The sequence below is a fragment of the Dipteris shenzhenensis genome, chromosome 21 (genome assembly GCF_047967505.1).
Source record: "Dipteris shenzhenensis isolate YYH24624 ecotype China chromosome 21, Dip_SZ_1.0, whole genome shotgun sequence".
NCBI classification, from domain to species: Eukaryota; Viridiplantae; Streptophyta; class Polypodiopsida; order Gleicheniales; family Dipteridaceae; genus Dipteris; species Dipteris shenzhenensis.
The window spans coordinates 33,190,986-33,263,074 of NC_141616.1; the positions used below are offsets into that span (position 1 = coordinate 33,190,986).

At 42.5% G+C, this 72,089-nt stretch overlaps 2 protein-coding genes across 3 annotated transcripts; one reads left to right on the forward strand and one right to left on the reverse strand.

Moving 5' to 3' along the window:
• Positions 1–5,711: 5,711 nt before the first annotated feature.
• Positions 5,712–38,652, reverse strand: LOC147888762 (Transducin/WD40 repeat-like superfamily protein). Of its 2 annotated transcripts, none has more exons than XM_087392747.1 (4): positions 38,235–38,652; positions 37,963–38,124; positions 6,325–6,812; positions 5,712–6,155 (listed from the first exon to the last, which is right to left on the reverse strand). In XM_087392747.1, exons 1-4 carry the CDS (start codon positions 38,524–38,526, stop codon positions 5,784–5,786), a joined length of 1,314 nt encoding a protein of 437 aa, XP_087248873.1. In that variant the 5' UTR covers positions 38,527–38,652; the 3' UTR covers positions 5,712–5,783. The 2 variants fall into 2 exon arrangements, with proteins under 2 accessions (XP_087248873.1, XP_087248872.1); XM_087392746.1 differs by having other exon boundaries at positions 37,954–38,124.
• A 6,986-nt stretch (positions 38,653–45,638) lies between these two features.
• On the forward strand, positions 45,639–46,680 carry LOC147888763 (pentatricopeptide repeat-containing protein At1g03540-like). The gene is made up of 3 exons (XM_087392359.1): positions 45,639–46,121; positions 46,238–46,447; positions 46,627–46,680. Exons 1-3 carry the CDS (start codon positions 45,639–45,641, stop codon positions 46,678–46,680), a joined length of 747 nt encoding a protein of 248 aa, XP_087248485.1.
• The last annotated feature ends 25,409 nt before the right edge of the window (positions 46,681–72,089 follow it).

Genomic DNA, 72,089 nt, shown 5'->3' on the forward strand with positions numbered 1-72,089 from the left:
GGTTTCCATAACATGCTTTGATTGCACCACAACCATCGTATCTCTGGTTTTGATAATGATATGGGAATTCTGGTCTAGGATATGATCAAAAAATATTGGGCATTGTAGGATCTAGGGTGGCGCATGCTAGCTACTCTCACTCCACCACCTGGTAAACATCCAGTTAGCATTGTATGCGAATTTGTCAATCAAGAATATCATTAAAATGGTGTAATTTGTGGTGAGGTCAGTAACTAGCACCTGCCACTAAATAGACTTGTGTTTAGAAAACTTTATTAGCTTTGGGAAGTGAAACTTGCATGGTCAAACTCATATTACATTATTTGTTTTAAAGCATTCTTGGTCATTTCTTCTTTAAAACAATTCTTCATTGCTTATGTTCTAGTTTTCGTCTAACTTTGCACCTCTTTGTCAAGCTCCATCTATATAATGTAGCCCAAAAAAGTCTTCCTTCAATTTTGTGAAGCTCAAACACTTTGCTATTAGGTATGGCACAGAGTTCCATGATAATTCCATTGCGGACAGTAGAGAACATATTTATATTGGAGATTATGCGATTGAGATACACCAAGATACTAGTATTGAGGACTTTGCCATTACACGAATAGTTGTGGATTTAGAAGCTGAAGGAAAAGGCTTCAAATTGGATGGATAATAGTATCAACATTTTAAATTGACAAGCCAAAAGATAAACTCAACTCTAAATATTATGTAGGAGGTGATGCTTGCCACTATCTAGCTCTCTACATGTTACCTTCTCAAGTCTGACATTAGTTCATGTGGTGCAAGAGCTCCCGACAACATATGTAAGAAATATTTTGTATAAATTGCCACTGATAATTTCATGTCTATCCAAGGAAAGGAGAAAATAAGTAACAATAATGTTTGGACAAAATGGGTAACTAGATTTGTGGCAGGCATCCTTTCCATCGTGGAGCATGTAACTACTAACTCGAAATTGAACCTAAATACTAGAATTTTTAAGAAAAAATGCGAATGAGTAAAATGGTCGCGACACAGGGTCCATTAGGACCCGATCCTCCCTGCAAATGTCAGGTGATTTGTTATGAATTTCATGACGTCGATATTTTGGAAGCTAAAGTCCAACAAATACATGAATAATGCGACACAACAATTGATCCTTATCGAATTCTATGCAATATTGTCACATGGACTACAACCATATGCATAAAGGTGTCGTCTTCTTTCGATGTTGCATCCAGCTTGGATTTCTTTGTTCCCTCACATCGAGAACATGTATCGAAAGAGAGAATGTTGTAAGAATTCAAAATGAAAACAATAAATTTTGAATGGACAAGCAATTGAAAATATTTGTATGATAATATATAATAAAATTATTATAACCACACATAGTGTAGGCGGAGAGGCGGCGCACTTCTTTTCCCAAAGAGTTATAATCCGAGGGAACGGGCCCTTCCCTGGGTGCCGAGATAATGATGAGAACATTAACGTCGAGAATATTAGTGCCAAGATAAATCTAGCTAGTGGATAAGATACTGGCATATTACCTAAAAGCTACCGTGGTAAGATATGCCCACGAAAGCCTCCCTCAGAGACCGCTCTAGCTTTCTCCACACGACTCCTCGGCGTAGCCCTCTCAGCCATATCTCTTGATGCCCATTGGGTAGCTTCAACCGCATCATGGACCTCCCATCTACCATAAGAATTTCATTCTTAAGGATTTGCTGCGACTCCAAATGCCGAACTAAGATAACTTTGTGATTTTTACCAAAGAGAGAATCCTGTAGCTTAGACTGATGCTTTTCGTAGCTTACCAAATGTTGACCAAAGAGAGAACTCTGTACCTTATATTGATGTTTTCGATGGTGAAAGGGAGCCCAGCCATTTGAGTCGAGAATCAATGTCATCCTTCCCTTCTTTTGAGCCGTCTTTCTCTTCCATGGATTTCGTTGTAAAGTTTTAAATCTCACCTTCGATATATAGTTTCATTGAATCCTTCTCCTTTAACTTTAACTGCGAGCACGATGTCACAACACAGGGATCAAGGCGCTACCCAAAAACTCTTAAGCATAAAGAGCAAAGAAGAAGCACTTCGAAGAATTGCACCATTGTTTCCATTGCTTATAGACTTACGGGAGTCGACGTGGGCAACGGTGCAAATCTGCAACTCGATCAACGTAGCATTAGAAAGAAGGGTCAAGCTATTCCTGACGTCTTTCAATCAAGGTTTAATGGGTCCTTCAATCAAGGAAACAGACGCTGTAAACATGTCGAGTGCTAATGATGAATTTGCATGTTGAGGAAGACCTTAATCGAATGAGCTCCCATGGTCTTGAGCTGTAGACACAGAAGAATATGGTTCTGGAATTTTGCTAGGAAAGTTTAGAACATTAAGCCACATCCAGTGGAGAGCGAAGCTACTAGAGATGGCTCAGGAGCTTATGGTTAACGTTAATCTTTTCAGAGAGAGTGAGCAGGTGAAAGATGGTTTGCACGATGATAGCGGACACATAAAATTAGGAGGAATGGAACTGTGCATATGATTATGAAGAAAGATCAGGCATTGGGTTGGGAGTTTCTATCAAGAGCAGGCCGTCCATAATCACCTTCTTCTTGTACTCGCTTGACTGCTAGATCATATTTGGCACTGCTAGTTCCCGTGATCCTCTTCTTGCTCTCGTGGACGTTGTTGTTGCTGGCGTTCCTATTGTTATGAACATGGTGGCTTCTCATAAAGGGCTTGTCTCCTACTGCCTTCCTCAGGCGCGGCAGTGCGTACTACCAGCATACCACCCCCACAACGGCTATAATGTTGTCCAGCATTAGCCCCCCCAACACTATCACTAGACCCACTCCTGTCAAAGACGCTCCCAGCATCGCTGCTTTCTCTTTTCTCTGCTTCTCCATCTTGGTTGCATTCATCTCTCGCACCAACGACTGGGACTTCCTCATTGACCTGGGCCAGCTCCTTGGTTCATGGATTCCGGCTTCGTGGCCTCCAAGACGTGCATCGAAATGGCTATCCACCGCAGCTTGGCCTCGCACCCTGAGTGTCTCATGATTGGAGGGGCCTTCCAGGGAGATAAGATTTGGGTTTCTCGAACCCCTTGGCGTGCTTGACGCGGTGGCAATTACCTTGTTCTTTAACTTATGGCCTTGCTTGGATGCAGCTGCTACGACTTTGGAATCTTTGATCGCAGTCCTCACAGGAGCCAGCAGAGGAAAATGGGATCCCATTGGAGGCAAAGAAGTCATAGTGGGCGGATGAGATTTGCCTTTGCCGGATGACTCAGTTCAATAATCAATTGCAAACTATAATTTTCCACGATCGGTAGATTTACAACACTCACACCAAAATTCAAGGGATGTGAGATCATGACAGACTCATTTAACAAGGTTATGCTTGCTTGCTGATACGGAATGACACCAAGGACTCAACTCACGCAAGTTTCCCTCCATACTTCCTCCTCCACTATTTTCCATGTTAAGTTTGTAGCTCCCTTCTTCACGACAGACTTTGAAGACCCTGCCTTTCATCGTTCTGGGCTCTTGACCAACCTTAGATATGGTGACGAGCCTGTCGTTCGCTGATGGCAAACCAATAATGGGAGGGAAAGCCAACCTGCTTGTAAGAGCTATTGCTGTTGCCTGAGCTTGGTGTTGCTGCCTACTGATGGTGTTGTTGGAACAGATGCTGCGGTACGTTAAGGCCTGGCCTTTATTCTTACAGCTCGCTTGGCTCCTTCATTGATCCCATGAACTCTCTCTCTCTCTCTCTTTCTCTCTATCTCTTTCTCGGTTCTCTCGCTCTCTTGACTCCCTCACCCCTTTGCCGCATGGCCCTTTCTCTCTAGCTAATAAATATAGTCGGGCAATTAAAAGCAGAATTTGTTAGCCTCCTTGCTTTTGGTGGAACTCTACACTCATCGTTGGATCGTTATGACAACTAAGGGCTCAGATTATAATACGTGGCTCAATGAGAGCTAAAAAATTTCAAACTTCTCCTTAGGCTACCTGCCGTAACAAGAATGTTTGGACAAAATTACTACCACTTGTCTATCTTGCAAGTGTTCATTGAAATTGGATATATTGTTGAGCGCAGTCTTCCATTGTGTTTGTCATTGTTATCATTCATTTGATTCATGATTTAACGAGTTTGCCCCGTCGAGCAAATCGCAACTGCCTTGACACTCTGAAGGTACCCAATTATAGTCTCAAAAGACAAATCCATAAGGGAGAATATTGAAGTAACGATTCAAATTCAACCGCAGCTCAATCCCTGCACGCTACGACGGAAGAATTAATGCATTCCAAAGAGCGTACTTTCTTTACAAGGAGAATATGAGACGGTGGAGACTTGCGATGGACAGAATCTATGAGTGAACAAGATTGCGGCAAAAGGAACAATACAGCACCACGAGGAGCTTCTCAAGTGGCTAGCTACAACTGCAAGAAAAGTGATTCAAACTATTACGCAGTGAAACAGGTTACCGTGGCCCGTGACTCGGAAAGACTGCCAAGTGGGAATGTACAACCGAGGTGCAAAGCAACTTTTGCTGTGTATGGCCTCTGGTTTGATGAATGCTTTGCCAAACCAGGTGCATAAAAGGCAAAGAGCGATGCAAAGTGGACTGTGATGGACACATTTCAGAGGAAGACATAAAGGAGTTGTTGAGTCGTCCCGGATGGCTATGAGCTGAGAGCGCACTGTCTCTCCTAGGATCTTCGTAGAAGAGAGGAAATTCCTTAAGGAGGGAATGAAGCATAACTGAAACCGGTTGAAGGAACTCCAGAAACTTCTCTCTCAAATTGAAGATGTGAACATGGGCAAGACCTAAGATCTAGAGACTCAAAGCACACAGATTAAGACATGAGAGAGATACCAATGTATATCTATTTCAATCAATACAAAATAGGCTTCTTATATAAAGAGAGCCCTTAGAATAGTCAACACTTGCGGGATTCTCTGATTCACAGCTCTCCTTGTCGATATCCTCGATCCACATCCTCACATCATGTAGTCCACATCCTAAGGTGGCTAGTTTAATACATTCCTATACCATACCTTAACCTCTAATATGTGCTCATGGCACCATATCTCAACAACTTGTAGATACTTGGCATTCATATTTGTCTAAAGTATTTCCAAAGGAAACTCGAGCATATAGAAGAAGAGCTTATTATTACTTTTAGTAATGGGTTTGGTCGTGCCATCTCTCTAGAGCCACTACAAAGAAGAAAGAGAATTATTGAGAGCCCATTAGTTGATGGGAGACCAATTAGTTTAGCACTCCTAGCTTATCAACGCTTCGTTTAAGGTTCCTCTCTCGGGTGTGGATTACTCTCTTGAATCTGAATTTGTAGTCTGGTATATAATTTGAAAATTAACTTCTTAATTCTATTTTCAATATTGAATCTCCATAGGACTTTTCATTTGGTGCCTATGAGAGAAATTGAAGTTCTTATGGATTGATTAATGCTATATGCATCGTTCCTAACGTATGCTACCAACTCGAGTGAATCGTATGACTCAAACTATTTAACGTTATAAAACCAGGCAATTTTCGTGATTGGTGAATGGAACAACTCAAAAAATTACTCATTCACTTGCCACGCATCTCACCTCACTATGCAGGCAATATCTCTGGTGAGTGAATGAACACATCAGACTGTTTAACATTACAAAACTAGGTAAAATCGTACAAGTTCGATGAAAATAGCACTAGCATCATACAAACTTTAATAAATTATCAGACTTCGGATTAACTGGACATATTAACTCTTTATACTTTTTCCCTAACCTACTCAAAGACACACACATTTCCCTCCCAGCCACCAGAAGCAACAACAGAGGACATGCTTGGATGGTAAGAAACATCACTGCAGATGTGCTCATGGGCTTCCAACACAGTTAATTTTTTTGTTGATCTGTAGTTATATATGTAAACTCGACCGTCCGATGAACCAGAAACAAGAAGTCCACCATCTGGACTAAAACTACATTGTATGCGAAAACCAGAGACTTGATGACCTTCAAATCGCTTGTACTTATTCATCTTAAAAGGAGGATAGCTTGAGAATATTGCAATATAATTTCCATTAGATTGAGCCACGAAAGCACTCTCATGAGGATGATAACGTACACAAGGGCAAGTGTAGGCTTCAAGATAGACCTGAAAAACAAACAACACGGTCAGTCTGTTAAAATTTAAACCCAAATCCGTGCAAAAGAAAAACCTGTGAAGCTGAGACCCACCCACAAATAAAGAAACGCCTCTATATATATGATAAGTTCTGTGGCCACTTTTTTGGCTGGATATAGTGCTTATCATTACTGCTTACTTGATTAGACAGAGGAATCTGAGATTCGAAGTCCCACACGACAATTGTCTTGTCACTAGCATTCCGATTTGCAATATCTGAGGTTGACACAAAATGCTTTCCATCCTGGCTGAAGTCCACATCCATCACTTGGCCAAGACCTTTACAATACTCTTGCACAACCATGCCAGCTCGAATATCCCACAGCCTCAAAACACCCTTAGATCCTCCTGAAAGGAATAGCTCACTCTTGAATGGATGATATTTTACAACATTAACAAATTGATCTTCCTTGAAAACTTGCTTTTCACAACCAGTCTCAACATCAGTTAGCCGCAGTGTCTGATCGAAACCACAAGTCAGCACACAGGCGCCATCCATGGACCATTGAAGGTCCTTTATAGCTGCAGTATGAGATGACAATGTACGTGCATCTTGCCGCTTTTCTTCACTCCATACATTCCATATGTGAGCAACACAATCCATCCCTGCAGATGCAAGCAGGGATCCTGCACAAGCAAATCATGGGCACAATAAAAATGGCAGCAATCCCAAGCAATAACAGCAGCATGAAGAGTGCCACATATTGAGCTATAGCCAATTATACAATAAGCCATAAACTTATTTATGTACACATGAATGCATGCATGCATACACCAACGTCCATCACGGACATTTCAAATTCGTCGTATCTTCACTTCATGATCTGAAAAAGGATATTGTGGCAACCCCAACTTCAGCATGCTTACCTTCAAAGTCATGCAAATCAAAACTGGTATTCATGCTGTTTCAGCATCTTTGGTCATCCTTTAGACCTACCCTCTTCTAGCATGGCATTTACCTTTCGGTTGGGATTCCAGACAAGACTCTCAGATGGAACCCTCTGCTTAAGAAGACCGATTCAAATTCCCTTCAGGTTCAGAAATTCACTAAATTTTGACTTGATAGCTTCAGAAACTTTGCACAAATGAAAAGCTTGTAAGAAGTTTTTAAAATCTTAGAAGGGCAATACCCAACTGGTCCAGGAGCCATGGTTGTTAAGACACTCGTGTCTTATGATAAGACACTTAAGACACTTAAGACACGTGTCTTATCTTAAGACACCTTTAGATACTCTAGTGTTTTTTTTTTTTTTTTGGTGGGTGGGGAGTAATAACACACATTGAGTTTGACTTAGCCATGCTATCATTGATGGTGACTTTGGATCTAGCAGTGGCAGTGACCTCATAGATTCAGATTAGGATGAATCTTTAGAGATTTGAGTCTTGAGAGTCGAAAGCTTTCTTTCAATTATATGTATCGAGATGCAATTTTCATTCATGTCACATGTGACAAGATTCAATTGTCAGTTTAAACCTTTTAGTAAACTTGCGAGCTCTTCAGTCGTGAGTCTTAAAGTAACTTTAACTTTTAAGTCTTGAGTGACGAGTCTTGACTCTTAACTACATTGTACAAATGCATTGTTTCTTCTTGCATTATTTAAGTGTAGCTTATTGTACTTCTAGAATCTAGTAGCTAGATATGCTAGCAAGTTGTACAATTGTATACTTATACATATATTAATTAAATATTTATTATTACAACCACAATGGCGTGTCTTACGTGTCTTATCTTTAAGACACTTTAGACACTCGTGTCTGAAGCGTGTCTAACGTGTCGTGTCTTAACGTGTCTTACAACCATGCCAGGAGCTGAAATGGGACTTGATGAATTTGATTCTGACAGCCTTTACAGAATAACAGAGATTATTCAAAAACCCAAGCAGGTCATTGCCACAAAACATAGGTGGCGTGAAAAGGCACTGTTGGTGGTTGGCACAGCTTTAGAATGATTAGAGTTGATGAGCAGGAAATGTTTATATGCTGCATAAGTCAGCCAGAAAAAGCAGAGATTTGCTCCCCCAAATGTCCCCCTTGTGTTGCAAGTAACTTCACAACACCAAAGAAAACGATAGGGCCAGCCCACTTAGTTCAATTTTAGGCCAAGTGGACACCCCCTTCAAGAAACAAACCCTCCTTCCAACTATCCTTCCTTATGTGCCAACTTCCAAGCTGTCATTGGGCTACCGCTTCCTTTAATGGTGTAGGCTCGCAGAAATTTAGGCTCGATGCACCTCACTTGGGTAAGAGATGGTTCAACATAGGGGTCCTAGTTGTTGGGCTACTTGCAAGGATGGGCAGAGGGCCAGATGTTGACATTGTAATGTCCTCGGACTTTCAAACTATTTCTGGTAGAAACCTGACAAATAACTGCCAAATCAGCTTTTACAGCTGCAACCAATTCATCATTGATACCAGTGATGAGTCTATCATCCACATAAAGTACCACAAGCACTAAATCTGCATTTTTTATCATGAAGTAAAGGTTTGGGTCTACACTCTTTCGCAAACCTTTCTGAAGAACACGCATGTCAATCCTGGCATACCATGCCTTGGGTGCTTGCTTGAAGCCCTAAAGAACCTTTTTCAGCTCTTGCACCTAATCGGCTGATAGACTGACATGGCTGACTGCCATGCAATGTTGTCTGGAAACATGTTTCAGTTCGACTGAAGCTTGTTTTAGTACAATGCCTGAAACAGTTTCAGTTCAAACAACTCAAACCTCTGAGGAAATTTCTCTCCAGAATTTCAGGGTCTTTCTATCAAACTTTACGGCCCGCCCTCACAGAAATTCTGTTGGAATACAGCTGGTCACCTCCCCATTTGTAAGCCAGCATATGAGAAGAGCATGGGGGAGGTGGAACATGATAGGATGAGGCTGCCACATGGGAAGTGGGCAGCATATAAACAAAGAAAAGATAGAGAAGGGGGCTGCCACATGGGCAGCACTCACAAGCTTACCAACATGTCAGTAGGGACTGCATGGCATGCATCTGGAGTAGATCCAATGGACAGAGGGAAGCTGATCATTAGCGCAGCCATCTAGGACAGTACAGTGCAGTTTGAAGGAGATTTGCTGATCTGGACCAGGTCGCAATCAGCTCAGGACCGTGCTGTGATTATACGGAAGGCAGGGGGTACTGTGCGGGCTGTTTACAGAGGCTGTACGGAGCTGTACCCGGTAAAGCAGGGCTGGAGCAAGTCCTATATTTGGTGGGATACCAGGAGAAGCGTTGCGCCTGTTTGGGGAAGAGTTTGGGCCAGATAGAAGTCAGGAAAGAGCCGCCACAGAAAGCACCAGGTAAGAGTAAATCGAGGAGGCAGTTAGGGCACATCTGGCTGGGCCAGGTCTGCTGAGTCTGGTCAGTTTAGACGTCGACTGACTTGGGATGACCCAGTCAGCTATTTTTTAGGCCTATAAAAGGGATCCCCTTGGGGCTCATTCATCATCTACTGGAAAGTCCATTTTCAGGAGCAGTTTGGAGCAGCACCTCAGCCAGGATAGGCTGAGTGCAGCAGACAAAGCTCAAGGGCTTCTTCATCCTAGGCTGACCATCAGGCAGCAAGGAGGACGGATCAAAGAGGGAGCTTGGGCCTCACCATAGGCCACATTTTAGAGCCACAAGGAGATCAAGCACTGCCTTACTTGTGGCTGTCCGGGAGGTCGGTTTGAAGGTGTGTTTGTGGGGCCCTTGCGACGTCAACCTAAGCTCATAGGGAGCAAGCAGGGTGAGTCTTTTGGGAGTGCCACACATCTAGATAGCACTTTGCTACTAGAGGGTGATACACTGGACTTTGCTTCTGTATTGTGTCCGTTATAGACGGAAACATAAGTTTTGTTGGTTCTACATCTGTCTTGTGCATTGTCCATTTACTTGCTGCAAATCTATGCTAAGCACACACAAGGACAGAAGCTTTGGATTCCACATATAATACACCATTACGTGAGTTCGTGGGCTCTATTAGTTTTCCATTGCGTATATACCCTTTGTTGTAATTATTTATAACGTGGCATCAAGGCAAGGACCTTGCCGAAGGACAGCCTTGATTCAAAGCTCTAGGGAATCATCTTCCACGTCTGAAGGATGGTGCCCTTGCCGCTAGGTATCCGATCCGGGAAACAAGCAAGTTGGATGGGACAAATTACCCCCTTAGGAAGATAAAGGTCTGAATCCATTTGGTGGTGAGATTGACATGAGAGCCTCAGCCCACAATGACTCCAGCTACAGAAATGGATGCTACAGTGACATTGCCTCCAGATCCAGTAGCAGTGAAGGATTGGTTAATGTGTGATGCAGAGGCCCTGGCCGTAATCATTGGTACCATTGCAGATTCGGTGCTACCTCATATCCAGTTGGCACACTTCCTTTGCCGAGTGGACCATATTGAAGGGGATGTAAGAGGTGTAACGATGCGAGGATTCTCGACCTCGAGAAGGAGCTCTATGGTATGAGCATGGATGAAGGGGAGTACATGACCACATCATGAGGATGAAAGCGGTCAGGAACAAACTCTCAAACAATTGGTCAAGCAACAAATTCCTTGAGGATGGGCATGCTTCCCAGGAGCTACAAACCTCTCATCATGACAATGATAGCAGGGCGGCACCAATGACGTTTGAGGAGTTGGTACCATTGCTTCTTCAGGAAGAAGCTCGAAAACTGAAGTACGAAGGATCCGCACAAGAGAAATCCCTTTATGCCAAGGACAAGGACAAGCCAAGCGACGGCAAGCCCAAGAAAAAGGATGACAAATCTGAGAATGACAAGGGTGCTTTTGATGATGAGAATAAAAAGAAAATAAAGGAACGGAAGAAGTGCTTCCACTGTGATACGCTAAGACATTTTACAAAGGACAGTAGAAAGAAGGCATATCAAAAGCAGAAGAAAGACTCTGATAAGGATTCAGAGGATACAAAAGCACATGTGATAGAGAGCTTTTCTTGGTGACATATCCATGTGTTACTGAGATAAAGTTTGCAGACCCCAGAGTAACAGTATGGATGTCCGACATTGAGATGTGATCAAAAGAATAGTCAAAAGCCGTTGTGAAGTCATTGAGTGCTTGGGTTTCTCAAACTGCTTGGTTGGTAGCACTGACATGAGGGAACATTCTTCAGAGGGATTATTGGATTCAGTATAAGATGAGAGCTATAAGATTGAAGAGAGCATTACAGAGTTACCCAGTGTGGCTCAGTGTGCCTCAATGAGCTGCATAGTTTGCATTCAAAGCAAACAAGCAAGCACGTGGATGATTTGGTATGTTTGAACCTTTATAATCTATTGTGGGCAGACTTTGTGTTTTGTATTCCTCAAATGAAGAAAGATTGAAGGGTGTATGACTTTCTAGAAGTCAAAGAAGATAGGCTTGATGCTTCTTCGAGGAACAGAAGCAAGGTTCCAAAAGGAGAGATGGATTTTTTGAAGCCTCACTGGTGGAGATAGAGACACATACAAGAGGTCAAAGTGTGCTAAAGCTAGAAATATAATTGTTTGAGGCTCATTGGGAGCTCATGCTCCAGGTATTCTGGGATTCCACTTGGATTGGACCAGGGTGGTTCTATTGCAAAGGGCTAGACCTAGAGGAGCATGAGCCAACGATTGAAAGACCAAAAGAAGACGACAACTCCGAGCTGTTCCATAGGGAACCATTTGTAAGCCCATATGAGGAGAGTGTGAGGTTGGTGGAACATGATAGGATGGGGCTGCATGTGGGCAGCACATTGGCTGCAATGTGGACAGCAGGGGGCTACCACATGGGCAGCACATAGACCGCCATGTGGGCAGCACTCAAGAAGCTTACCTGGATGGTAGTGGAAAAAGAAGGAAAGGAAGCTATACTAACATCCTCGGAAGACCTCACGGGCCTATGGAACAAAGTACATCAACAGGAAAAACTCATACAAGCATTTGTGGGCTGAAGTAAAGGGCACACTAGGGCCCTTGCTGAGTGATCTGCCAAGCTAAAGAGCTCTAGGGCTCAAACTCAAAACTCACAAATTGAAACTGAAAACTGAGACTCAAAATCCGGGTGCCATGGTGCTCTCCAGTGGGCTGCAAAGATGTCTCAGATCTAGCTGTTTCTAGATGCGGTGAAGATGGTGATTTCCTCGACCTCTATATACGATGGGCTATGTCAAGAGTGACACCTCTTGTCTCTAGCCATCTCCTTTGAGGAGAGCTGAGATAGACCGGAACTCAATCATGCGTGCTCTGGTCACTCTTTGTAACCTGCGTGGTCTCTGCATCTCTAGTTCAGCAGCATTGCATCGCCTCTCCCTGCTGATGCATGATTCCCTCATGTCAACTAGCTCCTCCTCCATCCCACTATGTCCTAGAGCTGACTGAAATGCATAGAAATACATGACATGTTGCTGTGCTCGGTCACTCTTAGCCTCCTGTGGTGCGGTCACCCCCTACCAATGTCTGATCTATCTCGATAATGTCTCTCTGTGCCATGTCATCTCAATCCGATAGAGCCCAGCACAGATCCAATCATAGAAGTGGATCAACCAAGAGAGTGAACCAAACCGGTGTGATATCATCCTCGGATCTCATAGTAGGCTTGGCAGGCACGCAAGAAGTCCTCTCCCCCAATGTGCATAACCTATAGATTCCTTGCTCTCTGGGTGTGCTTGCAGCTCTCCCTGTCTCAACCCTCAACTAATGGGATGAGACCCGCATCTTCCCAATAGCAATAAGAGACTCTTCTGTCCTCTGGGCTGGGTCTGACGACGAGTCCATCCTCCGATATTCTCAAGAAAGGCCCAAACTCTGTGGAGGAATGTCACTATCTGAAATATCGCATCGATCTAGAGTGGTCTCATGGCAAACTCTATCTTACTATCAGATGGGGAATTGAGGGCTTACTCTGAATCATCGTAGACGCCATAGTCACCTGTAACCGCTCAAATCTCTTCCAATCTGTCGCAGAGATATCACTCTCCCAAGAAGGTGCTGCATGCATGCCAGTCGGCCTCACTAGGGTGTTTAAAACCCAGTCCTTCGTCAGCGAATCTTGAAGGTGCGCCTGAAAGCACTACCTCTCTAGTTAAGGCAAAGCTTCTTGTTCTCGTGTGAGCCATGCCCTGGCCATGGGACCATCTTGAAAATTGGCCCTATGATGACTATCCCCAAGTATGTGTAAGATTGCACTATCTCCACTAGCTCACATTGGTAAGTGAAGCTATGTCAATGTAGTACTTCTCGTGAGGTGTTGAAGATCATAACCGTCGTCTTTCAAAGGTTAACTATCAAGTCCTCTCTCTCTCTACAAAATGCCTCTAGGCCTCTAGATGTCTCTGCGGTCTCTCTGTCGAAGATGATATGAGGACTATGTCATCCATATATAGCAGTATTTGTATCGTCAAATCAACCAGCAATGATCTCTCACCTCCTAGGCGATCAATAAAGGATGTGATATCGTCACTATAAAGCCCTAAGAGAGTCGGTGAAAGAGGCATCCTTGCTTCACTCCGATCGTACTCTTAACCCAATCTGACAGGCCTTATAGGATCCCTCTAACGGACTCTTATAGGCTCATCACCCCCAAATCATGACCTCTAAAATCTGCATCTCTTGAAGTCTCTTGATCATACGAGATCGTAGGACAGTATCGAAGGCCTTCGAAAAGTCTACAAAGCCAGCGTAGACTTTCCAAAACAGTAACCTCGTCTCCTCAATGATAGCGAGGAGGTGACTCTAAAGGAGACAATGCATCAACCATATCATGTCTCTGAAGTGTCATTAAGCTGCCATAACTCATGTGCCCATACGTGGCATGCCATAACTCCGCATTCTGCATCGCAACAGTGGGAGTGCTCACTGATAATGCAAGATCAGATCTTTTTTCATATAAATCAAGCTGAAAAAGACCCCGATACAAAGTGCCAAACAACATCAAAGCAAAAAGACTCTTCTTGGAAGTGATGTGCTTTGAAGGACGACTCTCCAGCTCAACTAGTCCTATCTACTGCGATGATCCACCGCCATAACAAAGCGGTCGGTGTCCATCATAAATACAAAACACTCTGTCGAAAATTGCATACAGAAGAGGGCGAATGATTTGAAAGCCCCAAATGTTGCATAAATTGCACTCTGTCTGCAAAAGCCCCAATTTCTTGCGAAAAATTGCATACAGAAGAGGGCGAATGATTTGAAAGCCCCAAATGTTGCATAAATTGCACTCTGTCTGCAAAAGCCCCAAATTTCACTGCCAAATTGCAGTGTAATTGCAAAAGCCCCAACTTTCTCCAAAACTTGCAAATCAACTGCAATGTCTGCTAAAGCTTCAAATGTGCTCCAAAAAGCTAAGCTAAACAATGGCTGAATGCACAACTGAACCTGCGAATGAACTCTGCCCAGAAAAATGACGGAGACATTCAGCTTGCAACGAGCTGCTTGTACAAAACTGTACGGAATCCGTACAGTGTACGGACGACTGTACGACGAAATGTACTGAATACAGCAAGTACGAAATCCATGACTGTACTGCCTCTCAGTCCGTACGGATGTACGGACGACGCGGGTGTACGGACGGCACAGGTTGTACAACGAAATCGTGCATCTGAGCGGCGAAACCTGTACGGGCTGTACGACAATGTACGGACATGATCAGGTAGCTAGTACAAAATCCATAAAGTCGTACGGAATGGAGGCTACACGTCGCGATGAAGCTGTACGGAAGCTTGGCGTTGGAGCTTGAATGCGGGAGCTGGAAGAGGAGAGCAAGGAGTAGGGAGAAGGTCCGGGAAGGAAGTGCTCTGATACCAAATGTGAGAAAACGAAAGCAAGAGCAAGAGTGTACAAAGAGAGAGTGAGCTGAACGTAGTTCACTCCCCAAAGTGTACTGAACTGAAGTGTAATACAAAGAAAGAGATTAGGGTTTTGTCCAAGTGACAAAACCCTATCTAATCACTAACCGTAGTTAGAGATTAGACCATGGTTAGGGGGAAAAACCTCTAAGAGAAAAAAGTACCCCTAACTCACTTATTACATTACATTGGCCACTGCCTAGAATATAATAATACTTCTAACAATAATAAAAGTGATGTAGTTCCCATTGTCCATGAGATCTCCTGTTTGTGTATCGGCACAATGGTGGTACTAGGTAGTACTTCAAGCATGTGGGAAGCCGCAGCATACAATGTGGTTGAACATCTGTGCTAAGATTGGAGCCAGGACCTCCTATCCATGCGTGAAATACTATGTCTGTAGCTCCTCATGATTTTGATCTCTCCAGTTATATTGCTAACTGAGTGCAGCCTGCACATTCTATGCAGTGAACAAATTACAAGTACTAGGCCTTGGGCATAAGGATATATCATGTAATGCCTGCATCGGGATGTCATAGAGTGAGCTCGCATATGTGTACCAAACATCTAGATCTATGATGGGAGTAGCCGGCTTCCCCTCACATAGAATCCTAACCTCTCAAATCTGCATCTCCTGGAGTCTATGATCATACAAGACTGTCGAAGGCCCTCCGGAACTCTATAAAGCAAGAGCAGACTCTCCAGAACCGAGACCTCGCCCCCTCAATGATAGCCCGCAAGGTGATCTAGGGTGGAGTAATTTCTCTGGAATCCTGCTTGTCCTAGAGCCCGTTGTCACCACACTGTAAATATCCTAAGTCAAAGTATAGTTGACCATTTATTTGATCATAATTAAAGTGTTTTATATATGTTAATTATGGTCAAAGAGTTCTTTTAATGGTCAAGGGATTGACTATGGTCAAAGATACTTGACTCTAGTCAAGTAAACCTGACTTCGGTCAAGGAGACTTGGTTTATTACCAAGAGGGTTAACTCCGGTTAACCAGAGAACTACAGAGCTGACTACGGTCAGAGAGTGTTGACTTCGGTCAACAAGACTTGGCATGCGCCAAGAGGGTTAACCCCGGTTAACCAAGATGTACCAACTTCGGTTGGAGAGACTTGGCTATAATTAAGGCGCCTCGACCCTTGGTCAAAGCTCCTTAATTATAATCAAGAGTGTTGGCATCGGTCAACCAGAGAATAAATATATATTTTTATATTTGTTAGGTGTGCACATGTGTTCAGTGGGGACGCCCACCGTGACTAGAATTAGTCCACAGTGTGTTATTTGCATGCAAAGCGCTAACAATTAATGGGTGCCATGGTGGTGCGCTTTAATTAATTGTTGCAGGTACTAGGAAGAGTTATTTTTCCTAAGCGCTACGGGAGCCTGACAAGCATCTAGGAGGCGGTTCGTGTAACCAAGTGCTTTCAAGACTCCAGAGTGGCCCTTAGTGGCATGTAATAGGACTTAGTCTAGATTTTAGACAAGTGGCATGTTGCCAATTTGAAATGAGCTTGAAGCTCTTGTAAAAAAGGGGATTTTTCACGTTTGGAAAGGGGAGAGGATCAGACAGCTCTACGCTGAACTTTTGTAACAGATTCTCTTCAAGTAATAAAATACCTTCGGGGGGGTCCAGCCCGACATGTTGTCCTGGGCCCTAGTGTCTCTGTAGAGAGAGAGAGAGAGAGAGAGAGAGAGAGAGAGAGAGAGAGAGAGAGGAGAGCAGAAAAGAAAGTGTACTTGCTGGTTATTACGAAGGAAGTTTCGTTCACAATTATTGGTGTCTCTCATAAGAGCGAGATGGATTTCAAAGAGCGTGAGGAATTCCATAGGGATTTTATTGGTATCAGAGCCCTAGCTCACACCCTTCTAAGGCTGTGACGATCCAGGAAAATTTTGAAAAAAAAATAAAATTCGAGAGCTGTGTGACGCACACAGGAGCTTTGAAGCCATACTAGTTATGCACGGTCTCATTGACGATACTCATATGCCAAGAGAAACAATCGCGCGATGAGGATCTCATCGTACGAATAGACATCCAAAGTTGACGTCGAGGCAGAAGCGTGAAATCACAAGGAGGTGGATGCTAGTCGACACGCGTGAATTGATGAGACCTATAGTGGGCGCTATGTATTTGCGCAGGCCTAAGATCTGACAGAGCAAAGTTTTGCAATTTGGCGACGTAAGGCTTGCCCAGATCATAACCGAGGAATGACGGAATTCACGACGCTCGACCCAGCAGAGAATAGCAGACGAATTCCATGCGCACATACACGTCGGATGGAAGCCTTGCGAGATCATTGTGCTAAAGGACCGGGCATTTAGAACTATGCTGATCTACACAGGGCTGTAGGCGATGGCGTGATGGGATTTGCACGGGAATCTGAGCTTTCTTTGTTTTCTCTGACGTGGCGACTGCTGACGCGGAGCTGACGTGGCCCTTGACGCAGCTCACGTGGCAGTTAGCCCATACCTCCTGATGTGGCGCTGACAGATCTGACACGTGGCAGATAACTGCAGGTTGCTGATGTGGCGTGCAGGCCTGAGGAGTGCTGATGTGGCAGCACACGTGGCAACCAGCAGGGCAGATGACGTGGTGCTGAGGTGGCAGGCAAGGCAGCCAGAGCTGATGTGGCATTGACACATAGCAGACAGGTGGCTGATGTGGCAGACTTGAGGTTAAGCTAACCTCACCTTGGTTAGTGGACTGGTTAGAGGTCCAGTTAGTTGACCCAACCAGACCAGTCTGGTCACTGTAACTAGACTGACTAGTCCAGTTAGTCCAGTTGCAGACTAACCAGACCAGAACCAGTCAGTCTGGTTAGAGTAACTAGCCAGTTACTCCATCTGGTTACTGTTCTTTCAAAAAAAAAAAAAAGGGACAGTTGCAGAGACTGTTTCTGCTAGCAGATTTCACCTGCCTGTCAGACTTCTACTGTCAAAAAAGCAGAGAAAAGCAAAGAAATCAGAGATTTGCAGAAAAAGAAAATGCATGCCTTTGTACACTGGGAAGATGAATCAAATGCTTCTGAGTGCTTTTTGCAGTAGCCAGAAAAAGGGCAATACAATTGTTGATGCTTTAGCAATTTTCTGGGTTTATGCTTTGAACTGATAGCCCAATTACTGGCACAAGTTGTGAATGCAAAACACCTCTTGTTGAGGTATTTTTCTGTTGGAAAAGCAAAGGTAGTTGTGCATCAGTTACCTACACGGTGTGTGTGTGAAATTTGCAGATCTCAGAATATGGATCAATCACCTATCCAGTGGGATTCACAAGATAGGGATGTACATCCAAGACAGAGAAGTGTGCCGCAAACTCAACAAGAATTTGAACAGATGGTACGCACTCGTATACAAGAGATGGCAAATCTCAAAAAGGATCCAAGGGCTCAGAATTTGTTTCAAGCAGAAGCTATGCCTAATGCAGTATATGACGTGCCAATGCCAGAGGCACACTCCCGTGTACAGCCAGAGAAAGAGAGATCTCATAGGGGACGGTCTCATAATAGGAAGAGATCGAGGCATCATCACCGATCTCCTAGTCCATCACCGTCTACCTCGAGTTCGACTTCTGTATCTTCTTCTTCTTTATCAGATAAACCATCCAGAAAAAGAAGGAAACATAAGAAGTCTAGGAAGAGAAAGTCTTCCAGAGAGACCAAGGAATTTAAAATAGGAGGTAAATCTGTCAAGTTTATGACCTATAATGGACAGTATGGTCATACAGACAAAGCATTGCAGTTCATCAGGCAGTTTGATGCTGCATTCGGCACAGAAAAGTTTTCAGAATTCTCCAAGTTAAGAATGGTCAGTTTGCACTTGACAGCAACAGCTAGTGCATGGTGGAGTGCACAGACCACAGATGGGTCAGCCCCAAGGAACTGGAAGGACTTCAAGAAAGCCTTCTACCAACAGTTTATGCCTAAACAGTTTAGAGACCATGTTCTTCAAGATTGGGACAGTTTGCATATGGATGTAGGAGATACAGTGGATGTGTACAACCAAAAGTTTTGGGATGCTTATTCGCAGGTTGCACCTTTCAAAAAGATCTCCAAAGGGACCCAAATGAGAAAATACAGAGCAGGTCTCACTCCAAAAATTGAGGCAGTAGTGAATGCTTTGGGGACAAAGAACATTCAAGACCTTATGCATTCAGCTTCAATAGCTAGTCTTGTGCCGTTACAAGATCCATCTACAGTGCTATCCTTGCATGCAGGACGTGCTGATAAAAAGAAAACTGATTTTTCAAAATCAGAAAAGAAAGAGTATCCCAAGGCTGAAAAGAAAGGGTTTCAACCTCAGAAGCCGAGGGGTACTCAGTCTTCAAAGGCTTATAAAGGCAAATCTCTATTCACCCCTGAACAAATAGCTGAATTCCGTAGAGATGGGAAATACTTCAGGTGCGGCAAAGAGGGGCATGTGGCTGCCCAGTGCCCAGAAAAGCCTTCAACTTCAAAGGGAAAAGAGGCAGAGAAGCCACGAGGACCGCAAAATCCAATGGCGGGGGGGATTCCTGACATACTGGGTCATGCTTCAAACCCAGAAGATCGAGAATTGCTGCTATCGTGGGGCAAAGTTAGAGACCAGCAAGCGCTAATTTTATTTGATCCAGGGGCTACTGATAATTTCATATCAAAGGATCTAGCCCTGAGGCTGGGAATGAAGACGGAGGAGTTGGGCAGGGCTTTGGATACTTTCATTTCTCCACTGAAACATCATGATGTAGTCTTGGGAATGCCTTGGTTTCATCGCAAGGCAGTGAAGTTGAATCTTCCTGAAAGAGTGCTGGAGTTTTTGCATAGGGGGAAAAATCAGCGTTTAGTTGCCAGGAATAAAGGGGACACTATCCCCATTGTATCTTATGTTAGATGTGGTAAAGCAATAAAGTCTGCAATTTATGCGTACATGGTTTTTATAAAAGAAAAACAGAATGATATGCATGCTGAAATGAATGATGCAGACAAAGATAAGTTTCAGTTTCTTGTAAACTTTAAAGATTGCTTTTCTGATGCTTTGCCAGGGGAGTTACCCCCAGAGAGACCAGAAGATCATCAGATAGAGTTAATGCCTGGTAGTGAGCCACCAAACAGACCACCTTATAGAGTCAGTGCGACTCAGAGAGAGGAGATTATGGCTCAGGTACAGGACTTGCTGTCCAAAGGGTTGATTCAGCCCAGCTCATCTCCTTTTTCAGTATGTGCGTCGATTATCGCGCACTGAACAAAATGACCATCAAGAATAGATTCCCTATTCCGCGCATTGATGATGTGCTGGATCAGTTAAATGGAGCTTCAGTTTTCAGCAAGAAAGACTTAAAGAGTGGCTATCACCAAGTGAGGATACAGCCTCAGGATGTGCACAAGACAGCATTCCGCACTACATTCGGGTTGTATGAATACTTAGTGATGCCTTTTGGGTTGACAAATGCTCCAGCCACATTCAATAGAATGATGAATCGCGTCTTCCGAAAGTACACGCATTTCACGGGTACTTTCTTTGATGATATCTTAGTCTTTTCTAAGACAGAAGAAGAGCACAGGAAACATCTTGCTATAGTATTTCAAGAGCTGAGAAATCATCAGCTCTATGCAAACAGCAAGAAAAGTGAATTCTTCTTGGAAGAAATCCATTATCTGGGGCATATAATATCCAAGAATGGGATACAAATGGATCCAGCGAAGATCCCTGCCATTCAAGAATGACCAGAGCTGAAAACTGTGCATGAAGTTCGAAGTTTCCTAGGCCTGTGTTCTTACTACAGAAGGTTTATCAGACATTTTGCTGATATCGCAGCTCCATTACATGACCTTACTAAGAAAAATGCAGCCTTCTCATGGGGAATATCACAGAAGAAAGCATTCAATACACTCAAGGAGAAGTTGACTACAGAGCCTATTCTTGTAGTCCCGGATCTTTATCAATCTTTCGATGTTGATTGCGATGCTTGTGGAGAATGTGTTGGGGCTGCATTGCATCAGAATGGTCATGTAGTAGCCTATGAAAGCAGGAGACTTCGGGATGCAGAAAGATATCTAGGAATCTATGAGAAAGAGTTATTGGCTGTAATTCATGCCATCCATACATGGAAACACTATCTTTTGGGTGCAGATTTTAATGTTAAGACAGATCACCAAAGTCTGAGATACTTTTTTACTCAGACCAAGCTTTCCGAGAAGCATATGAAATGGGCAAACATGCTCTCAATGTATCATTTTCAGATTGTCCATACCCCAAGAATTCGGAACAGAGTGGCAGATGCCTTGTCCCGAAGACCCCAGGTCAATAATGTGACTATTGCTTATCATCAAGACCTGGAAGGCATGAGGGAGCAATATGCTCGTGATTCAGATTTTGGTGAAATTTTACAGCAAATGCAAGAGGGGCAATCCACCAGTCACTATTCCCTGAAAGATAGGTATTTAATGAAAGATGATTGCTTATGCATCACCCAGGAGATGAGGAAAAAGATTTTGGAGGAATGCCATGCACCTCCCTATGCTGGACACAGAGGAATTACAGCAACAACTCTAGCACTAGAGAGGTATTTCTTTTGGCCAGGGATGCGGAAAGATATACATCAGTTTGTTACTGAATGCCTTACGTGTCAGAAAGTGAAGTATGATAGACGGAAGGCACCTGGCCTACTTATGCCTCTTCCCGTGCCTCAGGCACCATGGGAAAGTATTACAATGGACTTTATTTTTGATTTGCCAAGATCAAAGTCAGGGAATGATGGGATTTGGACTATCATTGATAGATTCAGCAAGCAAGCTCATTTCATTCCGGTTCGCAAAACCATAAAGACAGATCATATGGCTAAGCTTTTCATGGTACAGATTTTTAAACATCATGGTATGCCTAAGTCCATTGTTAGTGATCGAGATCCCAGAATGACCAGTCTATTCTGGAGAGCTTTATTTGATAACATGGGGACGAATTTGAATTTTTCTTCTTCTTTCCATCCCCAGACGGATGGTCAAAGTGAAGTAGCAAATTCTACAGTTTTGGATATGCTGAAATGCTACGTGGGTGACCAAAGTTCAGACTGGGAAAAGTACCTACCGTTGGTAGAGTTTGCTTACAATAATACAGTACATAGCTCTACAGGGAAAGCCCCTTTTGAGGTCATATATGGGAAAGTGATTTTGCCACCTATATTGAGGACCAAAGATGAAATATTTGCAGCTGATCAGTTTGTGAGAGACCTCCAGACAGCTTACAGCCAAGTCCGGACAGCAATCGAAAGGTCTCAAGAGAAACATAAAAGAGCTGCAGATAAGCATAGAAGACAATTAGATCTCAAGGAGGGGGATTGGGTACTTTTGAAGTTTGAAAAAGCTAGGCTCCGCAAGTTTAAAGGCAAACAGAAAGTGTATGCAAAGTTATCTCCCAGATACTATGGCCCTTTTAGGGTTACGGAAAGAATAAATGAGGTTGCATACAGGTTGTCATTGCCAGAGCATTGGAGGATTCACAATGCATTCCATGTGAGTCTTCTAAAGAAATTCCAGGGACCAGAGCCTACAGAACCAGTATCAGAAGATCCACCAGAAGTGGATGAGCTGGAGGAGATCCTTCAGCCAGAGCAGATTGTGTGAGCTTGAAGCTCTTGTAAAAAAGGGGATTTTTCACGTTTGGAAAGGGGAGAGGACCAGACAGCTCTACACTGAACTTTTGTAACAGATTCTCTTCAAGTAATAAAATACCTTCGGGGGGGTCCAACCCGACATGTTGTCCTGGGCCTTAGTGTCTCTGTAGAGAGAGAGAGAGAGAGAGGGAGAGCAGAAAAGAAAGTGTACTTGCTGGTTATTACGAAGGAAGTTTCGTTCACAATTATTGCTGTCTCTCGTAAGAGCGAGATATATTTCAAAGAGCGTGAGGGATTCCATAGGGATTTTACCCGTTGCCCATGTGCCTCTATGTAGCTGCTAATCTCCCTCTCTATACCGACCCGTAGATCTTGGCCAAAGTATAACCAATCATAAGAGTGGTAGATTCCAGTGTCCATAGGATACCCTGCTTTGTGCATCGGCACAATAGTGGTAGTACTCCAAGCAAATCGGAAGCTATGGCATACAACGTGGTTGAACATCTGTGCTAAAATAGGAGCCAGGACCTCCTACCCATGCGCGAAATGCTCAATCCGTAGCCCCTCATGATCTTGATCTCTACGGATATAGAGCCAACGAAGTGTAGTCTATACATTCTGTGCAGTGAACAAATGACAAGTAGTGAGCTTGGGCATAAGGACATATCCGGTGATGCGCCTGATCAAGACATCATAGAGTGAACTCGCATATGCATGGTAAACATCTAGATCTGTAATAGGAATAGACGGCGTCCCCTCTGATAGAAGCCCCCAGATAATGAACTCTCAAATCTGCATCTCTTGAAGACCCCTAATCATACGAGATCATGGGACAATGTTGAAGGCCTCCCGGAAGTCTACAAAGCAAGCATAGACTTTTTGAAACCCCAACCTCGCCTTCTCAATGATAGCTCAAAGGGTGAAGATGTGGTCTAGGGAATAGAGTGCTATAAAGGAAAGAGTTAGATGCCCTAACCCTAAACCTAAATAGATTTGTATATATTCTACATTTTCAACTGAATCTAGTGTACAGTTAGTCATTTGTGGTGTGCTCTCTAGCTATGTCCTCCCTCCTCATCTCCACTCTTCTCCTCTCCCCTCTTCATATTTTGTCATGGTATCAGAGCATGGTTCTGACTTCCACTGAGGCACCATCCTTCTTGTGAGAGTGAGAGAGATTGATCGAGAGATTGAATGATTGCGAGCTTACTCCATTCACTTCCGTTAAGTGAAGGATTTCCGTGTCAATCTCCATAAGAGTGATTCTTGCGCTCAGCTTTGCCATTTTGCTGAGATGTAAGTCTCACTGTAAGCTGATGCGTGATGCCTTTCTCCTTCAAAAATGCCTCAAACTCATGAGACATATACTCTCTCCCTCTATCTGTGCGAAGTGTCTGCACCTTGAGTCTTGTCTCATTCTCAACCATAGCCACAAAGTATTTAAAATGCATAGCACTTCTGATTTTACCTTACGACCATAGACGCAAGTGTAATTAGTGAAGTCATCTATGAATGTAACATAATAGTGATAACCACCAAAAGCAGGTGTCCTCATGGGACCGTAGACATCACTATATATGAGCTGTAATTTTCGAGTAGCTCTTACCGCACCATCCTTCTTAAAAGGAAATCGATGCATCTTGCCAAGGATGCAACCCTCACATGCATGAGGAGGAGGCGACTCCAAAGGAGACAATGCATCAACCATAGCATGCTTCTAAAGTGTCATTAAGCTACCATAGCTCATGTGCCCAAATCTGGCATGCCATAACTCCGCATTCTGCATCGCAACAGTGGGAGTACTCACTGAAGTGCAAGATCGGATCTTTTCTCATAAATGGCAAGCTGAAAAAGACCCCAATACAAAGTGTCAGACAACAACAAAGCATAGTCATTCTCTTTGTCTCTAACTGCACACTTAGCATCATCAAATATGACCTGAAATCCTCCTCTATTCAAGGAGGACACTAACAGCAAATTCTTCTTTATACCTGGCACATAAAGAACATCTGTAATTCTGAAATTTGTACCATCCATGGATGTGAAGATGATGTTCACAGTTCCCCACTCCACACACTGAATAAGAAGAATTATTTGCACATGTCACCTTCTTTTTAGTAGGTGGTGGATGCAGAGAAGCAAAAAGGCTCTTCTTAGAAGTGATGTGCTTAGAAGTACCACTATCAAAATACCACCTATTCAGTGTTTCTCATTGACACTGAGAGGGCATGCATCCTTTGAAGGGTCATAACTGCAAGTCAAGAAAGCATATGGGTCATCCTCAATAGTGACTATAGTATCTAAACTATCCACTGAAAAATCTGAAATGCAAGACAAAAAGGCATGGTGCTCTTCCAGAAAGTTGGCTGTAACATCTCCTCCATCATGTGCATAAGGAGCCGATGCATCTGAGACAGCCATACCTGAATCCCTTTTCTTTTCTTTAGGTATGTGCTTCTTGCATTCACCAATGTAATGACCTGGCTTCTTACAGTAGTGACAAATCTGCATCACCTTTACCCTTATAAGAGGTCTGTCTTGAATCAGCTTTATGCTGATGTGCAAGCCGATTGGCATGTTGCTTTTGCTGCCCTTTTCCTTTGGCCTTTAACTTGGAAAGCATGGCTTGCTCGCCAACCCATGTTGCCATATTTCTTCTCGTCTGCTCTTTCTGCAACAAAAGACCTACCAACTCGTGAAAAGAGAGAGGATTGCTGCCCCCCCTCAATGACAAATTCAGCAAGGTGTGGAAACCAAGATAGGACTCAGTAAGGGAATTCAGAGTGGTGGTAATCATCTCTAAATCCGGAATAACTTCTTCTATATTCAGCAACTGTTCCCTCAAATCTTGAAGTTTTGTGAGGTGAGCATTCATGGAATATCCCTCATCCATATGCGTATGGGATAGCTCTCTCTTCAGGAAGGAAACTCTGACATCATTTCTTGCTGCAAAAATACTCTGTAAAATCTCCCAAGCTGCCTTTGAGGTCTTGCATGACCGAATGTGAGGAATAATGAACCTCTTGATAGAAAGAGAAATCACAGAAAGAGCTTGTGCATCCCTAGAATCCCATCTTTTCTACTCTCATGTGGGAGCCACTGGAGTAGCAGCTGCTCCAATTACTTGTGCTACATTTTGACCTCTACCCTTGCCTCCAACTGCAGGAGTGACAGGTGAAGCCACAAATTCTGGCCTCACCTCATCTCCATTGACATAATCCCAGAGATGTCTGCCAACCAAGATGTTGCGAACCATAAAACTCCACAAGGAGTAGTTGGTGCCATCCAACTTATCCTCCTGTGTGAGGAATACAAACACCTCATTGGGGTTGTTCTGAGCCATTTTTGCCCAGCAAACTAGACAAGTAAAATGCCTTCTTGGGATGTAAAATGCACAACCAAAGTCTGCCAAAGAAAATATGCCTACAGTGACAATTACTGTCACAGCCTATCAAAGGCTTGAAATGCACCACAATGCTCTACAAATGCCCAAAAATCTGCAAAGAATATCTGCAAAAAGTGACAAAAGTCTGCAATTGGACTCACACTGAGTCCAAAACTGCTCGCAAATCTTCCAAATGGTCTTTCAACTTCCAAATTGCATCCAAAATGCAAAAACCCCAAATTTCTGCAAGAAATTGCACCTGAAAGGTGCAAATCAACTAAAAGCCTCAAATTTTTGCAATTCTCTGCAAAAATTGCAAAAGCCCCAAATGTGCACCCAAAATGTAGGCCAAACAATGTCTCTCTGCACAAATGCCTGACAAAAACTCCTTCCAAGGTCCACCTGCAAAGAAAACCCTGCAAACAACCACCCTACTAGAGTACCCTCTGTGAAGACCTGCAATAGTCTGTACAGTATGAACTGTATGGCTGTACAGGCGCTGACAGCAAGCTGTAGATACACAGTACGGTCCGTATTGTGTACGGACAGAATGTACTGGTTGTACGGCGTTCTGACAGGTACGGAATGGCGGCGTTGATGCAACAGGAGTACAGAATGCAATATGACGACTTTGTACGGCATAAAACATAGAAACCCCCACCCACTCTAGCCCCTGTAGCTCTTTAGGCCCCTCTTTCCTATAATAAAGCTTTGAACTGCAAGGATACACCCACCCAATGGGTTAGGACAGTCAGGGATTAGGAGAGAAGAGGCACAGCATGGATCCTAGAGGACAATAACAGCAAGAACAAGGATATACGAGGAAAAGCTTTGCATTGGAAGCCCTAAACACTCCTAGGTGAATCAATGAACTCCAATAGGACTTCAGAGCTTATACTCCTATCGAGACGCTATACCCACTCCCACATGAAGCTTTTATGTCATGGTTACTTTTTTGTTCCGATCTTCCGTTGGGTGTCAATAGACCTTCCTTTCTTTCTTTCTTCTTCTACAACGTGTAGGTCTGCATCATGTGGTGCCCTAGATTGCTCAAGGATTGCTCCAAACTGAACTTTTGATATCCCCCCAGGGGGGCCTTTTTATAGGGCTAGAAGCCACACAGAAGTTCTCAGAAAACAAGTTGACGATGCCGTCATTGTCACGCTCATGAACTCGCACCTTTAGTACCTCCAAAACCTGCTCCATGTCAGACACGAACAACTCGTTCCAATCAGGAACAATGGTATCATCCTAGCACCTGCCCGTGGCACCACCCATCAAAGTCATGAGCACACCAAAATCTTCAAGTTACCCAAGCACCAATAGGTCCATCCAGCCATCCCCCTCAAAAGCTGGGAACAGACAAGATACTGCAAGGTACCAAGCATCCTGGTTCTATTTCAGCTCAATCATGAAACCAGCTTCAACAACGTAAAGGGTGGTAGGATCCACATAATTACAGCATACATAGTAAATTGACGAAAAATCATGCACCACAGATCAAATCACAAGGGAGCTAAAGTGTTCCTACTCAGATACAAGGACACTGATTGGCCCCAAATGTTGGTGCCCCTTGTGGTATTTATTTAACATTCATTTGACGGCAAGCAGCTGATTACAAAGGTCTCTGGGAAGCTGCACCACAGGCAAACCAACGCTTGCAGACTCCCCGTCCAGCCCACCCTGTAATTCCCTGCTCAACTCCAAACGGCGAAATAGCATCCAATTACTAGACAACCCTCTGTCCTTAGCCAACCAAAGCATGCAACGGAGACCCCAAAAGCATACACTGTCTGTGCCACACCTGCAATTGCACAACCAAGTGCCCAACCAGCCAAACACGGCTGAACAACTGCAAGACAAAGCCCTCAACAGCCAAACTCTCGTGCAATCAATCGACAAAGCACTCGCAAACAGGTTGCCTCAATCTATAGCCTCTCTGGCTACTGCCCAACAGCATAAATCAACCTTTCTTCGCAAGGAAAGAAACCCAAACGCAATAACTAGCCAGCAACCAATCAAAAGCAAGCAAAAGAAAGTCTCCTTCTACCCAGTATCCACAAAAGATAGGTCCCTGGTTGGTTGCACGTGGCAATGCCAACCATTATTCCTTCGACTAGCTTGTTGCCCCCTTACTTGAGAAGGAACAAGGCCGTGCAAACCGCAATGCTTCTATGGCTAGTGATCAAGCCTGCATCATGTGCTTCTAGCATGTAGGTGTGTGTCTTGTGTAGGACTCAACAAGAGTAATATCTGTAGGTACGAAACAAAAAGAAAGAGAGAGAGTGGAGGTACAAGACGAGTCGATAGAGCAGTCACGTCAAAACTTAGATGATGTACAAAATGCACAAGTACAAAGTACTTGTACATAGACCTAGGACTAAGTTTCCTATGTGGCCTAAAAGGCACTAGCACTATAAGTGCCTACACTTATGCCTACAAGACACATACCATGGCCTATAGGGCATCACTAGAACCACCAAGAGATGGCCTACAAACCCCCCTCCATGGGATGGGCTGAAGTACTCTGGAAACGTCTCAGAATACCTGGTAGTTTCTGGTCATGGTGGCACATGTTCATCCAAAAGGATATAGCCACCTATGAATGTACAAGGAATGTCAGATCATGTAACAAAGGGAACCAAGTGTAAAGCCTGTCGGAAGACTTCGAACCTGGGACGAGGAAGTGCCTTTGTAAACATATCTGCAATGTTGTCCTCTGTGGAAAGATAGGACAACTCTATGTCTCTTGCTAACAACCGCTCCCGAACATAATGATAGTGAACTTCAATATGCTTGGTACGCGCATGAAACACTGGGTTACGCGCAATGGCCAAAGCACTCTGGCTGTCAGTATAGACAATAGTGGATGATGTCTGGCAAATACCAAGATCTGTAAGTAACTGTCGAAGCCAAACACACTCTACTGTAGCGGTGAAAGCTGCCCTGTACTCAGCCTCACAACTAGACGTGACAACTGTCGGTTGCTTCTTGCTAAGCCAAGAAATACATGAATTGCCAAGCAAAAAACAATTGCCAGTATGTGACACTCTGGTCTCCGAACATCCTGCCCAGTCACTATCCGTGTAAGCATGCATGGTAAGTGAACCCTAATCACCGTAGAAGAGGGCTAAATCCTAAGTGCCTCTGAGATATCTGAAGACTCTCTTCACTGCCTGCCAATGCTGTGAACTGGGCATGTGCATGAATCTGCTGAGCTGAGACACTGCATACTGCAAGTCAGGTTTGGTATGACATAAATAAATAAGGCATCCAACAGCCTGCTGATAAAGAGTGATATCACATGGTGGGCTCCCATCATGAGCTGAGAATTTGAAGCCAGGGTCCACTGGAGTAGAGATTGGCTTGCAATCCTCAAACTGAAAACGATCAAGGAGCTGTTCAATGTATTTGGACTGAGACATGATACCCCCCTCAACATGAGCAAACTGAATGCCCAAATAATAATGGAGCTGTCCCATGTCTGACATGTCAAAAAATTGGTGCAAATCAGCCTTGAAAGCTGCAATTTGCTGAGTATCTGGACCCGTGATAAGCATATCATCCACATATAAAATCAGCACTAAAAAATCAGATCCACTCCCACGGAAATAAAGAGTGGGTTCTGTGGGACTATTCTGAAAACCAAGGGATAGTAAGTGTGCATGAATTTTGGCATAACATGCCCTGGGTGCCTGCTTCAAACCATAAGGGGCTTTTCTAAGCCGGCATACCTTATTTTCAAAATTAACAACCTCAAAGCCAGGAGGCTGTGTGACATAGACTTCTTCCTACAGATCCCCATGAAGAAAGGCAGTCTTGATGTCAAGTTGGTGCACTTGCCAATGATGATGGGCTGCAATGGCAATGACACATCGAATGGTAGTAATCCTGGATGTGTGAGCAAATGTCTCCTCAAAGTCAATGCCTTGTTGTTGGGCATACCCTTTTGCAACAAGACGAGCTTTGTATCGATCTATGCTGCCATCAGATTTCCTTTTTAATTTGTAGACCCACCGCGTTCCAATGGCATGCTTGCCAGGTGGGAGATCTACTAATTCCCAAGTGTCATTTTTTGCAATAGATTGTAACTCAACTTTCATTGCATCCATCCACTCTTTGCTGTCAAAAGCATCTTTATGGCACAAAGGCTCTTCATTGCAAGCTATAGCAAGGAGTGCAAACTCAAGAAAGTGACCATGCTGTCTATTCCCTGATCTTGTCCGGGCAGCAAAAGGCTGATCTTGTTTGCTGTCCCTCAATGTGTCAAGAAGCCATCTGGGAACTTGCCTTTGCTGTCTATTGACAGCTCTTTCTTCAATGACTGCATCATGAGTAGTGGGATCATTTTGTGCCAGAAGAGAAACCTGCAAATCAGCATGAGGTTGGGGCTGATTATTGCTTAGTGGAGGGCCTGCAGGAGGCTCATGTTGCTGCTCAAAATCCTCCTCTGATGATGGTAGAGGTAACCAAGATTCAAAGGCATCAAACATGTTAATATCTGGCTTTGCTTTGCAGTCCACAAGAGAAGAAGCTGAATGTTCAGCAAAGATCACATCTCTACTGACAATAATCTTCCCAGTATTTGGTTGATATAGCCGATACCCTCTGCTCTCCTGGCTGTAACCAATGAATATGCATTTGATTGCCTTGTCGTCAAGCTTATGTCTTAGCTGAGATGGTACATGAACATATGCAAGAGACCCAAAAACTTTCATGTGTGAAAGTGAAGGCTTCCTGCCTTTCCATGCTTCATAAGGTGTAATAGTCTTTAATGCCCGTGTAGGTGATCTATTCAGCACATAGTTGGCACACATTACTGCATCAAGCCAAAATTTATTGGGCAAAGACTTGGCCTTAAGCATGCATCTGGCCATCTCCATTGTGGACCTGTTTTATCTTTCAGAAACAGGATTCTGCTGAGGAGTGTAAGGAGTAGTGCATGAGTGAATAATTCCCCGTGAGGATAAAAATGCATCAAACTCCTTTGACATATACTCACCCCCCCTATCTGTGTTGAGGGTGACAAGCTTGCATCCTGATTCATTCTCAACCATATTCAGCCATCTCTGAAAGCATAAGAAAACTTCAGATTTGGCCTTTAAAGGATATACCCAGCAATACCTTGTGAAATCATCAATGAGAGTCATAAAATACTTGTATCCTCCAATTGCATTTGTCCTCATTGGGCCACAGACATCACTCTGTACTAGCTGCAATTTCTTTGTGAGAGTTTTGGACAATTCTTTTGAAAAGGAAATCGATGCATCTTACCCAAAAGACAGCCCTCACACACATGTTTAGAAACTGTGTGAGTCTGAGGTACATCATTTGCCATCTGCTGTGAATGTAGCTTTGCAAGAGCTCTATAATTGAGATGGCCCATTCTCTCATGCCAAAGATGAGTTTCAGCAAGCTGTGAATCTGAAATAGCCAATGCTTCAGTAGAAAGTGCAGCTGAATGATGATCAAGGTGATAAAGCCCTTTTTGCAAAGTGCCAGTGAGAACTATGGCATTGTCATCACGAAGATCATATACTAGGCATCTGTAGCCATCAAAAATTACTCGGAAACCTGAAGTAGCAATTGCTGAAATTGAAATCAAGTTGACTTCAATTCCAGGCACAAAAAGAACATTTGTCAGAGTGACAGGATGGTTGGAAATGGATGTGAGCTGCACATCTCCAACTCCTTTTACAGCATATGAAGCATTATTGGCACATGTAACAGTCCCCCCTCGAGGTGCATCAGCTAGAGAATGAAACAATTGTCTACAAGATGTGACATGCTTGGAAGCACCACTATCAAAGTACCAGGACTGAGCATCATTAGCAGTAAAGAGTGCATCAGCTTTGGAGGGATCAAATGAGCAATGGACAGCCCATGCCCAATCATCCTGAAGAGCATGTGCATGTGAAGCATCTACTGGCTCATGGGATTCAATGGCATATGAGGCATTAACTGTCAATCCTACTTTCTTTTTCTCCGAAGCAATGCGCTTCCTGCATTCTCAAATGTCATGTCCAGGCTTGCGACAATAGTTGCATCTTTTCTTCTTTCCCTTATCTGATGTATTTTTAGATGCATGGGAGGAATTGCAGCTGCTATGCATAGAGGAATTGCAGCTGCTGTGCGCAGATTTTGGCTTGCCCATAGGCTTGGAAGCCTTGCCTCTTCCTGTCTGCTGTGAAGCAAATGCATGATCAGGAATAATGGCTTGTCTGTTAGCTCTACTTTGCTCTTCCTGCAAAAGCAAAGTAACTAGCTGATCAAAAGAATAGTGGTCTGGATTACCCATGGCCACTAATCGAAGGGTTGTAGCAAACCCTTGATATGTATCTAGCAGTCCATTCAATGTAGTAATGACAAGCTGTGAATTTGGCACCACCTCATCAATGTTGGCAAGTTGTTCCATGAGGTCCTTGACCTTTGTCAAATATGCATCCATTCACTCACCTTCATTCATATTCACTTCCTGTAATTGCCTTCTCAAATATGCAACACCAGCTTCATTGCGAATCTGATATAGAGAAGCCAATTTATCCCAAGCATCCTTTGCTGTCCTGCAAGAACAGATGTGTGGAATAATGATTCTCTTTCATGATAAAGCAATGCATGAATGTGCATTTGCATCTCTTGCATCCCATCTAAACTGTTCTTGAGTTGGAAGAGCAGCAGCAGGAGTGCTAGAGGAAGAGGCATCAAGAGGAGTACCACCTGCAGAAGGACCAGCAGTAGAAACAACCACTGTAGCATTGGCTGGCCTCAGATCAGCCCCAGAAACAATATTCCACAAATGCTTTGCAACAAGAATATGTTTCATGAGATAAGACCACATCGGATAGTTGGTGCCATCCAACTTATCATCTTCACGAAGAACCCGAAATAAATCTTGATTGTTCCCAGACATAGCAGCTGTGATAACCTGTAAAAGACCTGAAAACCCAAAAGCCTCAAGGCTATCACTGCAAAAAGCTGGCTGTCCCAAAAATGACAGCAAATATCTGCAAATTTCTGACCCAAATCAAAGGGCAAATGCAGATCTGACCCAAATGTGACTGTGACAGGCAATGTTCACTGCAAAAAACAGCAAATTTGGCAAAAGCCCCAAATTTATTGAGGGCAAATAGGCCAAAGAGAGGACAAATTCAGAAAAGCCCCAAATTTTGCTGAAATTTTTGCAAATGTGACCCAATGTATGCAAATCTGATGCAAAAACAGCAAATTTGGCAAAAGCCCCAAATTTATTTAGGGCAAATAGGCCAAAAAGAGGGCAAATGTGGGAAAGCCCCAAATTTTGCTGAAATTTCGCAAATGTGACCCAATGTCCTGCAAATCTGACTCAATATCCTGCAAAAGACTCAATGTCCTGCAATTAAGCTGTACAGACAGCTCAAGTACAACGTACAGCTGTACTGTCAGCTTAAGTACTGTTGTACGGCTGTACGGACGTACAGTGTACCACTGAAGGTACGCAGATCTGCGTAGGATTTGTACTGCAGGTACGAGAGATCTGTACAAATAGTACGACGAACGGGCAGCGCAAGTACGGATCGCGTGTACGACTAAAGGTACGACGACGCAGATGTACGGCGGCGCAGAGTACGGAGCATGTACGGAAGGTACTGTGCAATGTACGTTACACATACGGAAGGTACGGTGCAGAGTACGACTGATACCGCTGAAGGTACGAAGGATCTATCACTGCATCATACCTACGGCGAACTGCAGGTATGGATACCTTGTACGGCGATGGTACTGTTACTGTTGTACGACGGATTTCAGTACAACGATGCAACGCGCAGGTACAGCTTCGTGCAGTACGGACGCAGCCACTGAAGGTACACCTCAAACAAGCTGGGAATGGGTCAACCAGTAGGGCAGAAAACTCTCAATGAGCAATGGAGGACTCGGGGCTGAGGAGAGCTGAAAAGCTAGAGCTAAACCTGCTCTGATACCACTGTAGGTACGAAACGAAAAGAAAGAGAGAGAGTGCAGGTACAAAACGAGTCGATAGAGCAGTCGCGTCAAAACTTAGATGATGTACAAAATGCACAAGTACAAAGTACTTGTACATAGACCAAGGACTAAGCGTCCTAGGTGTCACATAGGACTAAGTGTCCTATGTGGCCTAAAAGGCACTACCACTATAAGTGCCTACACTTATGCCTACAAGGCGCATACCATGGCCTATAGGGCATCACTAGAACCACCAAGAGATGGCCTACAATATCCTTGTCGCTGCCCATAATAAAAACAAGGGCAAAGGCAAGGTTTCAACTGGTAAACCCCCTCATTCACATGCTCGTCACTCCCATGATGATTCTTCTTCGGGGGATAAGGAGATGCAACTATTGTAGGAAACCTAGAAGAAAGAGTCTAGTCTTGCAGTATTTGGTTCTCCTAGTCCAGATCGACATGAGTCAACTAACTTTGCACATGAGCAGCATTGGGCTTTTCTTGTTACATGTCAATATGATGCTGATGTTCATAATGCATACATGACAGTTTTTGATGTATCTGATGCTTGGTTCTTTGATAGTGGTGCTAGCAAGCACATCACTTCCTACAGGAAGTTATTCAGCTCACTTGAGCATGCATCTCTACGGGGGTGGAGTTACATGTGCCAATAATGCATCATATACAGTGAAAGGCATTGGGCAAGTTGCCATTACTTCTGTTTATGGTGGTCTAGTCACTCTAGACAATTACAGGCATTCGCATGAACCTCATCTCTATTTCAGCCATAGCTACTTGTGGCTATCAAGTTCTCTTTGATGGTGTTCGGTGTGCGATCTATGATGCTGCGCATGCCTTTACCATGGTGTTGACTGGGACATTAACTAGAGTGTTGTATAGGCTTGATGCCTGTGACAGATGCTTGGATGATGCTGGACTTGCAGATGCCTATGCTGTTGATTGTTCTACCATGGCAGATAAACATTTGTGGCATGAGAAGTTTGGACACCTTAACTTTGGGGCTTTGGTGAAGCTACATAAGGATGGTATGGTTATTGATCTTCCAAAAATGCATATGCCTTCAAAGCATGCTTGTGGACCTTGCTTGCTTGGTAAGATGCACCGTTCTGCACTTCCCAAGGATAGGAGAGTTGGTGCCTCACGCAAGCAGTATTTGGTTCATAGTGATGTTTGTAGACCCATGCGGGTTGCAGCTCTTGGGGGATTCTATTATTTTGTCACATTCATTGATGACTTCACCAAGTATTCTTGGATTTTTTCTTTGAAATCCAAATCTGAAGTTTTTGCATGCTTCAAGATTCACGAACCCCCCAATGTTCTCCAGCAATCTTGGCACAAATATGATCCAGCTGCACCCCTCAAAATCCAAAGACAGCACGGATGCTTCCAAGCACCACACTCCCAAGGTCTGTTTCAGCCCGTCTTCATATCCGCAATCAAGTCTTCACCTGAACAATGATATCCCAATGGCTGATCCACACAAATCTCCAAGGCCAAATGTCTTTCCAGAAATCTTAGACCATGAGCTCCAAATAAGCTATCAACTGAGTAGTCCTCTAATAACAGTATACTCTTTTGAAATGTAGATGTCCCTGTCTCCACAATTAAGACTTCAACGTTCTCTTTTATCTAAAACATGCCCAAACTCATTCTCTAAGAGCACGACACTCATTCTCTAAGAGCACAACACATGTGCAGTTTCAATCTCAGGGACTAGCTCCTAGACATCCCCACCAACGTCATCGGCGCAAATCAGTGGGTGTAGGCCATTAAATGAACATATACTCAAATTCGCACACATACACATACTTGAGCATCCATTTATACAAAGGTCTTTGTACTGAGTTTCTGTCAACACTCTAGAGGTGAAGGGCAGGGGCAAACTCAGCCATGACAAAGGCTTAGCATTAAAGGAGAAGGCTAATCAAAACGTAGTCCACATTGTCTTCATTCAAGCTAGAACTGCTTGTGCAGACTATATGATTCCATGTTAGTCTCTCCCAAATGAACCCAAGCAAAAGAATGCTCCGACAATCTAGCTGATAGAGCAATGCACCACTTAAGATGGAAAGAATTTATCGCAATATCAGCAATAATGTGGGGCCTGGACCCCTTTTATAGGGCTGGAGGCCCCCAGAAGTCAACCGACCAGTCTGCAGACTGGCCCGACCCAGTTCTCCAGACATAGGTGGCCCCATATCCTGTGCCTTGCTGCCACATGGCAGCCTTGCTGTCTGCGCCTGTCTTCTGCTCTGCTCCGACCTGCACCTGCAGCATCCCATCTGTTGTTTCTTGCGCAGATACTGCTCCAGCTCCAAAGACTCTGACAGCAGCCTTCGCCGCTTGTTCTGTCCTGGTACCTGCTCCAGCCTGTGAGCTGTTCTGCCCACTGTCTGGACTTGTCAGCAGCCTGTCCTTGCTGTTTATGCTGCCACATGTCAGCCTGCATGCGTCCCATGTGGCAGCCCTGCATATTCCCTCAGATCTGTCCACGTGGCAGCCCATTTCTCTGTCCACGTGGTGTCTCCCCAAAAGCTGCTGATCTACCTCCCCCATGTTCCTCATTTGGGGGCTCACCGATGGGGAGGTAACACCTTAAATCAGGTATGTTTTCCAACATACGTACTTCCCTAGGTGCATATCTTCATAAGGAAGAAGAGCATCAAGGGGTGCATAGGAGAGTACCATGTATGTAGATCTTCACAGGTACTTCCCTATGTGCAGAAGGACAAAGAGCATCAAGGGCCGCGTAGGAGAGTGCCTTGTGTGCAGATCTCCACCTTGGAGAAGAGCATATGCAGACCTGTTGAAGCAGTATCCAGTCCTACCTTGGATATTTTTTTGCAGGACACTGAAGGCCAATTTTGGGCCACGCAACAACAGCAAGATAGCAGGTGAAGCACTGAGGTGCAGCAACAGAAAGCTGCCCGCTTTGAGCAGGGTGTTATGTATAGGGACAGTGATAAATATTCTTCTGGTTGTCTACATGTCGTCTATTCATCTAGATGTATGTGCCTACTTCAGTAACACTCGTGTGCACAATTAACGAACTGAAATTGATTCACATTGTGTGAACCCTAGGACCAGTCTTCCGCTATAGGGAGTTGGCTCAAGCAGCAGCTCTCTATTTTTTAACATGGTATCAGAGCCAGAGAAGTTAAGTCCTTGGCATCAGAGCCCCAAGGGAAACTCAGAATCGCATTGCTGACAAGAGGAGCGAACCTTATTCTTAAAAAGAAGGTGATACCAACTCAGAATTGCAAAATTTGAGACCAACTCCAAAATCTTAAGGATAGGTACCTTTGCAAGAAGGAACATAACGTAGATTCAAATAAGTGCGCCTTTGTCAAGTAGGGATTGCAGAGTTTGTATCAGTAGCACCTTTGGTAGTGGGTACATTCCAAGGTCTTCATTCCAATGGCTTCAAAGATGTCTTTTCCAAACTGTGAAGAGGACAGCAAACTGGACAGGAACAGTTACCGTTATATTTAGCAAGGAGAGACCCAGTATACGCTGTTCCAATCAGCATGTGCGCTGACCTGTAGCATACTGCCACATCAGGGATTGTTCACATAATTTGCTGACCATACACCGACTCTATTAGATGCCTGCAGACGCGACATCAGTATTACATGACCTATATGGCTGCCACACGGTAGCCGCAGTCTGCGTCAGCACTGCAGTCTTGCTGCCAGATCATCGCCTATAGATGGCATCATCTGGATGTCAATAAATCTTGTCTTCATGTTCCTGGGTTCTCCTCATTTGGGCCTTAAAGAGCATCTACATCTAGGTGAATATCTAGAGAGGTTCTCCACATCTAAGGTAACTTTGTATCTTCCACAAGAAATAAAGATCTAGGGTGAGAGGCTTTTCATCCTGACCCTCCCTATTACTGCCTTAATTCTAGAATACATTTTCTATGTTTCCAGGGTCATGTTTGCCCTTTCGTATTTTCTGTTTTGAAGTCCTCAAGAAGAGATCCTCATGGTAGGCGACCTTGCATACCGTGCGTGGGAGACCAGCGTACTGCAGTTACTGCCTTCGTATGACCTTTCAGCTGTAAATGTAGCCCTTTTGGCAGCTGGCTCCGATTGCCTCCAGTAGCGAATTGTTTCAGCTTCTTCTGTACATGCCCTGGAACATCTACATTTATCACGGGCTCGACAACTGCAAGCAAGGTCAAGCTCTCAGTACAAAATACACATGGACCGATACCACCAATATGAGGATGTTGTACGCAAAGCGGAACAATTGAGACAAAGGGACAGACTAGAAACCAGGTAAAGGGTGGACAGGAGTCGGGAGAGCAGATGCTGCGGAGAAGATTGCAGCTACGGCGCGCTCTCTCTTAGAAACATATCGACCAACTACAGGAATGGGAGGGGAAGCCGAAGGAGGAGGATGAGGAGAGGTGAAACTTGTAGGAGAGGGAACTGCGGGACGTTCGTGAGGCCCAATGAATGCAGTGGTGGGAGGAGAAGATGGGAGCGGAGCTTTTGGAGTACGAAGGCGTTCCTCATCGTCATCTTCGTCGATCTCCGAGGCGTACGCCGAGATGAGAGCTTCCATAGCCTTGGCATGAGTAACAAGGTGGAGGGTCTACTGAGGCCCTGCTTTGAGAAGGGTGGAGTTGGTACAAGGTTAGCAGAAGTTGTATGGTTAGAGGAAGTTGGATTTGGTTTAAGATGACTCGAGTTGGAGTTGGTTTAAGGTCACCCGAAGTTTTATGGATTAGGGTTCGTAGATGTTTTTTGGCCTGCCACGGGCAGGCTTTACTGAAAGACTTAGGATCTAAGAAGCGAAATTGATTTCCAGTATTTTTTATGTTGAATCGCCACGTTGTTTTTTCGCATTCGTCCTCCGTGGATTGCATTGTCGCACGTTCCTTTGACATCTGTCACCTCTCGATTGGCCGTTCGTTCGTCGTTGTCCCACACGTATGTTGTCTCGGTTGCATGCGTTTAGTGAAGTTTGCATGGAGAATCCTCCATCTCCCGCTCTGTCACCTTGTTTGCATGGACGTTGCTTCGCTCGTAGAAACGTCCGTAGAGATGTGTGCCACCTAGTGGTGCTTTTCCTCTCTTTCCAGCGACGCATTCAGGTGATTTCCCATCAATTGCCGGAGTGCGGGAAGGTCAACAATTTGGACGTTTGTTGTGCTCAGGAGCAGGTCCAAGATCCTCTCGTATTAGCTACAGGTGCTCAAAGAAAAGTTCGTTCAAAGCAGAATAGTTCCGACTGACATTCCCAACCTTTGTGGCACTCTCCCCGCTGTCAAGGTCTACTACACAAGCTTCAGGACCCTCTCTCGCCCTCCTCTTCTAGCTCAGGTGAAGATTTGCCTACTTGGACTATCGTTTAGCTTCTAGGATCTTCTTCTTGCTACATGTTTTACCAGTATATTTCAGTTGAGGTATTGTCTCATGAGCCAACCTCACTCCATGTAGGTGACCAGCCACAGCAAGTGATCACGTCGATGGAAAATTTGATCTCGGTCCCTCTTGTTAGATCCCTCGTGGGTGCTGCCAAATTTTCTTGGCCCTTCAACCAATTCCTTGCTGCCAGATTTGTGGACCTCCTCAATCTTTCGAGAGCATTCTGTGCCCATCTAGCACGAGCTGCCTCAATTTTTCGAGAGCATTCTTTGCCCGTCTAGCACGAGCTGAAGGGGACTACCTACACACAATTGAAACTAGTTAGCATCTCTTTTTGCAGTCCATTTTCCTTTATTTCGATGTCTTTTCTGATTTCTGTTGCCATGCGTGTTTCAGGTCTGATGAGCATGGCTGACAATAAAGTGGAGCCGACCACTGATGAGGCTACGTCCAGATTGCAAGGTTCGGAGCCTGCAAACCGAGGTGTTCTGTATTTCTGTTGTTTATGTTTGTCGTGGTAGTCCTCTTGCTTCTGCCTACGAAATGCTTTCGCTACTACAAAAATCCACCGCTCTCGTTCCCACCTTTGCCAGCCATTGCTTCACCTCACAAATCACTTCCATCCATCTTTTTCCGACAGCTGACTCCTCTGCCTTGACAAACTGGATTCCCTCATTGGGCTTCAGCTATGGCTCATTTCTCCTCACATTCTCTAGTGTGCACAACTGGTTATATCGCGTTGTTCATGTTTTCCACATATTAAGCTGCTCTGTTCTTTTCCAGCGCTTCCTCTTACTCAAGGAAAGCACCATAATCTTGCATTCAGCAAAAAGCGATTCTTATTTGCATCGATCCTTTGAGTGGAGTATGCTAGACTTGCATTCCACAATTCAGTCGTCTCGCAATGAGGGCATCAGTAATTTCATTCGCACAGAAGCTATTAGTGATACACGTTCAACTTGAGGAAAAATATTACGTGCACAAAGGCTACTTTGATAAAGAACACTAGGGGTTTGAGGTAGTTTGTTTTTTAAAACATGCTTTGCGTTGGTTTGGAAACGTTTGAAAACAGAAACCATAAGAACATCTTCTTTCCGCTGTTATGTTTGCAGTGTGAGATTCGTTTCATGAGTGCAATGGTTGATGGTTGCGATTGCAGATTTTGCTGAGCAAGCTGTGGGTCAGGAGGAGAAACTGTAATGTAGTGCATTACGTACTTTGATCTGCCAGGCAGAATCAAAAAGCTAAGAAAGATTGTACATGCTCTAGGGTAACTCTAGGAGTTTGCAGGAGTCCTTGTAATGATCAAGGGCCGCGTTTCTGCGAGCATCATTCTTGGGAGAATCTGGAGCAGTAAAACATCAGTTTCCTTTGTCTAATTCAAATTCAGTTACATGGTGAGCGTTGAAATGCCCTCCGCTACGTTTAGCTTGGGTTCATCTTCTGAAGCAACCGCATCCGATGTTTGCTGAACCCATTGGAACAATCGCTGCATTAGATCCAACCGAGGATTTGCTCAACTACAACCACAAATGCAGAGATCCAACACTCGAAGTGCTATCGGGTTTAAGGGACAGAGGCACGATGTCTCTTTCCTTCGGAGTGAATTGTATATTACTTGTTTAGAACTTGAAAGACACTTTAATACTTGCTGTAGGGTCGGAATGTTGTTAACCCATTCTTTCTTTTTAGTGTCATGTCGTGCCTTCTTTCTTTTGGCTGCTTGTGACAACTTTATTTGCAGATTGTCTTTGCAGAATCTGTAATTAACACACGCTAGTTTGCTTAATATTTACCTAGCCATGTTATCCGAACTAAATCCAGTAGAATTCATTGCGCTCTAGAGTCTTGGTCTCCATGTTGGAGAGGCCGTCCTTGTGTGTTTGAGTCTCGGTGTAGCAATACAACACCAAATTGAGAACAAGGTCTTTTAATTGCCCATCTAGATATTTGTGACTAGATTTCTCTCACGTATGCTGGTTGCCCGATCTCTTCGTTAGCTAGGTGATGAAAAACCTTAATCGGTACTCGACACGACACACCACCGCTCTACAAGGCCTCGCTCTCTTCCCTACTGCCTGTGAGCCACGTTATTCATAGGATTTCAGCAGGAACAATAACAGGAGACTGCCGTCTCGTAGATGCCAGCATCACGTTTTATCGATGCTTCGAGATTTTTTCATCGTGTCTCCGCGCACGAGGTCCATCACGTCACTGGAAGTGTCAGGAAAGGCATGGGCACACGTACAATCCAGGGAAGCATGGGCACATGTCTTTGTTAACAGAGATGGTGACCGTGACTTATAAAAGGCTATTTGCAATTGCCGTTTTCCCTTGTTGTGTCGATCGACTCTGTGCCTATCTTCGTTCGTCCTCCCTTTCTTGCTCTTTGTCCTTCATCTTTTGTTTCCAACTCCCTTATGTCGATCATCTCACGTGAACAGAAGTCCCCTTCCCAAAATGAATCGCAGGGATCATGAGACTCCATGGATACGAGCAGCGGGGAATTTGAAAGAGGTTCTGATTGTTTCTGTTTTTCACGATTCTTTTCAAAGTCTATAATGTTCAATTGCAATGTTTAGGCAGGTAGCATTGTGGAATGAAAAGAAATTCTAGCTTCTCGTTGAGCCACGTGTCTACTTCTTAACCCTTGGGTTACAATATAATAACACAACATTACATAATCATAACTGCCTCATTCTTCTTCTTCTCTTCAATGGTCGTCTCCTTTCGTCCCGCTGCGGCCTTTGGCCCTAATGGAATCTGCCTCCATGCCAAGAAAACCCTCCTTCCTCAAACGGCACAAAACTATCGAAACTTCTGCTTTGTAACTCCTCTTCCTTCTCTTGCATTGGCTCTTCTTTCCCTACTCCTCCTCCTCTTCTTCTTCCTCTTAGTCATAGTAGTTTTCATCGTGACTTTGCTTCTTGTGTACTACTGTTGCTTCTTCCTCGGAGCTTAGCTTGAACACCATCTTCTTCTCCCTCTCAGCTTCTCTTCCATCTTATAGTGCGAAGGGAAGAGATATGGATTGGGCGGTAAAGTGCAAATGTGATTTCAAAGAGAGGCAGTAGTGGCAAAGAACTTGTAAGAAGGAAGAGCGTCTCTCGTCCCCTACAAATCGTTCCTTTCCATCCTGCAGAGCGGAAGCTTATGTATTGGAAAGCATGGGTTGCCAGATAATCACAATCATTGCAATTGCTTAGCCTCATCACGCCGTATTTTAACTTGACGCTTCAAGTTAGGAAGCACCTTACATTCTCCATTGATGCTGCGGCAATGATCCCTAGCTCTTAGTCGCTAATTTGAAGATCTTTTTTTCGGCGGGTCTCTTCCCACACAAGCAATTCGTGTGGTTGTTAAATTGATTCGTTTCTTGGCTAATTGTCCTAATTACTAGGAGTTCCCCTGTCCTTCACCTTGGTACTTTCTTGATTGCCTTTCCATCGTCATTAACCGAAAAAAGATCGCTTGGAAACCCACCGAGTATCTTTACAAGGCATATGGTACAAACTTACACTTTAGGTTCTCCATCTTCTACAATAGGGGAGAGGACAACCTGTTGCCGACAAGTGGGGCAGGATTTGCCTTATTTGTAATAGCCAACGATCAATGCAAGCAGTATGGAAGCCATGATTACAAATGGGAAGCACTCGTATGGGCTGGCCTTTTTAGAAACCGTCCAAACAGATACCGCAATTTGATCGCAAACACGATTCCAAGTGTTGTTGTGGATTGCATGTGTATGAGCTGTTGGAAGTGCAACTTCGATGGCCACTATATCAATGACTGCATCATGTGTAGGAAAGGGAGTAGATGCCAATGTGCAGCCACCAATCTCATAATCACAATGAGAGTATGGGCATCCATGACTTGTGAGGGGCTGGACAAGCAAAATTCTTGTGATGGGCTGCACAATCTACAAGCTAGGTAGAAGAGTCCTAGGTCTCAGCTTGGAGCAACTTGCAAGCAGGCTGAGCTGTAAATGCTGTTCATTAGATTGCATTCAAAGTATGAGATGAGTACGAGGTACAACATGGCCCCCTTTTATAGGTATAGGCTTGGGAAAAATTTACCACTGTGCTCTTGGGATGACTGCCCTAGGATGCCACATGGCAACATTAGGCCATCCTACTAAAGTACTGCTTATTTACAAATCCATTGAAAGGATGACCTTTCTTACAATCCACCCTACCCAAAGTAAATTTGTTCAACAGTGCTGTAACAAGGAATTACAACCACAGAATGAAGCAGAGAAGCTCATATCTGGTCATAGCATGTATGTAACAGTGAGTACAACTGTTAATAGTCCCATCCAGCACATGCTAATCTGTAGCAATAGTAATGATGGGGTAGGAGGTAGAATAGAGGATGTCTCAATAGCTCCACGTAGCTGGATAATGGCCATATCTATCCAAAGCATCAGCTGAGCAAATAAGGGTATTCATCCACTATTGAAGATGGCTGCCATGAGGACTCATCACCTAGTAATCCCCTCCAATTGATGTAATACTCAATGTAGGGTTTTTTCTGAGAATATATCTTGCAATCCAATAATCTTCTCGGGTAAATATTTCATATGGCCCTCTTCATCCATGTGAGGAAGCTCTTCCATAATTTGATTTGTAGGTCCCAAGTATTTCTTCAAAAGGGAGACATGGAACACATTATGAATCCTTGGTGAAGGGGGCAACTCCCGCTTGTAGGCCACATCCCCAGCTCTCTGTAACACCTCATAATATATGTGTTCCCTTTCAATTACGCATATCTAGACTTGTGGAGCTTGAGGAAGACATGATGCCTTCTTTAGATGCAAGCTCCCTCCAATGATCATTTGCATATGCCTTCATGCATGCTTGGGCTTTCACTCTTTTGGACATAAAGCGTGGCCTATGTAGGGCTGTTCTGAAAGTTACAGGCTATCAAATATGCATACGACATAAGTAAATGAGGCAGCCCACAGCTTGCTGATAAAGGGTGGCATCAAATGGGGTACTCCCATCTTCATATGAGAAATGGAAGCCAGGCTCCAATGGTGTAGAAATTAGCTTGCAATCCTCAAACTGGAAGCGGTCTAAGAGCTATCCAATGTACTTGGACTGACTCATCATTATACCCCCCTCATCATATTCAAACTGGATGCCCAAGTAATACTGCAATGAGCCCATGTTTGTCATTGCAAATGATTTTTGCATATCAGCCTTGAAATCTGCAATTTTCCCCATATGTGGTCCAGTGACAAGTATGCCATCCACATAAAGAATGAGAAGCTCACCGAAGTGTGTCCATATTGAAAATAGTGATGTACTATCATGGGGCGTAATGATACCTAGATATGCCCAGCAAGGAGATGTTGCTAGTGCTCGGGAACTTCTTTAGAAAATTAGAGGATGAGCATATCAAAGCCTAGCAAAGCTACATTGTTAAGTGCCTCAAATGTGGACTCTTGACAAAGGACATGAAGATGCAGATAGTTTTCTACTTTGAAATGCAAGATATGTTGAGCATGGACATGGTCTTCTTGCCCTTAAACTGTTTGAAAAATTAGGACTGGTATCTCAGGACTTATGTAGTGTGAACTCAAAACCCCTTTTAGTAATGCAAGAATGAATCCACTTGCCCCCATGTATTGTTGCTATGCTGGAGCATGCCTTCATTACATTGACAAAGGTTACATTATTTGTGTCTATGCCCTCTTCTTACATGGAACAGTTGAATGCCAAACTGGCGATACCAGTTCAGCTGCAGGAAGACAACTAAACCTCCTATGGGATGCTTAAATGCTTGTGTTGCTTTGTAGCCATGTTAGTGGACTTAGTGGCTTTAGCTCTAGATGGAAGGTCTAGAGTTGATGGAACGTCTGGCAACCCTTTTTACTCCCAGAGACCTACAAAATGATGCTATAGACTGGCAACTACCCACCAGTTCTGTGCCTATAAATGGCCCATTCTAGCCACTTTGTGTGCCACATGTTGAGTCTCTCTCTGTCCATGCATTGGCCCTCCTCCACTGTATTGTGCTGGTAGCCCACATGGGCTGATCTTCCTCACATCCTCTCTAGATCTTCCCAACCTCCCCGTGTGGATCATGTTCGTAGTGCTGCTACAAATAGTTCATGTGACTGCCCGTGTGTCAACCCTTTAATTGTTCACATGGCAGTGCCAGATCCATGATCATTGCCCATGTGACATGCATACCTCATGCCCATAGGGATGTCTCTCATGCCTCCCAATACCATGCAAGGCTTGCAGTAGCCTTGCAGCCCTAGAAGAGGGGTACCAGGTTGATGAGATAATTCAAAATACAATGTGCCTGATGAAAGGTAGAGCTATACATTCTGAAGTAGTAAAGAGTGACTTTCAGTATGATGTATTTGTGGGGACTGCCTTGGTGGATATGTACACAAAATGTGGCAGTGTGGAGGATGCTCGCAGAGTCTTTGATGAATTGCCTCACTGGAATCTGATTACATGGGCTACCATGATTTTGGGGTATTTTGAGAAAAAAGAAAGCGAGGAAGCTTTTAGGCTTTATGCACAGATGCAAGAGCAAGGTCTGTCACCAGATAGTGTGATTTATGTGGCCATCCTAAAAGCATGTGGCAACATAGCATCTCTGGAGACTGGAAAGGAACTCCATTCTCAAATTTGCAGGGCTAGCTTTGAGATTATTGCCAACGTGGCAACCAGCCTCATCGACATGTATGCTAAAAGTGGGAGCATGGTTGATGCCCAGCAGTTTTTTGATGCATTGTCCACGAGGGATGTTGTACAATGGAATGCATTGCTTGTAGGATATGCCTGCCAGGGGGAGAGTGAACTTGTGTTCAATTTGTTTAAAAGAATGAGACAGAAATGCATACAACTCGACTGGGTCACTTTTCTTATTCTTCTCACTGTATGCAGTCATGTGGGCTCCATGTGGGTTTAGTGGATAAGGGCCAGGAGTATTTTGAGGCTATGAGCAAACAGTTTAGCATTATCCCGACTGGTGAGTACTATATGTGCATGGTTGACCTCCTCGGCCATGCAGGATGTCAACACGATAACAAAGGATCGTGGTCTGTTGGCCTTTACTTCGGGAGCAGTCCGTTGTCCTTGAAACTGATCGAACTGGTGTGTACATCTGTATTCTAAGCTCAAAAAGCATGAGTATCATGACAAAAATGAAGCTCCGCAGAATTATGTCAATTTTGTGTCAATACTGTAAGAGCCTGAATGCAGATCTATTAGGCAAGTAGTTAATCTCTGTCTCTGTCTCTTAACAATTGTATTTTCTGGTGGCTTCCTCACAGGAGAATATAAGGAATGATAAAGATCTGCATGGCCTGTTACAAATCCTGTTTTGATGTGCGCCTTCGTGTGAAGCCACCCAAGCACTTTCGTTGCTGATCCCTTTCTGTACAACTAGGTTAGTTACAGCACACCTTTGAACTCCAGCGACGCTCTTTTGCTTTTCGTGATCTTCGAATTATGCCTCAGCCCACTTCATGGAGAATTGATAGTCCCGGATCACTTGAAGTAGGCCTTTTAGCTTTAGCTTGCCAGTTAGATATGCAATAAACCTGACAAGAATTAATGGAGCACAAGCTAATGACTGTTATCATGTCCTGGATCTCTGAAAGCCTAAGGGGCCTCATCACAAGTAATAGGTATCCCTTGAAGTGAACAACTACATGAATCATTAGAAAAACTCAAGTTTATAAATGCCATTTCTGGGATGAGGATATGATGGCCAAGAGTCAAGAGTAGAGATGGGCAGTTCCAAGCATGCACAATCCTAGGATCTTTGGCAAAGTTGTTAGGAGTCTTAATGCCTACTTGGTAATATCGGGCTAGAGGATTCTTACTGCATGGATGTCTTTTGTGTGATATACAAGGTGGTCGCTGCTTGTTACATTACTGTTGCATATTGTGTGATGGGTCAGGGTTTGAAATAGGCCGTTAAAACTCAATTCTATCTGATGAGGGATGCAGCTCTGTGTTAGGGGAGTTAGGACCACTTTAGAACTCTTTAGAAGAGGCAAGGGTAGGGATGGGCAGTTCCAAGCATGCACAGTCCTGCCCCTTTCCATTGCATACCAACCCAAGCCACATCTGCCCTTGCACTAGCACTTTTACAGCCTTAGATCTAATGCTCTGTTTTTGTGCAACCATTGGTGCTGATCCATACCATAGGTATATCTGATCCTAGCTGTGGTCTAGCAACTCCATGTTGTTGTCTCCTCCGAACCTACCACGTCAACAGACTAAATCCATATGGTTCTTTTTAGTCTCCTCTCCTAGGTTGTAATAGTTCTGAGCCATTTATAGGAGTTGGCACGTGTTGGTTTACTGATTAAACATCATCACGAGAAGGTGCCTATGGTATGGATGCCTATATCAAAATAGAGCAAAAAATTCAAGGTTGCACAAGTGTAGGCAAAAATCATTGAGCCGGAAAATATTACGTTTGACTCGTATGCCGGTATGGAAACTCTAGAACAAGGTTAAGAGATTCATTCAACTATGACTAGCAACAAATAGGAGTCACATGGATGTGTCCAGGCAACCTCAAAGTTTTTTGTACTACAAAATTGATCCATTGAATTTTCAAAAATGCAAAATACTATGTACAAAATACAAAATCATTTATTTCTAAAAACAAAGTACCATGTGCAAAATGCAAAGTGCTATGTTCTATATCCCAAACTCAAATTGCTACATACTATATGCAAAATGCAAAATCATATGAACCCAAGGAAGGGCACGTTCCTTGGTCTTATAATTTTTGGAGAGGAAATGTGCCGACTCTCCCCCCACACGAATGTGTGGTTAAGTTTATTTGTTTATGTGTTGGATACAAAGTGCTATTTGCTAAACACAAAAATGCTAGTTGATCAATGCTAAGTGCTAATTCTAAATGCAAAATGATATGTACGAAATTTAGAGTGCTATTTCTCAAATTCAAATTGCTACCAAATATATACAAAGTGATAAATGAAAGCTGCTATATCCCAAATTCAAATAGCTACAAATGTTTGGCTTAAGTTCCCCGTCCTTTGAGTTAGAATCACTATCACTTTCTTGGCTAAAGAGATTCGGTGATAGAACGTTTAGGAGCCACTCTTGTCCTCACCTTTTGGCTAGCTCACCTTCCTCCGCTAGCACCAGTCCTCCATCGGTTTCAATCTGCACAGTGGGGGAGCTTCAATCTGTGCATTGAGTGTTCTTGATCTCTTCAAGCTGATGTAGCTTCGAGTAGTCAAGTAGCTCTTGTGCGCCAAGTTGCTCCTAAAGGTACTTGCGCTTGAAAACCTCGTAGAGGCAGCTTGATGATTCAAAGTTTTCAATTGGCATTAGCTTGACGTTCTTCTAGCTCGTCCTTGTTGGTTCGATGGCCATGCTATTGATGCTTGCAATTTGAGCTGCTACGCATGGGTGATTGCCAACAACCTCAAAGTTTTTTGTATTACAGAATTGATCCATTAAATTTTCAAAAATGCAAAATACTATGTACAAAATACAAAATCATACATTTCTAAAAACAAAGTACGATGTGCAAAATGCAAAGTGCTATGTTCTGTATCCCAAACTCAAATTGCTACATACTATATGCAAAATGCTATGTGCAAAATGCAAAATCATATGAACCCAAGGAAGGGCACGTTCCTTGGTCTTATAAATTTTGGAGAGGAAATGTGCCGACTCTCCCCCCACACAAATGTGTGGTTAAGTTTATTTGTTTATGTGTTGGGTACAAAGTGCTATTTGCTAAACACAAAAATGCTAGTTGATCAATGCTAAGTGCTAATTCTAAATGCAAAATGATATGTACAAAATTTAGAGTGCTATTTCTCAAATTCAAATTGCTACCAAATATATACAAAGTGATAAATGAAAACTGCTATATCCCAAATTCAAATAGCTACAAATATATGCAAAAGAATATATGCTAAACACAAACTCCTATGTGCAAAAAAGAAAGATCTATTTACCATGTTCTATATTCGAAATGCTATATGCTACATTCAAATTCCTATATGCTATATTGAAATTGGTATCGACATAAACTAGAGACGTTATAAATTTTGAGTGAAAATAATAAAGTGCTAACAACCTTGATATTTTGTTTGCAGATTATTCGAATTGGTGAATTTCAAATAATTTTTAATGCTCTCATCCACAACGGGAAAATAAAGTAGGTGCTTCTACTTCAACATATAATTTACTTTACAAATATGAAAAGGTCTCTTATTGAAAGGAGAGAATGTGCTTCCTACATTAGCATAGAAAACAAGAAAAGACTCTTACAACCAAGTTTCTCCTCATGGTTATTCATCGATAAATTTCTAAAAGAATGGAACCAAATCACTTCTCAATATATTTCAAAGATGCAATATTGTGTATATTGTGGTAGAATAGAATTTAACACAGGTTCTTTTACAAAGTTAAAATCAGTAATATTAGTACTAGAATCAAGTATAACACCATATGACTTATCCAATACGTTCATAAGTTTGCATGTAGAAAATGGCCTAGGACATAGATAAAAAATGGCTTGTAAAGCATGCATAGATAGTCCATTCAAAAAGTTGTACTCGGTTCCCTATGATCCAGACTATTTACAGAATGTATTAGGTGCAGACATATTTCAAATGCAAATGCTTTCTATAATCGATATATCCCTAAACGTTTCTAAAGGTATTACATCTTTAGCAACAGGTATACTACAAAGGAGATCGATGTTGGATAATCCACTAATATGTTGGAATTGCAAACAAAGATTCTATAGTAACTCAACAAACTTACTATCAACAACAAAACACGTTCTAGCATTTAACTCTAGAACAAACCCCATATTTAAAAAATACTTAACAATGTATGAACGACCGCATCCAAAACTAGGAGTAAGTGTTCTTTCTTCAGAAGTTATTTCTGATATTCTTGAAAGACACTCTGCTGACTCACCATTCGATCTTATGAAAATTGCACATGAGGACAACTACTTGTCACTACTAGAACAAATCAACATGCTACCACTTTTAGGTATACTATATAAAATTTCATGTATTGTTACTCTTATAATTATAGTGTATTTCAAAAAATTCTACTATTATAGTGCTCTTCTTCATATCATAATTAATTCTTCTCAAATAACGTTTACATAAATCTAAGTTCTAAATTCACTTTAACAATCAAGTCAAGATGGAAAATATTATTTAACAATTTTTACGAAATAGCACTAAATTCATTCATATACATTCTAGCTCAATACAGCTACTTGCCCGGATCTAGTTCCCTTTTGTTGCCACTTATAAGGTCAACCACATCATATACATCTCCTACGTACGCTCTAATTATTATGTAAGCGGAGCTAAATTGCATTCAGCTTATTTGCAAATAGTCAAACACAAAAAAAGGACTACATGTACCTATAGAAATTCTGAGATACGATTTCGTAAAGTTTTTTCAAAGCGCATCTCTAACATGAAATCACAACTTGCCTTAAGCCACCTATTGAGAGGTGCTAAATAGTTCAAATGCACCCCCTCTTATGACAACTACACTATTTGTTTTCCAGCAAGCTCAAATATTGGAGATCATCTTCAGAAAAACAATCCTGGACCGTGTCTTAGTCCTTTGCACGCGGCACCTGTTGGGAGTGGTATGAATGATGGGAGCAGGCCCAATGAAGAAAACCTGGTTCCACACATAGGAGCAGCAAATGCAAATGCACTCCCTATACTTCCAATAAGCACACTCTTTGAGTTTGTGTCATATTGCTTTGCTTTTGAGGGGCGAGCTTTTGCAATATATGGGACGTTCAAAGCAAAAGACGTGCCCTATCCGGTTTACATGTGGATCGAATTCACTGACTATGATTGCTCATAAACCATCACTTTACATGTGCCTATGATTTTGGGCATAATATTATACTACGAAATAAGGCTTTATATACAAAGGAAGTTAGTATGATCACAACACAGAACAAAGCAACATCCCTCAAGCACATAACTACGAGACTAAGTAGTATTAATGAAAAGGACTTCGAACAAAATAATTCTCCCATGTATGACATTGCGTCTGACGTGTGTATTACGAATTAAAGAAAGAGAACCGGCAACTTCATGATTCCAGTTACGAAACAAATCCTCATGCACAACGATGAGTACTTGAGGATGATTTACTCCTTAAACAACGAACAAATATAACTGTTCAATGATATTATGCTACGTAAAAGGATTCAACCAACAGAAAAAATTCACTTATTCCTCACTGGTGGATCTGGCACATGCAAAACATACCTTCTCTTGCTTATAGTCCAAGGATTACTCTGGTTTTATAATCAAACCATTTCAAATGTAGATTATGAGCTGCTACATGTATTGATGCTAGCTTACACATGAAAAGTAGCCTACAATATAAATGGTCTTACTATACACGATGCATTACATTTACCATTACAAACAAAAAACTTAACCTCCCTCTCAAGGGAAAAGCTTGACATAATCCATCTTTATGAACAATTGCAACTTATTGTCTTTGACGAGATCTCATTAGTTGGAAGACGCACTTTAGATTTTGCAGACCTTTGCATGAGAACATTCAAAAGAAACCATTCTGAATACTTTGGAAATGCCGATGTCATTTGCTATGGAGATTTATATCAGGCCAAACCAGTAGGAGACAGCTGGGTATTCAAATCAGAAGAAGACTCGTTGCAAACAATCGCTAACACGTACTGGCTCACAAAGCCTCGATGCTATGAGCTCAAAAAAACAATGTGGCAAAATGATCTACTGAGTTTATACAGACATTAAACTCTTTCACAAACTGTACACATACAAATGAACAAATACAATACATAAACCGATGTCTTTGCGAGCCACCTAAAGCCCATACTTTCTTGCACCTTTACTATACCAACCTTGAAACAAATAAACATAACGACAAAGTATTCCATCAAGTAATAGGTAAAGAATACAATATCAGAGCAATCGATGCATTCAATAATGACAGCCGCATCTCGTCCAAAATTTTAGAAAACCCTAAAGCAAGAGATGGACTACGAACGACTATATAGATCAAAGGAATGCAGCTAGTTGAATTATGTGCAGAAACATTAATCAACAAGATGGATTAGTTAATGGTGCAGATGGAGTTTTTATGAACATGTCTACCTACAACAATAATGACATCGTGTGGATTTAATTTCAAAACCTGAAAATTGGGAATGAAACCCGTCAAACCAATTATCATGCATACACTTCAAACATCTACCGCAAATAGATACCCATATTTCGAGCTACAAGGGAAATACAAATTGGCCTTTCTAAAACAAGTATTCTTACTCGACAACAATTCCTGATCCAACTAGCTACTGCTACTGCTAGAATGATACACAAAGTGCAAGGACTGATGATGGATAGGCTAGCTTTCTCACCAGCAGGAATGTAAACACACAGCCTTGCATATACAGCCCTTTCGTGTGTAAAAAACATCGACAATCTTTACTTACTTTAGCCACTCCAACAACAACACCTCCTTATAGACAAAGGTGTTCACAAAGAAATGGAAATACTAACAACTCAATTAAAATGGGAAATATTGAACACCAAAATCGACCAACACACAGACACAACTATACTGATACAATCTTTAAACACTAGGTCATTGCATAAATACAAAGACGATATACAAGCCACAGAGTCACTTATCAAGGCCGATGTTATATGTTTACAAGAAACAAAAACTGAATACTACCAACCACATCTAACGTCCAACTTCCAATATATAAACAATCACAACAGTTGTACCCTAGTCCGGAACAACATTGTCATTGAAAATCCAGCCAAATTTTCATTACAAGGAATTGAAATCATGACTTCTGAAATCAAAACCAAACATAAAACATATGAAATTATAAGCATTTATAGACCACCATCTGAAGACACAAAAACATTCTTTCAGCTACTTCGCAAAAAATTATCAACAATTGGTGACACACAAAAAAATTCTCATAGGAGACTTCAATATTGACATGCTACAATAAACAAAAAAATCACAAACACTGCAAAACATTATGAACACTTTTAGCTACAACCTTCAATGCCAACATATCACAACAATATATGGCTCACAACTAGATCACATTTGGACTAACATACCTGATTTTAAAAAAAATAGTGGATCTGCATACGCATATTGATCAGACCATTCTATGGTCTGCATACTTATCGATAACTAACTATCTCAAACAACCTTTAAACTTAAAAAAAAAAAAACCTCAAATCCACCCATTGATTCGACAAAAAACCAAGTCTAAAACAAACTAGCGGAAAAAAAAACACCCACAAACACTAATCCATACACCTTATACTAACTCCACCTTGAAAAAGAAAAAAAACAACACAACACCCAACCAATGGTCTACATACTTGTCTATAACTAACTATCTCAAACAACCTTTAAACAAAAAAAAAACCACCCATTAATTCTAGTCCTAAAACAAAACCCAAACATAAGAAACAAGCCTTAAAAAAACAAGTTGAATACATTCAAGAGGCCTGCTGGGGCAAATTGAAAGGTGAGAAGAAGAAGAAGCAGCAGAAGAAGAAGAGAGAGAGAGAAAGGGAGAGAAAATGATGGGGGCATAAATAGAAATTTAGCTTCAAGTTGAGAGAGAGAGAACGAGAGGATACGTGGGTGGCACCTGCACTACAAAGAAGGGACAACCCGTGCAAATTTTCATGAAATAAATAAAGCAACCATTTTCTCTTTCATGAGGTGAAACACTGTTACTTAGGCTTCCACTTTAAAAGTGGTCGGCCAACTACGAAAAATAAATAAGTTGACGGATCTTCATTGGGCCTGCCCAGAATGGCTTTGGTTTTTTTTCCCTTTCCTTTTCGTTTTGCTTTGGTATGTCATGGTGCTATCGTTGTGTAAAGTAGAGAGTGGTCTGACTAGTAAACATAGTTTGTGCCATGGTTTGTGTGATGCATGTCTTGGTTGGTCCATATTTGGTCAATTGTTGACCCGTATATTGTTGTTGGTGTTGAAATCAATTGGTCCATGCCGTAGGTTCTCATCATATCTTGGAGTTTTTTCTTTTTGATGATTCGGTACCATAGTCAATGTTGAAGTCTCCTACAATGTATGTTATCATTGTCGAGTTTATTGTGTCCAGAATTTGTTTTATTATTGTTGTCATGGTTTGTGTTTTGGTTCTTGGTGCCTTGTACATGTTGACAATAATTATTTGCTGGTTTTGTGGTGTTTGAAATTGTGTTAGTAGTGGTTCACAACCGTCATTATAAAAGCCTTGTTGATCTAGTAATGTTAGATGTTTTTTGTAGTATGTGGTAATGCCTTGTCCTTTGGTCATTGCGATGCCATAAAATCCAGGAAGCTCAGTTTGATTTTGTTCATTGCTATGTGTCTCTTGTAAGCACAGTACGGAAGTGCTAAGGATGCTTCTTGATGCTAGAAAATCTAATATGTGTCCCTCTGATGACCTCGTGTTTAGAGATTGTATTGTTATTTTGTAGCTTTTTTCTTCTTCTAAGTCTGTTTGTTTGCATACCCATCATTTTTCTGTCCGTAGTCTTAGTATTTCTTGCAACACTTGCTTGTCAACTTTGATGTTCTTACTTTGTAGTTTTGAGAGGAAGTAAAGGTTGTTCGGGTTACGAATTCATGACAGGGCCGTGTAAATGAGGCCATGCATTTTTATTCCGATTGGGTCAAATGCGAGGGACTGCATGGTGATTCCCTATGAACGGTGTACTATTCTTCCGAAACTGAGTTTGTGTGATTGTGCTTAAATGGTTGTTTCCCACTTGGAATTCACATGTTATTTGGAATATTGGTGTCCATGTTGTCGATTTGTTGTCAGCGTACAGCCTCGTATTTTCGTATCGTGTTTTTAGGTCGACGTTGTGATCATTGAATTGCATCCATATAGTTAATGGTTTCATTCTTGTTTGTGACCCTTTGAATATCCCGTCGCACCATTGACTATCCCGTCATTGATGTCAAGATTTTCGGAGCCTCAAACTTCGACAATCATATCTCTCTTGAGTTGCAATTGTTCATCCAGGCCAGCCATCTTTCGTGGATCTTTCGGTACTTGCAATGTCTTGTTGCATGTTCTTTGCCTTGTATCTTTTGCCGTAAGAACATGTGGTTCCCTAGGCATGTTGTCAAAGATTGCGAGATTGTGACTATCTTTTGCCACGTTTGTAAAAAATAAATGTGGTCTTTCGTTCTTATTTGGTATGTCCTTAAAGTGGTCTAGGTTTAGTTCGTTGATGTCCATATCGGTTTGTTCTCCTGTATGTATTCTATTGAGGATATCCAAGAAGCACCTATTTGATTGTCACATTGGTTCCATTAATTCAAAGTATTGTACTTGTGATCTCCACAAAGGTCCAAGCATTGAAGTTGTAGTGGATTGTGTAGTGAAAATCCATGAGTCCTTAGCTGGGCTCACCCGACAAAGGTCACCACAAAAAGTAACATCGACTCCGCCGAATGGCTCCTGGTGGTTCTGCTTGATTTCTCACATATGGAAATCAAGCTGCAAGGAAAGTGTTGATGCCCACCAGTGATATTTCATCGATTAGAATCATGTGCACGTGTTGGTACTGTTCACTCAGGCTTTGTTGCTTTTCTGCCAAAAGTCCAATATATGAGCTCGTCATAAAGGGAAGGTGCAAAGCCGCATGCAATGTGCTTCCCCCAATAGTTCTTTCTGCCTTTCCAGTGTATGCAAGTGGTAACGAATTCGGGAGCTCAACATTTGATGTACTTTTGTGTGTGTAGTAGCGTCGAAGAGCCTCCGCCAACAGTCTTGCAATGAATGTTTTTCCCGCCCCTGTGTTCCTGATCAAGAACAATAAAATCTATTCAGTTGGGTTCGTCCTTTTTTTCAACATGATGTTGTCAAAAATGAGTCATTGCTGCGGTTTTAGGTCACTGAGAGAAGAGTAGTAGTTGTCGTCAGTTAGATGTATTTCTTTAGCACATCGAATATCTATTTTTTTGTTTTTGTCTACCTCATGGTCGTGCTCGTTAATGATGTCGTACTTTTTTGTAGACCCCAATGTTGTGCTATTGCCAATGGTGACACCGCACATGTTGCTACTATTACATGATGTTGAGTGGAATGAAATGTTCTTGGTGAAGATTGCCTTTTGCTCGTCAATCGGTATTTGGAAATGCTTGTAGATGTCTTTCCAATTTCCAAACTGCTCGATTAGAAACGTGCTCCTTTAAATGGAATGGTAGGTATAACAAGCAAAGCTCTCTCTAGTGATCCTCTGGGTCCTTGTCCTTGTTGTAGTTATTAAAATGTATTACTCTCTCTCGTTTCCTTTTTTTGGTTTGCCTAGCTTTTTTCGAGTATTTGGATGCATAAGATGCCATGCAAGGTGTTGCAGTCGTGGCTCTCGTGCAACATACTTTGTGATGATGTCATCAAAGAAAATGTCAGTGCTCTCTGGATCGAGTGCCTCTAGCTGTGCTTGGTGTTTTAGTAGCAAAGTTCTTTGGTCTAGTGTGCTTGTGTTGATGTAGACAAATTCTCTTGTTGCGCTTGTGAGGGGGAGAGAAAGAAATAGGTACACAGCCTCTTGTGCACTGATGTGTTGCATGTTGAGTATTGCATTCTCTACCATCCTGGCATGTTCATCAGCTCTTGCATTTTGTTGAAAGCTTTGGATGATTGCATCCTTAATGGCATTGTTGGTCTCTTTATCAACTTTAGTTATATATGATGTGCAGTAAGAAGCCGCCCCATGAGGATTCAAAATGAACTAGATGTTTGTATTAGCTCCCCACAAATCTGTAAGACCTGCATTGAAGTTGTTTGTGTTGATGTTTCTCGGGCTTCTTTTCATAAAAACCTTTGGTTGCGATATGCTAGCTCGCAGAGCTAGTTCATATTCCTCTTTTGTCAAGTAGATGCTCCCCAGGAAATCCTGGAATGTGCTTGTTGACAGGTCTTCCTCTCATATTGCCTTTGCAACTTTCTTGTAGTTTTGTTGGTGTGTCATGATATCATTTGCATCCGGTAGTGGAGCCAATAACTTTGTCTTTTTCATCGACGGCTTGAGAAAGCCAAAACGGCATTGGTTTTCCTTTTTTTTGCATGTCTGCCTATGTTTGTGGGTTTGCAGATCCTGGTTTTCTTGCTTGATTTTTGCACTATTAGTTGTGATGTATTGGTCTATGAATATTGAGATGTTGTCATTGTTGGTAGCATTGAACGTTGGTGCACCTTTTATCTAGATCAAGCCATGGTCATGCTGGCTGCCTCTGTTTTGGAATTCAGTGGCGAAAAAGAAGTCTTCCACCGTGCCCAGAATACCGTTTCTTGGTGCAACATTGTTTTCAAGGCTTTGAATCTGTGTACATAATATTGTGCTATGATCACAGGATCTGACCTGATGAGCTCTTGCAAAGTGTTATGGTCGGGGGGGGTTCTGCCCATCTAAAGATCCTCTTAGCTTGCAAAGCACGCTGACCACAGGCTCCCAGCTTTTCTCTAATGCAGACAATGTAATGAAAAACGTTGGGGGAGCCAATTGTCGCAACATTGCAAACACATTGTGCTTCAGACGTTGTTTGTAATCTACTGAGGTCCAAAGGCAAACAAAGTCTCGAAAGCCTATTTTTTATTGAAGAAGTTGCTCGATGTTGGTGTCTGAAGCTACTATCCTTGCTGCAAGAGTTGACCCTTGCAGTTGGGCCTTGGCCTTTTAAGATTCTCTATGGACCACGCGAATCGCCGGTCTTCATTGCGCAATTCCCATTTCACTATGTCCTGGTAAGTGGTCTTGGCTGGTAGTTCGTATGCGCAACTGCAACCAAAGAACAGGCTTGGAAATGCCAATTCCTCACAATGTTTATCTTTGAAGAGGCCAAGTGGCGAGAAGCCTTTTGATGGTGCTACGGTTATAGGGTTTTTTCAAAGTCAACAACTTGTTGGCTTGTATACAAGCCGTGGACTAATGTGTCTGTGTTGAGAGCATCTGATGTATTGTGCTGTTTTGATGGTGTACTTTCTTGTTGCATGTCATGCTCATCTCTTAGAATTCCATGAATGTGTTGGAGCCATGTGTGGTTTATTGCGACGTTGTTCTTTATATATAACGAGTAGCCTGACCCGTCTACGACGGGTTGGAGACCCGCTCTGCTGGGTCTCAAGGTGGGATCTTTAATTTCAAAAGAGAAATTCTGAAGTTCCAACACTGGAACAGCTTGGCTTGGCTCACTCAGTGTAATTTTGTCCAACAGCTTTCCTAAAACCCCCTCTCTGCTTTCATACATAAAATTTTGCAATATTACGTGCATAAAATTCATGAATTTGTTTGAATTAAACACGTTTGTATGCATATCCCCTCTCTGCTTTCATACATGGGATTTTGCAAGATTACGTGCGTAATGCATTGTATGCCAATGTAGTGCTAGATTGCAACACAATCAATTTTGGTTTATGGGATACATTAGTTTGAGTGTAAATAAATAAAATTGAATTTATTTGAATTAAACACGTTTGTATGCATATCCTCTCTTTGCTTTCATACATGGAACTTTGCAAGATTACATGCATAATGCATTGTATGCCAATGTAGTGCTAGATTCCAACACAATCAATCTTGGTTTATAAGATACATTAGTTTGAGTATAAATAAATAAAATTCATGAATTTGTTTGAATTAAACATGTTTGTATGCATATCCCCTCTCTGCTTTCATATATGGAATTTTGCAAGATTACGTGCGTGATGCATTGTATGCCAATCTAGTGCTAGATTGTAACACAATCAATCTTGGTCTATGGGGATACATTAGTTTGAGTATAAATAAATAGAATTCATGAATTTTTTTGAAATAAACGTGTTTGAGTATAAATAAATAGAATTTATGAATTTGTTTGAGTATAAACGTATATGTGCATGCTTCAATAAACACAACAAAAGAAGATTTACTTAAAAATAGCATACCTAACAAAATATATGCTCTATAAAGAGTACCACAAAATCTTACAAATTCATATATCTACATACAAAGTGTCTATATCAGCTCCCCTAAGAAAACAGACTACGTCTATGTCCCACCCCACGCACCACCACACGTGCGCGGCGTCGACCTACGCAAGGCAAAAAGATCATTTAAGAATTATAATCATTAAATCAAGGAAAATTTAGAATTGTGTCTTAATAATACTCAACACATTAATTAGAATGCTTACGCTGGCGCATAGGAGTGTGTATGTGGTACATAAATGCATATACAAAGTCTCCGTTCGCCCCTCGATAAAATACATCTGTTCCCATCAGCTCCAGGTACCCAATGAAGCGCACATAGATGGTCTGGGGACTATTATTCCCAGCAAGACGCTGAGAACTCACGGAAAAATATCCAAGATTGACACGTTCCACCCCATCATACGCTGGACCGAGGAGATTCATTGCAAAACTTGAGTCGGGAACCGCCCTAAAGGAAAATAATATCATGTTTATTCACTTATATATGTAACCTAAGTAGCTTTTACCTATATGAAAAAAACAAAATAAAAAAAAATATAGGTTATCTACCCAATAAAGCTCTCCAACTCCAAGATGTCAACCAATAGCTGGGCGCGCACCCCAGCTCTCCAACCATCGGGATCTGTATATTCCTAAAGGTAAATGACTATACTATTAAATAAGTCAACTTAGCAACTAACTACTACACAATTATGTACCTGCTACCCGTGCAGTTGTCTCGGTGGTGAATGTAAATGACGCTGCCATCCTATCATATCATATTACAATAATAATACATATCATATTACAATAACAATAGATGTGTCAACGTATATATAGAGAAGAAATTAAAAGGCTTCACCAAGCCACAAATTAAAAAGAACATTAGTTATAGTACATTTGATAACCCATAATTTGAAGAAAAAATAACAATGTGTGAACCCATAAAACTCACAAAAATCATACATTGTCAAAATTCTAGAGACGACATTGTTTGAATGGAATATGGAATGAGCTCATGAAAATTATACAAAAATAGTCATCACCAATTTTTAATCCACACTTCAAAGGCTTACAATTGATATACCTTTGATCGCCTAAAAGAACACAACAATACAAAAAAGATTGTGAAAATTTGTCACCCAACAAAGTTTGAAGAGGCTTTCAAAGAGCATTGGCATACTGCTAGGTTCTTCTTGATGCCAATTGTAAAACCTCTTTGTATACAACATTTGTGGTACAACTCATTTCAGCATCCTCATCACTAACCCAATCCACACTCTCTGGAAGGAATACTTTGACTGCATTTGATGATCGGACACGTGAGAAAGCCACGTATAATTGCCCGTGACTAAACACCGGTGTCGCCAAGTATAAGCCTAGGATAGACATTGTTTGGCCCTGTGCCTTGTTTATCGTCATGCCAAATGCTAGCCGAACAGGAAATTGCCTTCTTCTCATATCGAATGGAAGTTTCAAGTTACTGGGAATGAAAGTTACTCTTGGAATGAACATCCTATCTCCAGCATTGGTACCAGTGATAATCTCAACTTCCAATACCTTCGTGTGGAACTCTTTGCATATCAGCCGAGTCCCATTGCATAATCCCTGTCGAGGATTTAGATTGCGCAACAAAATGAGGAGGGCATTTTGTTTCAAAACCAGCCGATGAGGTGGGTATCCACCACCAAGATCGAGCGTGTTAAGATACTCTACTGCATACAAAAAAGAATCTCCACATGAGCTCTCTACTGAGTCTGCACTTAGATACTCCTTTTCCTCGCCGGGCATTGCCTTTAGTGCAGTAGCATTGACTGCATCAACTTCAAGGTTTCGAGGCGCGAGAATAGTGCGGTCTCGAAAATACGATGCATAATCCACAACCCTTGCAAGTCCTGTATACACCCACTCAATCAGACCTTCCATAGAGTTTTTCCTTAAAAGCATCTTTGATGGGATTGCAACAGTGTCTTCTCTTATATGCATGCTAGTTCCATTTCCAATATCTAACACCCATTGTATGAATTCCTGCTCTATTGAATTATCACCTTCCTGAATGACCCGCATATTCTGTACCAGCTTCAATACCTTGATGCATCTCCAAATCCTTGAGTGGCACAATGTAGAATTGACAATATCTTCTCGTCTTGCCTTGGGAATAACTGGCAAGACCTGCCTAAAATCCCCCCCTAACAACATCACCTTTCCACCAAACAGTTGGTCATTTGACATGATATCTTGCAGCGTCCTGTCCAATGCCTCAAATGCGAATCGATGAGTCATAGGTGCCTCATCCCATATTATCAACTTTGCTATCTTCAGAACATCTGCAAGATGACTGTTAACCTTTATATTGCAACTACTGGTGGCATCCAAATCCAGTGGTATCTTGAACCGCGAGTGTGCTGTGCGTCCATTGCTTAGTAACAATGCTGCAATCCCAGAAGAAGCGCATGCCAAAGCGACATGCCCCTCCCCACGCAACCTAGAAAGCAAACAATTGTATAGGAAAGTCTTTCCAGATCCTCCTGGACCATCAAGAAAAAACATCGCACCAACATTTGCATAGACCGCTATCAGAATCTGATCGAAGGCAGTCTGTTGACAATGATTTAAGGTACTTTCCATCTGTTGACCAAGTCGTGCCTCACTCTCAAAATCAAACATTCTTTCTTCTTGCAATAGAGCATTTGTAGCTGCCAATACACATGATCTATCCAAGGTAGGCAATCCATCAAACTCTACCAACCTTCTCCCATGTTGTTGGAGAATATGCTCCAAGTGCCATAGAGCCTCCTTCCGTGCCAATCCACGACGGTCAACCATACTTGATTCGAATGCATGGAAGAAATCATCCGATAGATCATCTGAGAATCTTTCCCACAAAATTCCTGGAGATGTTGGCTCACAAAAAATCAAAATTGCAACAAAAAGGTGCCTCAACTGTGTGCTATTCTGATGTAAAATGGCCTCTTGCATGTAGATAAACCATTCCTCATCACTTTCCAATAACCCTCTAGCTATACATGCTGCCTTGAAAGTAGGGTAAACTTGCCCATCAGAAGTGCGCAAGTCATCAAAACACTTACAACCCTTGCAAACGTTAAGTAGCATACGCATGAAATATAATTCACCAGCAGATGGAGAAATGTTATACATCCGACCAATGCTATTGCCCTGCCTTCTTCTAGACCACTTTTTATTGGATTTGTTCCAAACCATCTCGCATGGAAAGTCACTGTAAAGCAAATTATCTGCATCATGTTGCAATCGGTTGTAAGTGAACCATTCCGTGAGGCTGGTCTTTCTGTTCTGTTCCCTATCCACCACATTGTGCAAATCATCATCATCTCTAAATATCACATTATTCAACATCGGAAGATGGACTTGTAACCTTTGTACATCTGGCTTTTCATCATGCATATCATACTCATAAATGCGCCAGCATGCTTCTGATGCTGATACATAACGTGAATCTAGGTAATAGTTTATCTCATCAATTCCACAATCAACTGGGTTGTGTAGTTGTCCTTGTCCTTCCACACGATTTATCTGCATCCTGATGGTTGCTCTGTCATGTCCCTTATACACGTATTTATATAAATACTTGACTGCAGTAATTGTGGAACAAATTTCAACGTTGATATGTGCCTTGTACTTCATAGAGAGGAAAGGATTGAATGGCACAATCCAACGATTATCCACTATACCCTCTTTCACCCGTATCTTTCTACCATCATCTCGACGCATGTAGATAGGGTAACCATCGTTACCCACCACAGTAGACTGAGAGAAGGGACACGGATAGTGACGACTACATTTGCCATCAAACATGCAAGGAGCAGAGACATTAAGTACACCACATGGGCCATGAACATTGCATTGTGCAATAATCTCATGCAACTCAGGGAAAAGGGTTTTATCTGGAACTTCTGCACATACCAATTGATCATAGTGACCAACCTGAGTAGGTTTGAATGCACCTTCCAAAATCAATAGTATGTGTGAGTGTGGAAGACCTCTCTTTTGAAACTCAATCACACATACATACCCAGCAACTTTTCCAAACAAATCATGCTTTATAATCGACTGCATCAGATCCTTGTGTTTTTGATAAAATACACGGGTTGTCAAATCCGGGCGATCTTGTGCTCTTTGACCTGGCAACAATCCTTCAGATATTTCTGACCATTTTGGGTTGCAGGTGAAGGTAATAAACAAATCTGGTTTACCCTTTTTTCTCACAATTGCCATTGCATCCTGGTATAACTGGCACATATACCGCGGTCCTCCTGTAAAAGAGGATGGTAACACAACTCTACGCCCGACAGCGTTGCCCAGTACATTATGGACCGCATCAGCTGCGTTTAGCATGTCCATCAATCCTTGATAAACTTCTGCACGTAAAGACGATTGATTGTTGCGTATCCACACCAATCTGGACTCTTCCATACTACTATATGCATCAACAATATATTGTTGCAATAATCTCCCCCCTTGTAGAAGGCACGCACTTGTATCAGGCCTTACCTGCAGACGGTACGCATAATACTGTCTCTGTGTCACACAATTTTTCCTTTGTACATCATGTAATGATACGTGAGTAGGAACATCTCTATAAGGAATATATAAATGCCATCCATCCTCCCCTCGGGGAAATAGAAGAACATACATGAGAGACATGTATGATCGATGCAAATTTGATATTCTGGTTATCAGTCCATTGCGTCTTAAAAATTGGATGTCTCGATTCCCAACATCAGAATCATCCCCTTGCCCTGGCATGATAGCGGCAACCTCGCTAGCTATTGGGACCAAGTACTGTCTTGAGGTTGACTGGCTCTCACAAATTACCATCTTCAAGTTTGCATGTGGATTTCTTCTCAATACTTCCCCCACAGCAACCAGCGCTCTGGCATACGGATTGCATTCATGCATCATCCTTTGCAACAATTCCAAAATGCCAAGATTCAAACCAGGCATCCCATCCAAACGGTTTTGCAACTCATGATCTGTATCATGGACATATAATTGTGCAAACCGTGGAAGCTCCTGTCTAGACTCATCAGGTAGCAAACTCCCGACACGATGGTACACTGTGCCGTGAATCCGAAAATTATGTATACCCCTATTCCCAGAAAACATTTGATCAACTTGGGCTCCCAATGAGGCAAACGCCATGACACTATTATAGGCTCTTATATTATCCTTAAATGATCTGCTTCTAGCGTCACTTCCATGAAGTAGAACTTTTAAAATCTCTGGTGGATCTTCCAATGGCAACAATGACACACGGCCAACTTTACAACAATACTTTCCCACAACCCGATGCATACTTCTGGTCTCTTGCTTCCACAATTGAGCATGACAGAAACTGCATATGCAATCCATACCTCCAAGTGAATGAACAACAGGACTATTGGAAACCAATGGATACAAAGATGGGTGCCCTATGTCATTTCTTAATGGAAATCGATGCAGGATAGATAGGATCCCCCTAGACCCTAAACATGCATTCCTATTGCTGCCAACAACATGCTCTCGTGCCCTTGACTGCCCATAATCTCTAACTGCATCCAATTGAATTGTTGTACTTATTACTGGAGCATCTATTGTATTTCTTCCCCCAACAACACAATGCTGCACATTCGGTGCACCATCGGGGCAAAAAGTAGATTCTGTTGGCTCTAGAAAGTGAGAATCCATGCTTGCATGTGGCTGCACTCTCACACTTCTAATTGCAGTACAAAAAACATTCCCTTCTCTACATTCCGTACTCATACATTCCATAGTTGTACTCGTACCTTGCTTTTTGAGCATTGTTCTCTGCCTAGCAACATTGCGACGTGCCTTACGTGTTGAACGCAATAAACTTCTCTTATCAAGAGAAGTTAAATTATCTACATTCCATTGTACATCATTATGTCCCTGCATTTGATTATGTTGTCTGTAATGAACAACCTCTACAATTGGCTCCATGTGTCTAAAACCTTGTGTTTTCAACATTGTTCTCTGTCTGCTGGCAATACTGCGACGTGCCATGCGTGTTGAATCCCATAACCTTCTCCTATGACAACTTGTTTCTTTTGCCATTGTCTGTTTATGAACACAACTATATATATCTTATTCTCTCTCTCTCTCTCTCTCTCTCTCTCTATATAAGGTTTGGGATTTATGGCATATAAGGCAAAGGATTAAATTGTCAATCAAATAAATGGAGTGTACATGGACTCATTTGGTAGAAGTAATGATGCATGCCAAATGGAGTCAACTAATAGAAATATTCATGCATGCTAAATGGAATCTTGACAATGCAAAATGCAAAAATAGCCTATAACTTCCTATTGTAATTTCGTAGCATGAAGCTTTCACCTTTTCGCTTAAGATATGCATCCATGAAACATATGTAGGTGTAAATGCTTTGTGGGTATGAGTGCATGCACATGAGTGCATAATTGCATGCATATATGTGTAAATTCATGCAAACATATGTATGGAAAGACTCAATGCCATGTATGTAGATGCAACCTAAAGAATATGATGATTAGACATTCTTGTAACATGTATTCTAGTAAATACAAAGATTGGGAACTAAGATGAACAACATAAGGGTGTGAGTACATGAACATGAGCAATATATGTAGGTAAGTTGTGTGTATGTATGTATCTACATGCATGACATACGCTAATATCATAATTAAATATGTACTAAAAAAGAGAGCGCATTAAATAAATGTATCTGAAGGACTTAGGATCATTCAAGGTTACTCACATATATTTCACTCATCAAACTTTCTTCCTTACCTTCCATGACATATAACAATACTCCATCAATTGTAGCTCACAGATATCCATGTATTTCTATTTACATTAATTTGACTTACATTGCCACATATATCAAATAAAGATAAGAAAGCTCAAAAATTTTTATTATTGCAATTGAAAACCAAATACAGAAGTTTTGTGTGGTAGGCACAAAAGGCTATCCTACTAAATAACTTAAGATTGACCCCAGTATGCAAATAACATAGAAGAACTTTGCGATCCTTTACAAAAAGCAATATAGAAGTCCCAAAACCATCTCAATTTTCATGAGCTGTAATGCGCTCCAACTTACGGCTCATCCTTGTCATCAAGGCTGTTAGCCTCTTCAAACCAATTTTGAATGTTGACACCTCGATGCACAACAGATCAACTTGCTCTTTTAGCTTGTCAACTTGCAACCTACATCCTCTATCACATACTACTGAGCCTTCTTCACCCCCCCCTAAAAGTTGTCGTACATATTGGTTCGTGTCATTTACATTATTCTCAATATGAGCAATCCTCTCAATGAGAGTTTCAGAGGATGCACCCTACCCTCTGTTGCCACTCCATCATTTTCAGGATGGACTTCTCTCCATAAGGATGTTAGATATCTTGTATTCATAGCATTCACATCACCATTATGCTCGCATACATTTTGAATGGACTTCAAAGGACGCGTAATAGAGAGACCATATTGCCTTGAAGATGACAGACACTTCCTTGCATACTTTGTTGCACGGGTGGAAGGTCCCTCCTCTCTAAGACGCTTCATTATAGCAAAAGTGCGATGTTCATGGATGGACTTAACAGTAACACCATTTTGTTTGGCGAAGCACTTAGCTGTCTGATTTGTTCCACCAGTGGAATCCCTCGCTCTTGCCGCTCGTTTCATTGCACGAAGGCTGCGTCGTTCACGAAAAGATGACACGACAATGTCAGAAATCGTAGAACTCTCTGCCCTTGCAACTTGTTGCATTTCACACACACTTCGTCGTTCACAAAAGGACGGCACCACAATGCCAGAAATTTCCTCTTCAATGCGGGGAACAATGGCAGAAGTCATCCTTGCAAACTGCGGCCGAAACAAAATAGAAAAACATTTTTAGGGATGTATATTGACTCAGTTGTCAAATTCCATTAGACTCAAGGCTTTAAAGATTGAGACAAATCCTATACATCTATCAAAGCCTCCTACATTGGATCCTTAATTGATGCTGAACTCCCTATTGAAGAAGGGCATCTCCTTTAAGCTATGATGCAAGCTACACCATTTTGCAAACGCTTCTTCTACCTCCCATCCTCATCTACAGGGACATTCCCAAGGTCTACATGCCCCCCAACAACTTCCTTCTCCCTCTCACCCCTCCCGACATCCCATTTGGCAACCCAAACCTGCTCTTTGAGCAACATCATGGCTTTCTCATCAACGGCCACAAACAAACTTTTCAACCCTACTACCTTCCCTCCTCCTCCCCCAAACCTCCAGAATGCTCGACCGAACCTCCCTTCTTGCCCGTATGGGATTTACTGCCTCAAGGAATATACCTTATTATTTCTCACCATTAGCCCCTAACCTATTGCCCTACATTATAACACATTCTCAATGAAGGTTTGTCCTTATAAGGTATAAGAAATGTCAATCATTATTGCCCATTTCATGCATTTTTTTAAAGATATGGCAATATGTCAAACATACATCCCTCCCCCCCCCTCCTCTCCCCCCGAAATAAATGCTTCTCTTTTTGGTTTCTCCCTGTGGTGCAGCTACTCCTGAACTCTCCATCACCTCTACTCACCATCACCTCTCTCTCTCTCTCTCTCTCTCTCTCTCTCTCTCCCTCCCGCGTCTCTATATATAAATATTAGTATCTAAAAATGCCATAAATGTTTTTGTTTTAAAAACATTCTTTCATAGCACCACTCCATCTTTCATAGCTTTTAAACTCCCTCCCCAAGCCCCCTCTCTCCCCCAAACCTCCCTCCTCCTCCCCCAAACCTCCAGAATGCTCAACCGAACCTCTACGAACCTCCATTCTTGCCCGTATGGGATTTACTACCTCAAGGAATATACCTTATTATTTCTCACCATTAGCCCCTAACCTATTGCCCTACATTATAATACATTCTCAATGAAGGTTTGTCCTTATAAAGTATAAGAAATGTCGATCATTATTGCCCATTTCATGCATCCCTCCCCCCCCTCCTCTTCCCCCGAAAATCTAGAGACCATGCTTTAAAAAAGTCGTTAAAAATATTATTATCTAAAAATGCTATAAATGTTTTTGTTTTAAAAACATATTAAAATCTAAATCTCTCCCTCTCTCTCTCTCCACATTCAAGAACATGTCCACATATTAATATTTTCATAAGATGTTTTCAAAACAATAAAAACATGTCCTTGAATGTGGAGAGAGAGAGAAAGAGAGAGAGAGAGAGAGAGAGAGAGAGAGAGAGAGCATGCTAAAAAAAAGACTATGCCTTGTTCCCAAGGAGAGCTCGATCGATTCCGTCCGCTCGAGGCAAGATTCTGTCTGCTGGAGGGAGAGCTGGCACTTCAACTGGGCAGCTGTCAATAGGAGCGGCCTAGCATATTATCATAAAAAATGTCTTAAATTTCATCTTAAAACATGTTTTCATAACATTAAAAAAATAATAATAATTATTGAAATGCTTCATTAAAAACATGGGGTCTATGGTTTTTAATGTCTTAGCAGAGCATGCTAAGGCATGCTTTGCTAAGACGTTAAAAATATTAGTATCTAAAAATGCCTTAGCATGCTCTCTCTCTCTCTCTCTCTATCTCTCTCTCCACATTTAAGACATGTTTATGGTATGTTTATAGTACGTTAAAAATATTAGTATAAAAAAATGCCATAAATGTTTTTGTTTTAAAAACATATTAAAATCTAAATCTCTCTCTCTCTCTCCACATTCAAGAACATGTTCACATATTAATGTTCTTGAATGTGGAGAGAGAGAGAGAGAGAGAGAGAGAGAGAGAGAGAGAGAGAGAGAGAGAGAGAGAGAAACATGTTGAAACATTATTAGTATTAATTATTATTATCAAATTGATTCATTAAAAACATCTTTAAAAATAGTATCTTAAAAACATAATAAATTTCTCTTTTAGATTAAAAATAGTATCTTAAAAACATACTATAATATTATTATGCTAAATGATTATGGAACTAATATGGTCATAAATTATATTTAAAATAATTATAAAAATATATTGTTAAAACATTGAAAATATTAGTATCTAAAAATGTCATAAATGTTTCTAACATGGTAAAATCTTATAAAAATATATGATTAAAATCATCTTGAAACATGTTTTCAAAACATTAGAAATATTAATTGCTTCATTAAAAACATAATAAATTTTGTAAAAATATATTATTAAAGCATTATAAATATGTTTTTAAAATAAAAACATTAATGGCATTGAGATGTTTGCTCTCTCTCTCTACGTATTTATCCCTCTCTCTCTCTCTCTACGTTTTTATCCCTATCTCTCTCTCTCTCTACGTTTTTATCCCTCTCTCTCTCTCTCTACATTTTTCTCTAGGGATAAAAACGTCGAGAGAGAGAGAGCAAAACGTAGATCTCTCTCTCTCTCTACGGGGGAGAGCATGCACTGATGTAAAAAGAGAGATAGGGATAAAAACATAGAGAGTGAGAGAGAGAGAGAGAGTTTTTATCCTAAAAAATTATCCTAAAAACGTAGAGAGTAAGAGAGAGAGAGAGAGAGAGAGAGAGAGAGAGAGAGCATGCACTGATGTAAAAAGAAAGACTATGCCTTTTTTCCAATGGAACATAGGAGAGCTTGATTGATTCCGTCCGCTCCAACCAAGATTCCGTCTGTCAAGATGTCAAGAGACTCCAGAATCTGTCAAGATGTGGAAGGGGACGATCACTGTCAGGCGGGTGTCGGAAGAACAGAGGGCAGGTAGGTGGTGCGCGTGTTGTCAGGCGCGAGGTGAAACGAAGGGGAGGCGAATCGGAGTTAGAACGGAGGGGAGGCGGGAGTCGGAACGGCCATGGACGGAGTGAGATGGGGAATTTGGAGGAGGTTGGAGCAGGGGCGGCGAAAGTGGAGGAGGTTGGAGTGAGAGGCGACTCTGGAGAGAAGGCGAGTGCCCAGGTGGGTTGGCGCGCCGCGCAGTCGTTCAAAACCCCGCCGCCATGCATTTACAGCACAGTGCACCTGCAACAGCCGCCAACCTCGGGTCCTCATGAATGATACCAATCCGTGCACCCTCTGTGCACTGCCTCCACGATGTCTCTCTGCTCCCACGCTGGGCGACGCCATGTGGCAACTCGAAGCCTCCCTATCCTCCACGCCGCCATGCCACCTGGTGTTGCTCTCGAAGTTCACGTCATGCCCCATCTAGTCTGCCCGCACTCTGGTCCGCGCAGTGTCTGGCAGTCTGCCTCTGCCATGCATCGATTTTCGCACGCGGTGCACACTGCACTGCAAGCTCTGCAAGCTGACGCGATGGCTCTGGAAGACTGCGTGTCCTTCGCTGACGGCCCCTCGCATGGTGCCACGTGTGCAGCCAGAGTTACTCCAGCCGTCGCCCCATTTACTCCAGCCTCTGCCACTGACTAATCTGCCCCCACTCTGGTCCGCGCAGTGTCTGGCAGTCTGCTGCCTCTGCCAGACACTGCCTCTGCCAATGCTCGCTGCGTGGTCGCCATATCCCTGCACTCTGGTCCGCGCAGTGTCTGGCAGTCTGCTGCCTCTGCCAATCCTCGCTGCGTGGTCGCCATATCCCCGAGCCTCTCTCCACTCCTTCCGGACCTCCCGCGAGCGACCATATTCCCGAGCCTTCTCTGCGTGGTCGCCATCTCTTATATATCTCTGCGTGGTCGCCATCTTTTATCTCTATATCTCTTATATATCTCTTATATATCCCCGAGCCTTTCTCTACCCCTTCCGGACCTCCCGCGAGCCTCCCTCCTCTCACCGGACCTCCTGCGAGCCTCCCTCCTCTCACGTACGGGATACTTCGCCGTAAGAGATATAAGAGAAGAGAAGAGAAGGTGTATCTAGCATTTCCAAAAGGGCAAGCATTGTTAATGTTGGCCGAACCAAACCACTTACGTAGTTGTGATTGTATTGCATTCGCCTTTTGGTTAGCTACAGCAACACTGTCATTGACAGATCTTGGCAGTACACGTTGCGCTCTGTCCAAGTCTACAAAAACATTGACGACGCTACCATGGAGGCCAAGTTGTCCCTCATATGTCAGTTGCCTAATTTGTACGAATGGTATTCTTACAGAAATAAGGCGCTCCTCGATCTTGTTAAGCTTGAATGTGTGCTCTCGCATTTTCGACATTTTCATGTTTGATTTTGAGAACTTTGGCTTCTTGTTTGCACAGAGTTGTGCATGGCAAAGCGAAGAAACCCAGTTGATGACCGTTGTTGTTTCTATCTCCATAACGGCAACTGCAAGGGTCGCTTGTTCGTTGATGTTTTTTTCTCTTCAGCTTCGATTTGAATGTGAGGCAACCGCATGACATGCAGGCACACGTTGGCGTGTTAATGAGTTGGTTCCAATGGTTTGCATTACATGGGAGAGCATCTGGTAACTGTATGCAAGGCAAAGGGCAATCAAGATCAAAATCATGTCAGTGTTATTTGGATTCGCACTATTGGATGTTTCATTCCATGATGTGTTGTAAGGGCCCAAATCGATTGATTCATTCATTTTGGAACACAATGGAGTGTAGGGCTCTATGAGTGAACTGTAGCTATGCATTGCACAACCAAGTTTTATCGATGGGTAAAAGTTTAGAAGGGGAGAAGTGGAGCATCAAGAGAGCTGGTGCGTTTGTATTTCACCAATAGGTCAATTTAGTTTTTGTGAGGAGCAGCAACTAATGGATCAACTTGGAGAAGGGTGAGGTGGGACTCTGATCTTAGAT

Bases quoted from the DNA above. Each gene is read 5' to 3' on its own strand.
- LOC147888762 (XM_087392746.1), bottom strand. From the start codon at position 38,526: ATGGAAGCTCTCATCTCGGCGTACGCCTCGGAGATCGACGAAGATGAC. The intron at 6,813-37,953 runs GTCGCCTACCAT...TTGCTTGTGCAG, and splicing joins TCCCACGCACGGTATGCAAG to GATCCCTGCTTGCATCTGCA. The intron at 6,156-6,324 runs GTAAGCAGTAAT...TTTGTTTTTCAG, and splicing joins AGATTCCTCTGTCTAATCAA to GTCTATCTTGAAGCCTACAC.
- LOC147888763 (XM_087392359.1), top strand. From the start codon at position 45,639: ATGTGCCTGATGAAAGGTAGAGCTATACATTCTGAAGTAGTAAAGAGT. The intron at 46,122-46,237 runs GTAGGATATGCC...CACTGTATGCAG, and splicing joins TACAATGGAATGCATTGCTT to TCATGTGGGCTCCATGTGGG. The intron at 46,448-46,626 runs GTGTGTACATCT...GCTTCCTCACAG, and splicing joins CCTTGAAACTGATCGAACTG to GAGAATATAAGGAATGATAA.